This window comes from Mus musculus, chromosome X (genome assembly GCF_000001635.26).
Source record: "Mus musculus strain C57BL/6J chromosome X, GRCm38.p6 C57BL/6J".
Classification (NCBI taxonomy): Eukaryota; Metazoa; Chordata; class Mammalia; order Rodentia; family Muridae; genus Mus; species Mus musculus.
In genome coordinates, this window is record NC_000086.7 from 31,222,134 (window position 1) to 31,294,222 (window position 72,089).

At 40.0% G+C, this 72,089-nt stretch overlaps 1 protein-coding gene and 1 long non-coding RNA gene across 2 annotated transcripts; one reads left to right on the forward strand and one right to left on the reverse strand.

The window, feature by feature from the left end:
- Positions 1-21,056: 21,056 nt before the first annotated feature.
- Positions 21,057-22,589, reverse strand: Gm31556. The gene is made up of 3 exons (XR_390002.1): positions 22,510-22,589; positions 21,422-21,568; positions 21,057-21,219 (listed from the first exon to the last, which is right to left on the reverse strand). It is a non-coding gene; the product is annotated as a predicted gene, 31556 (long non-coding RNA).
- Positions 22,590-32,502: 9,913 nt separating this feature from the next.
- Positions 32,503-33,248, forward strand: Spin2f (spindlin family, member 2F). Its single transcript, XM_017318671.1, has one exon. The coding sequence runs from the start codon at positions 32,538-32,540 to the stop codon at positions 33,246-33,248; it is 711 nt and encodes a 236-aa protein (XP_017174160.1). The 5' UTR covers positions 32,503-32,537.
- The last annotated feature ends 38,841 nt before the right edge of the window (positions 33,249-72,089 follow it).

Genomic DNA, 72,089 nt, shown 5'->3' on the forward strand with positions numbered 1-72,089 from the left:
CAAAGCAGACCCAGCCTCCAGCTTCTCAAAGCATCACTCAGTTCCTTCCTGTAACAGGGTATGGCTGGCATAATTCCCTCTCCACTCTGACCTTTCTAGCCCAGGGGCTGCCCTTCACCCCAAAGGCTCTTTCCTATACAATCCAGACATTTTGGCTATCTACTCTCTCTGTTCCTCTCTCTGTCTCTGCCTCTCTGCCATTTTTGCTCCTTTGTACTTCTGGCTTCCAGAATGCTTTACTTGGTTCCCCGTTTTCCTTCCCCCTGCCTTTCTCCCTACATAGTTCAAGGTCATGACCACTATGAACTCTCCCAGATGTGCTTGTGTGTGTCTGGCTGTGCTTGTCCACCGATCTACAATACACTTTCTCCTCCACCATTCCTAGGATCAATCATATCCTTTCTTTTTCATTTGTGTTTTCTCATTCATGGAGCAGGTCTTAACTCTCATAAGAAACCTGTGCTCCCGTGACAAATTTACCATTATGGGACCAGTGTGACCAAGCCAGTTCAGTCAATCAACAGGTTCCCCAGGGCAGGCTAAAGGATTAAAAAGAAAAAAAAAAAGACAATTAGACAACACTGTAGCATGGCCCAAGCCAGTTCTGAGGCTGAAGCTGGTTGATTATATTTTCCTATCTGCTTTTGTACCACTTAAAGTACATGCAAAATAATAAGATCAGCTCAGGGTCAAAGAACAAGCAAGGCAATAAGCAAAATCCTGTAAACAACTTTCTAGGGGCTAGTCATGATGACCAAGACAAAAGGAATACCTCACACACCTCTGCTGAGCCTGCTCTGAGCTTTGCATAAACTCAAATGTAAATGTTCTTAATCTGGGCCTATTTCCTGAGTCCTGGCCCAAAGTCAGATTCTCACCTTGAGTTTACTTCTTTTTGTCCTGGCGCCAAGTTTCTGGAAGAAGCCTCCCAAAGCTCTTCACACCAGTGGACTTGTTATGTTAGGACAGTAGGTTCACAGCTGGGTATGAGAGATGTTTACTTCTCTCCTATGGTAGTGTCCATAGTGCTTCTCAGAATTATGAAAGCTAGCCGGTAGGGATGAAACTTCCAGGTAAGTACCAGCTTGATTTCTCCTTGTTCTATGTCTTCAGCATGTGGTATCTTCACAATTGGGTCTCAATGTCAGGTTTTGTAGAATAACAAACAGCATAGGCAATGGCCAGTAATGATTGGTGATCTATACAACTTTACTTGACAGAAACTGCAAAAGAACTAACTCATTTTTAGCTTGGGTATTTTATTTGTTGGCCTATGTGCCTATGTGTTGGCTAGTACAGGCATGGTCATCCTGTTACAGAGTAACTCAAGAAGTGGTTTTGTGTGTGTGTGTGTGTGTGTGTGTGTTCATATTTGGGGAAGCTTCCACATCAGTAGGTTTCCATATGAACTTTTCTTTTTTTTTTAATTAGGTATTTTCCTCCTTTACATTTCCAATGATATACCAAAAGTCCCCCAAAAGCCCCCTCCCCTACCCACCCACTCCCACTTATTGGTCCTGGCATTCCCATGTACCCACAGGACCCTCCACGGGATCTTAAGACCTCTGGTGTGTGGAACACAGCTGCTACTCCAATCCAATTGCGCAGGACCTGAGACTGCATTAATTATGGAAGCAGAACGCCTGGCCTGATCATGGGCACAAGTCCCTTCCGGTCCTCGCCAGCACCGAGGTACCTTCGGCTTGGAGTCTGCTGACAACCGCAAGGTATACACAGGACCCTCCCACGGGATCTTAAGAACTCTGTGAGTGGATCACAACTTCTGCCAGGAGGCAGGTTCAAACACCAGATATCTGGACACCTTCCTTGCAAGAGGAGAGCTTGCCTGCGGAGAATACTCTGAACACTGAAACTCAGGAGAGAGCTAGTCTCCCAGGTCTGCTGATAGAGGCTAACATAAACACCTGAGAAACAAGATCTAAACAGAGATAACTACAACAACTATCTCCAGAGATTACCAGATGGTGAAAGGCAAACGTAAGAATCTTACTAACAGAAACCAAGACCACTCACAATCATCAGAACGCAGCACTCCTACCCCACCCAGTCATGGGCACCCCAACACACCCGAAATGATAGTTCCTGATTTCATAGCATCTCCCATGATGATGGTAGAGGACATCAAGAAGGACTTTAATAACTCACTTAAAGAAATACAGGAGAACACAGCTAAACAGGTAGAAGACCTTAAAGAGAAAGCACAAAAATCCCTTAAAGAATTGCAGGAAAACACGACCAAACAAGTAATGGAATTGAATAAAACCATCCAAGACTTAAAAAGGGAAGTAGACACCTAAAGAAAACCCAAAGTGAGGAAACGCTGGAGATAGAAAAGCTAGGAAAGAAATCTAGAACCATAGATGCAAGCATCAGCAACAGAATACAAGAGATGGAAGAGAGAATCTCAGGTGCAGAAGATTCAATAGAGAACATCGGCATAACAATCAAAGAAAATGCAAAATGCAAAAAGTTACTAACTCAAAACATCCAGGAAATCCAGGACACAATGAGAAGACCAAACCAACGGATAATAGGAGTTGATGATAATGAAGATTTTCAACTTAAAGGGCCAGCAAATATCTTCAACAAAATGATAGAAGAAAGCTTCCCAAACCTAAAGAATGACATGCCCATGGACATACAAGAAGCCTACAGAACTCCAAATAGACGGGGCCAGAAAAGAAATTCCTCCCAATACATAATAATCAGAACAAGAAATGCACTAAATAAAGATAGAATATTAAAAGCAGTGAGGGAAAAAGGTCAAGTAACATATAAAGGCAGGCCTAACAGAATTACACTAGACTTTTCACCAGAGACTATGAAAGCCAGAAGATCCTGGACAGATGTTATACAGACAATAAGAGAACACAAATGCCAACCCAGGCTACTATACACAGCCAAACTCTCAATTACCATAGATGGAGAAACCAAAGTATTCCACGAAAAAACCAAATTCACGCATTATCTTTCCATGAATCCAGCCCTTCAAAGGATAATAACAAAAAAAAAAAAAGCAGAAAAAAAAAAAAAAAACAATACAAGGACGGAAAAAACGCCCTAGAACAAGCAAGAAAGTAATCCCTCAACAAACCAAAAAGAAGACAGCCACAAGAACAGAATTCCAACAATTATTTTCCTTAATATCTTTTAATATCAATGGACTCAATTCCCCAATAAAAAGTCATAAACTAACAGACTGGCTACACAAACAGGACCCAACATTCTGCTGCTTACTGGAAACACATCTCAGGGAAAAAGACAGACACTACCTCAGCGTGAAAGGCTGGAAAACAATTTTCCAAGCAAATGATCTGAAGAAACAAGCTGGAGTATCCATTCTAATATCAAATAAAATCGACTTCCCACCCAAAGTTATCTAAAAAGGCAAGGAGGGACACTACATACTCATCAAAGGTAAAATCCTCCAAGAGGAACACTCAATTCTGAATATCTATGCTCCAAATAAGTGATAAGTAGACTACACTCATGAAATCTCAACAGTATGGTCACCTAAACGCGACCTTAAAAATGACAATTCTCCATTGTGTAAATGTACCACATTTTTTATATCCATTCCTCTGTTGAGGGACATCTAGGTTCTTTCCAGCTTCTGGCTATTATAAATAAGGCTGCTATGAACATAATGGAACATGTGTCTTTCTTACCAGTTGGAACATCTTCTGGATATATGAAGAGGAGAGGTATTGCTGCATCTTCCAGTAGTACTATGTTCAATTTTCTAAGGAACCCCCAGATTGATTTCCAGAGGGGTTGTACAAGCTTTCAATCCCACCAACAATGAAGGAGTGTTCCTCTTTCTCCACATCCTCCCCAGCATCTGCTGTCACCTCAATTTTTGAACTTAGCCATTCTGACTGGGGTGAGGTGGAATCTCAGGGTTGTTTTGATTTGCATTTCCATGATGACTAAGGATGCTGGATATTTTATCAGGTTCTTCTCAGACATTTGGAATTCCTCAGGTGAGAATTCTTTGTTTAGCTCTGAGCCCCATTATTTAATGGGGTTATTTGATTTTCTGGATTCCACCTTCTTGAGTTTTTTATATATATTGGTTATTAGTCCCTTATCTGATTTAGGATAGGTAAAGATCCTTTCCCAATCTGTTGGTGGCCTTTTTGTCTTATTGATGGTGTTTTTTTTTTTTTTTTTTTTTTTGCCTTACAGAAGCTTTGCAATTTTATGAGGTCCCATTTATCAGTCCTCGATCTTACAGCACAAGCCATTGCTGTTCTGTTCAGGAATTATTCCCCTGTGCCCATATCTTTGAGGCTTTTCCCCACTTTCTCCTCTATAAGTTTCACTGTCTCTGGTTTTCTGTGGAGTTCCTTGGTCCACTTAGATTTGACCTTAGTACAAGGAGATAGGAATGGATCAATTCACATTCTTCTACATGATAACTGCCAGTTGTGCCAGCACCATTTGTTGAAAATGCTGTCTTTTTTCCACTATATGGTTTTAGCTCCCTCATCAAAGATCAAGGGACCATAGGTGTGTAGGTTCATTTCTGGGTCTTTTGTTCTATTCCATTGGTCTACTTGTCTGTCAATATACCAGTACCACGCATTTTTTATAACAATTACTCTGTAGTACAGCTTTAGGTTGGGCATGGTGAGTCCCCCAGAGGTCATTTATCATTGAGAAGAGATTTTGCTATCCTAGGTTTTTTGTTAATCCAGATGAATTTGCAGATTGCCCTTTCTAATTCGTTGAAGAATTTAGTTGGAATTTTCATGGGGATTGTATGGAATCTATAGATTGCTTTTGGCAAGAGAGCCATTTTTACTGTATTGATCCTGCCAATCCATGAGCATGGGAGATCTTTCCATCTTCTGAGATCTTCTTTAATTTCTTTCTTCAGAGACTTCAAGTTCTTATCATACAAATTTTTCACTTCCTTAGTTAGATTCATGCCAAGGTATTTTATATTATTTCTGACTATTGTGAAGGGCGTTGTTTCCCTAACATCTTTCTCAGCCTGTTTATCCTTTGTGTAGAGAAAGGCCATTGACTTGTTTGAGTTAATTTTATACACAGCTACTTCATTGAAGCTGTTTATCAGGTTTAGGAGTCCTCTGGTGGAATTTTTAGGGTCACTTATATATACTACAATATCATCTGCAAAGTGATATTTTGACTTCTTCCTTTCCAATTTGTATCCCCTTGATCTCCTTTTTCTGTCAAATTGCTCTGGCTAGGACTTCATATACTATGTTCAATAGGTATGGAGAAAGAAGACAGCCTTGTCTAGTTCCTGATTTTAGTGGGATTGTTTCCAGCTTCTCACCATTTACTTTGACGTTGTCTACTGGTTTGCTTTGGATTGCTTTTTATCATGTTTAGGTATGGGCCTCCAATTCCTTAAAGAAATATAGTAGAACACTGCTAAAGAGTTAAAAGTCCTTAAATAAAAACAGGAAAACACATCCAAACAGGTGATGGAAATGAACAAACAATACTAAACCTAAAAAGGATAGTAGACATAATAAAGAAAACCCAAAGTGAGACAACGCTGGAGATAGAAACCTTAGGAAAGAAATCTGGAACCACAGATGTGAGCATCAGCAACAGAATACAAAAGATGGAAGAGAGAATCTCAGGTGCAGAAGATTCCATAGAGAACATCGGCATAACAATCAAAGCAAATGCAAAATGCAAAAATATCCCACCTCAAAACATCCAGGAAATCCAGGACACAATGAGAAGATCAAACCTATGGATAATAGGAGTAGATGAGAATGAAGATTTTCAACTTAAAGGGCCAGCAAATATCTTCAACAAAATGATAGAAGAAAGCTTCCCAAACCTAAAGAAAGAGATGCCCATGAATATATAAGAAGCCTACAGAATTCCAAATAGACTGAACCAGAAAAGAAATTCCTCCCAATACATAATAATCAGAACAACAAATGCACTAAATAAAGAAAGAATATTAAAAGCAGTGAGGAAAAAGGTCAAGTAACATTTAAAGGCAGGCCTATCAGAACTACACTAGACTTTTCACCAGAGACTATGAAAGCCAGAAGATCCTGGACAGATGTTATACAGACGCTAAGAGAACACAAATGCCAGCTTAGACCACGGCACCCAGGCAAAGTTTCAATTACCATAGATGGAGAAACCAAAGTATTCCATGACAAAATCAAATTCACACAATATCATTCCACTAATCCAGCCCTTCAAAGGATGATAACAGAAAAAAAAAACCAATACAAGGACAGAAACCACGCTGTATAAAAAGCATGAAATTAATCCTTCAACAAACCGAAAAAAAGACAGCCACAAGAACAGAATTCCAACTCTAACAATAAAAATAATAGGAAGCAACAAATACTTTTCCTTAATATTCCTTAATATCAATGGATTCAATTACCCAATAAAAAGACATAGACTAACAGACTAGCTACACAAACAGGACCAAACATTTTGCTGCTTACAGAAAACCCATCTCACGGAAAAAGACAGACACTACCCCAGAATGAAAGGCTGGAAAACAAATTTCCAAGCAAATGGTCTGAAGAAACAAGCTGGAATATCCACTCTAATATCGAATAAAATCGACTTCCAACCCAAAGTTATCAAAAAAGCAAGGAGGGGCATCTCATTCTCATCAAAGCTAAAGTCTTCCATGGGAAACTCTCAATTCTGAATATCTATGGTCCAAATGCAAAGGCAGCCACACTCATTAAAGAAACTTTTGTAAAGCTCAAAGCACACATTGCACCTCACACAATAATACTGGGAGACTTCAACACACCACTTTCATTAATGGACAAATTATGTAAACAGAAACTAAACAGGGACACCATTAAACTAACAGAAGTTATGAAAGAAATGGATTCAACAGATTTCTACAGAACATTTTATCCTAAACAAAAGGATATACCTTCTTCTCAGCACCTCATGGTACCTTCACCAAAATTGACCATATAATTCGTCACAAAACAGGCCTCAACAGATACAAAAATATTTAAATTGTCCCATGCATCACATCAGATCACCATGGACTAAGGCTGATCTTAAATAACAACATAAATAATAGAAAACCAACATTCACGTAGAAACTAAACAACACTCTTCTCAATGATACCTTGGTCAAGGACGGAAAAAAGAAAGAATTTAAAGACTTCTTAGAGTTTAATGAAAATGAAGCCACCACATACCCAAACTTATGGGACACAATGAAAGCATTTCTAAGAGGAAAACTCATAGCTCTGAGTGCCTCCAAAAAGAAACTAGACAGAGCACACACTAGCAGCTTGACAACACACCTAAAAGCTATAGAACAAAAGAAAGCAAATTCACCCAAGAGGAGTAGATGCCAGGAAATAATCAAATTTTGGGACAAAATCAACCAAGTGGAAATAAGAAGAACTATTCAGAGAATCAACCAAAGAGGAGATGGTTCTTTGAGAAAATCAACAAGATAGATAAACCCTTACCCAGACTCACTAGAGGGTACAGGGACAGCATCCTAATGATCAAAATCAGAAATGAAAAGGGAGACATAACAACAGATCCTAAAGAAATTCAAAACACCATCAGATCCTTCTACAAAAGCGTATACTCAACAAAACTGGAAAACTTGGATGAAATGGACAATTTTCTAGACAGATACCAGGTACCAAAGTTAAATCAGTATCAGGTTAATGATCTAAACAGTCATATATCCCCTAAAAAATAGAAGCAGTCATTAATTGTCTCCCAACCAAGAAAAGGCCCAGGACCAGATGGGTTTAGTTCAGAGTTCTATCAGACCTTAAAAGAAGATCTAATTCCAGTTCTTCTCAAACTATTGCACAAAATAAAAACAGAAGGTACTCTACCCAACTCATTCTATGAAGCCACAATTACTCTGATACCTAAACCGCATAAATACCCAATAAAGATAGAGAACTTCAGACCAATTTCCCTTATGAATATTGATGCAAAAATCCTCAATACAATTCTCACTAACCAAATCCAAAAACACATCAAAACAGTCATCCACCCTGACCAAGTAGGTTTCATTCCAAGGATACAGGGATGGTCTAATATATGGAAATCCATCAAAGTAATCCACTATATAAACAAACTCAGAGACAAAAAAACACACGATCATCTTATTTGATGCGGAGAAAGCATTTGACAAAATCCAACACCTATTCATAATAAAAGACTTGGAAACATCAGGAATTGGAGGCCTTATACTTTCTTTCTTGGAATGCTTAGCTGAATATGGGCATACCCTTAGGGCCCCCTTCCCTTACACCAGTGCAGCATACATCTCTCCTTAGTGGCACTAATCTCCTTAACAGCCTCTGTCTTGGTTAGGTTTTCTGTTGCTGTGAAGAGATGCCATGATCACAGCAACTCTTATAAAGGAAAACATTTACTTCTGGATGGCTTACAGTTTCAGAGGTTTAGTCCTTTATTGTCATGGCAAGAAGCATAGTGGCACATAGGCAGTCCTGGTGCTGTACAGGTAGCTGAGTTCTACATCTGGATCAGCAGGCAGCAGGAAGAGAAATATGCCACTAGGCCTGGCTTTAGCACCTGAGGCTCCAAAGCCCATCCCCAGTGACATACTTACTCTAATAAGGCGACACCTTCTAATGGAGTCACTTCCTATAAGCCTGTGGGGGCCATTTTTACTGAAATCACCACAGCCTCTTTTCTAGAACATGCCTGCTAAACCTACTCTCTTTCACTGTAGACCTGCATATGCCTCGTCAATAACAACCATTCCAGAGACTCAACATTATGCAGTCTTGAAATTTTCTCTGCCCACCATCCATCCCAAAAAAAATCACTTGGGCTAGTTCTTAGGATAAGGGCAGGAGAAATCCATATCCTTAGCCAAACTATCACAAGAACAGTCTCTGTTGGCATTCTGTCTAAGCTCCATCCCACAGTTACCTGGCAATAGCCAGGTAGGCCTGAAATCCATTGCCTCCTCCTTGATCTCTAGCTCCTCTCTCTCTAGACCCCTCCACTCTCTTCTTATTCCCTTCCCCCCTCTAACTCCATGTTCTCATGGACAGCCTCTTCTCTTCTCTTCTCTTCTCTTCTCTTCTCTTCTCTTCTCTTCTCTTCTCTTCTCTTCTCTTCTTTTTCTTCCTCTCTCTCTCTCTCTCTCTCTCTCTCTCTCTCTCTCTCTCTCTCTCTCTCTCTCTCTCTCTCTGCCTCTACCCACCTCTTAACTCTCCTTCTCATGGGTCTGCTGAGGCACCCATTTGCCCAATACCTGTCTACACCTTCATAGAACATATCCCCCCTTTATCTTTTTATAAACACAACAATCTCTTTCTTACAACCATTATTTTGCTCTAAAGCCTCCTTGGGTTTGGTCTCCATGGTTCACATTCCTCTTAGCACTACAGTCTTTCTCCTTTATACTAAGATGGTCTATTCAGTTCTGATTATAGCATCTTACAATTTTTCCAGTCCAAGATCCAAAGTCATCTGCATTTCTCCCCTAAACCAAAAAGGTCATATTTTCATTCCAATAACAAGCACACTCCCTGGTACCAACTTCTATGTTAGTTACATTTCTGTTGTTTTGGAAAAAAAAAACACAATGATGAAAAGCAACTTGTGGAAGATTTTATTTTGGCTTATGGTCCTAGAAGAATAAGAGTCCATCGGGGCTGGGAGGTATCTAACAGGCAGGTATGGAGGATGAAGCAGAAAGCTAAGAGCTACATTCTTAATTGCAACCTCAAAGCAGAAAGAGTAAATTGAACTATCTTGAGGCTTTAAATTCACAAAGCCTGATTCCAGAGCCATACATATTCCAGCAAGGCCATATCTTCTATACCTGATCAGCATCACTATCTGGGTATCAAATAGTCAAATATACTTTGTGGCACATTTCTCATTCAAACCACCATATTACCCTGCCCTCTTCCATCTTCCACCCTATTTAACACTTTCTATTTCATTATTCCCATCTACTACTGCATTCTGCCCTCTCTCTCTTGAAAGCTTTATTATTTAAATACGATATTTTATTAATTCTTTAATAATTTTAAACACAATTCAATGTATTTTAGTTAAAGTTACCTCTACTGCTCCCCTTAACTCTTACTAGAACCATCACCTACCCCCATGCTCTCCAAACTTCAATCCTCTCTTTTTCTATAACCTAGAGAATCCAATTCGTGCTGCCATATACATGTTTGTTTGCTTGCTTTTTTGAGACAGGGTTTCTCTGAGTAGTCCTGGCTGTCCTGGAACTCACTCTGTAGACCAGGCTGGCCTCGAACTCAGAAATCCGCCTGCCTCTACCTCCCAAGTGCTGGGATTAAAAATGTGCACCACCACGCCAGGCTGCCTGCCTTGGTCTTGTGCAGAAAACAGATTCTGTAAGTTCATGAGTACAGAAATCCTATCACATTCAGAAGACACTTTCACCTAGATCTTTAACTTACAATTTTTCTACATTCTCTTTGAGTCTTTGGGGAAATAGTGTTATAAAGACATCTTATTTTTGGATGCAAACCTCATACACAATTATTTTCTGTATTTGGCCAATTGTGAGTTTCTGTATTAAGAAACTTCTCTAGTGAATACTGAGAGCTATACTAGTCTATGAGTACAGGTAACCAAATTTAGGGAAAAGTTTTATACTATGTTCTTTACCAAAACTGCAGTTGTAGGATCATCCCTGGGGCTTGTAAGTTCCCATTCATGAGCTCTTGATATTACAGTACCAGATTCATGGTTTCTTGCGGGACAGGCCTTACTTAAATCCAACCAGCAAGTGGTTGGATACTCACATAACATAGTACTTTCGAATCCAAGGCCATATTTTGCCATGCAAGTCATTACAGTAGTTGAAAGAATTGAACATTGGATAAGACTTTTTGTTTATCCAACTACCACACACACACACACACACACACACACACACACACACACACATACACACAGCATACTGCATTGCTCCTTTTATTACTTTGAGTGCTAGTCAGTATGGAGAATACTTACTAGTCAGTAACAACTTGATTTCTTAATATCCTGCGACAATAGGTGTGAGGTTTTCTGCAGTATAGTTTCACTATCATGTTCTGGTGGGCCAATCAAGAGTAATGAAAATAGACTGTATTGTTTGGGGTCTCTGGGACAACCCTGTCCAATATATCCAAAGGAGGTATCCTACACCTGGCACTAGGCTTTTGATTTTTCAAAATATGACTCTTTTGGGAGAGGCATTTTTCCTGTGTAGAGTAACCCCAATTAAACTCCTCCATATATATATATGTATATGTATATATATATATATATATATATATATATATATATATGTGTGTGTGTGTGTGTACATATATGTATATGTATATGAAAATTATATATGAAATATATATATATATATATATATTCCCTCTTCTCATTTAAAACTTTATCCTCATTATTCTCTTTATTGAGTTTTTTTGCTAATATCTTCTTTTGATTACTAAAGCTCTATGTTACCCATTTAAACATTTTGGTGTAATAGATTTTGTAATGCTTCCAGTTTTGCTTTTGTACCTCAAGATAGCTTTAGCTATTCAGAATATTTTATACTTCTTTATGATATTTTTCTAGTTCTGTGAGTAATATTATTGGTCTTTCATTGTATATTACATCGAATCTATAGGTCACTTTGGACAATGTAGATAATTCATCACTTAATTCTTGCAATCATGAATATAAGAGATCATTTCATATTTTATAATTTTCACTATACAGATTTTTTATACTCTTGGGTTTATACTAGATATTTTTGTGGCTATTATGGTTAAAATGTTTTAAACATCATTATTGATGCTTAGAAAATATAATAATTTTATATGTTCATTTTGACTTACCTAGGCAACAAAGGCAGGTCCATTATCAGACTTGATTACCTTGGGTATCCTGAAACTTGGGAAGATTTCTTCTAGGATCTTCTTGGCTACCACATTGGCCATCTCAGTCCTGGTAGGAAAAGCTTCTACCCAGCCTGAAAAGGTGTCTATAAACACTAATAAGTACTTGTTGCCATATCTAGCTGGCTTAATTTCTGTAAAATCTACCTCCCAGTAGGCCCTAGATTTGTCACCTGTGAGCCTCTTCCTAGGAGTATACACGGAGTGTCCTGCATTAGTCATAGCACAGGCCTTGCAGCTTTTGACTATTTCCTCTGCCAATCAGAGAGTCCTATAACATAGTAGTTGGAGGAACTAACCACACCTTTAAAATTCTTGGCCCCCCAGTGGGTCAAGTAATGTAAGTTGGTAACTTACTTGTGTCCTTCTTTCCATGGAGGGACTAGCTTTCCTTCTGTTTCTACTACCCCATACGGGGTTTCCTTTCTCAGTCCTAATTTGTCCATAATTTGATAGTCCTCAGGGGTGTATCTAAAGCTGGTCTCTCTGACATCATAATAATCTTTAGGCTCCTTTACTGCCAGGATTCTTCCTCCTTGCTGCCTGTTTGGCAGTTAGGTCTGCCATCTGATTCCCTTTAGCCACAACATCTCGAATTTTCTGGTGTCCTGGATAATGTATAATGACCACCTTTTTTGGCAACTGCAAGGCCTCAAGGAGGCTCAAAATTTCCACTTTATTTTTTATGTCCTTCCCTACAGATGTCAACAGAGCTTTGTCTGTATATTGCTCTGTGTATATGAGCAGTGGTAAATGTATACCCGACGTCAGTGTAAATGTTGATAGACTTCCCCTCTGCCATTCGTAGAGCTTGTATCAAAGCCACAAGTTCAGCTTTCTGAGCCTATGTCCCTTCAGGGAGGCTGCTGGCCCAGATCACTTGCTTTCCTTCTACCACTGCTGCCCGTACCTTCTGCTTACCTTCAACCACGAAGCTACTGTACCAGCTAGGACACCCAGGCCAAGGCTGATCATTCAGATCATTTCAAGTATCAGTTTCTTCTGCCAGAATGTCAGTGCAGTGATGAGTAGGTGAAGAGTCATCAGTCTCGAGCAGTTGGGTAGTGGGATTGAGGACATCAGGGGGAGCGAAGGTCACTTGTTCAGTCAACAAAATGCTCTGATAATGTGTCATACAATCATTGGTCATCCATCGGTCAGGGGGCTGTCAGATAATGCTTTCAAGAGCATGGGGTGCCACTACAGTTATTTTCTGTCCCAGAGTGAACTTATCAGCATCCTTGACAAGTAGAGCTACAGCAGCAATAGCTTTCAGGCAAGAAAACCAGTCGCTGGCAACAGGGTCTAACTTCTTGAATAGGTAAGCCATTGGCCTTTTTCAAGGTCCCAAAGTCTGTGTAAGGACTCCTCTGGCAACTCCTGCTCTCTCATCAGATAAGGCCAAGGCTGAGGCCATCAGTAGTGCCTTTTTAATTTCTTCAAAGGCTTTCTGGTGATCTGGGGTCCACACAAACACCACCTTCCTTAGTTAGGGGCTACAACAAGGCATCTAAGGTCACAAACCCAGGTATCCAGAGTCTGCAGAAGCCAGCAGTGCCCAATATTTCTCTTACTTGCCTCGGTGTAGTTGGGGTGAGGATCTGAGTTACAGTCTTTTTTCTGGAGTCCGTTAGCCACCACTTCTCATCTCAAAGGGTGTATCCCAAATAAGTAACTTCAGTCTGACACAGCTGAGCCTTTTTAGCTGAGGCTCAGTACCCCAACTCACCTAATTGTTAAGCACATTGGTCTTCTGTTGCTCAGGTTCCCTATATAGATCCTGTCTTTTCTTTCTCTCCTACTACTGCAGCCAAAATTCTAGTCAAATTTCTCTCTTGTTTATGAACCCTCCTTTCTTCTCTTTCTTCTGCCTCCCGCCCCCCCTCTCTCTCTTTTTTCTCTTCCTTAGTCTCCTGATTATGAAACACATTCTCTGCCTCCTTAACCAAATCCAGAAAGGTATAATCCTGCAACCCTTCTAGCCAATGAAACTTTTTCTTAATATCTGATGATGACTGCCCTATAAAGGCCATAGCCACCACAGCCTGCTGACCCTCAGAGGCTAGTTCAAATGGAGTATAACGCCAATAAACCTCCATTAAACATTAAAGAAACACAGACGGTGGTTCAACAGGCTCCTAAAAAACCCTCTCTTACCTTAGGCAAATTGGTGGGGCATCTAGCAGCCCCTTTCAGCCCTGCCACAAGAACCTAAGAGTAGACCTTCAGTGTACTGAAGTCCCAATCAGTTCGGTTAAGGGGAAAGCCAGCATCTATTTCATTTGAAAGATTGGTTGGCTCACTATTTGTTCTGGGGACATTTTTTCATGCTTCCAACAGGATCCTTTCCCTCTCCTCAGTAGAAAAGAGAACCTGTAAAGCTGCTGACAATCATCCCATGTGGGTTGGTGGGAGTACATCAGAGACTCCATCAATCCTATCAGGCTAGCAGGATTTTTCTGAAAAAAGGAGGGTGATTAATTTTCCAGTTATAAATATCAGCAGAGAAAATGGTCAATACTGAAGGGGTTGGAGGTTGGGCAGGTCCACTGGAGTCTGTCTGGACTCTGCATTCTCCAGCAACGTGTACCCGCAGTGAGTCTGCCTCCTGCCACTACAAGGGGTTTGGGGTTTCCCAGCATCAGGGCTTGAGGCTGTTGATAAGGCAGAGGTAGTGGAATAGGCCACTTAGGAGGCTCCTCAATCTCAGGATACATTTTAGGAGGAGCTGAAGGCTGAGCTGGAGGCTTCATTTCGGAAGAAGCCTTCACTTTCGATTTATTCTTTGGTGTTTCATGGAAAGCCAGGACTCGGGAGCCTGGCTTTTGCTCACGCACCCAGGGTTTGACCCAGGGTGGAGTGTTCTGAACCATATCTTGCCACACTGTGATGATGTATGGTTGCTGATCTGAATGGGATCCAGGTCCTTCCTGAAAAACAATGGCTTTGATCTCAAAAATGATAGTTAAGTCAAAAGTACCTTCTGGAGGCCTGCTGACATCATGTAGGCCACTGCAAAGAGCAAAAATTCTGCCACAGTCCTTTTTTAACTTCTATTGACAAGTTGTGAGCCCTAGATTTAACTACACTCCAATGGTTGAGAGTCAAGCTAAGGGGGGTCATCACTGTCTGTCCCGTGATAAAACTGTAGACAAAGACACGCAAGATAAAAACTCACGAAACAGAAACCAACAGATCCAGACACAAGCTACCCTTCCATGTCCTCCCATAAACAGACAAAAGAATCAGAAGGTCATGGAGGGAGAAGCTTCTGCTTCAACGGCACAACTCGGTTCTCTGAGTGTAGGAGACCACCAGGCATTCCTGGCTCTCCCCACTTCCCAGGGGCGTCCCCCAGGATGGCAGCCTGTGATCCTCCTAGTGCGTCTGCTGATCACAGTCCTCTGGTCCTTATAGCCCAAGAGGACTGCTGCAAAGAGAAAGCACATGGGTCAGTGTTGGGGCCAGCCTGTGGCTCTCATTTCCGGGTTCGAGCCTGGAAGGCAACTTGGAACTGAAAGAAAAGTGGGAGCCTAGCGGGTTGAGAAATAATGGAATCAAGACAAGTAGTCTGCTCAAGGTTCAAATGTTTAATTGCGGACATGCTTTATAAAAGAGGGGGGAGGCCCATTCCCACCAATTCATCCTTGGAGCCTGGAACCAGCTGCAGGTGATGATGTGCAGGATAGGGCATAGTCTCCAGAATAGATCCAGGGCCTCTCAGCAGGTAGCAGTATCTTGCAGAGGAACAGAGACAGTGGCTGAACAATAAAGTGATCTAGGGAGGAAGGCTCCACCTTAGATAATCTCCTTAGTGGCAGCAAGGTCAAGTTCTGGCTCAGCCTGCTTCAGGCTTTTGGGAGGCTACATCTCCTCCCTGTTATTAATATTAAAAAAAAGTTGGACTGAGGCATAAAATTTATTTATGCTCCATAGTCCTGCCTGGGAATTATGGTGGCTGGCGGCCAGGCCTCTCTTAGGGTCTCATATCCTCTTGAACCATTCAATTCTCTCATAGGAAGTTACATGTAGCTAGTGTTATAATTTACACAAGCATGGCTCTGTGGTGTATTATCAACAGCCACGGACTTTTGGCATGTACCCCTGTCTTAGATTGGTATGATCCGGGATCTGGTTGCCTGTCATTGACTAACCTGCCCTCATAGCACACCTTATTCCCAAATCAGACCAAAGCCACAATATGTACTTAGAATTCTTCTTGATGAAAATTAATAACTGCCACCTGCGTGCTGTTGGGGGTGGGAATGCATGCCCACTGCAGTCAGGCTGAAGGGCGTTGACTGACCTGCTTGAAAAACAAAGTCCAGATAGTGAAAGGCACAGTACAAAAGCTTCTTTTGGGGAAGTTCAGGTACTCCATTCAATTGTAAATCAGCAATGATCAGGCCAGACTTAGAGCTCCCGGTGTGGGGGAGGTGGTTTTGAGAATTGCAGAAAGTCTTACAGCTTCCCTGGGAGTGGCGGCTGTGCTCTAATTTAACTTTTTGGCTAAAGAGGATTTTTAGCCATGATCAAGGTTAGAGTCATACTTACTAGAAGATTCAGGATCTGTGTCTAGTTGTCGAACTAATCTCTCAGGCAGCCATCGCGCTCCATCTTCTTTTTGTAAAAAAACACAGACATTCCCAGAAAAATCAGAGACTTTTCCCTTTCCCAGATTAGGACCGGGTCTGGACCCTTCCATTCGTTACTTAATGGGTCCTGCCACGGCATATATACCATGGCATATAAACTAGAAGTAACTAGATGCCAGTGGCGATCCACTGCAGACTGACCTTTAACATCAGTTTGCAAAAAAATTAGAACAAATAAAGCAAAAGCAAGATGTGCCTTTGGTGACCTTGGGGGATATAACTGCCCCTGTTTTTTTTTTTTAAAGATATTATTTATTTATTTTTTAGAGTTATTTATTTATTATATGTAAGTACACTGTAACTGTCTTCAGACACTCCAGAAGAGGGCATCAGACTTCTTTATGGATGGTTATGAGCCACCATGTGGTTGCTGGGATTTGAACTCAGGACCTTCGGAAGAGCAGTCAGAGCTCTTAACCACTGAGCCATCTCGCGTACCCCACCTGTTTTGTTTTTAAAAGCCAATTTTTTAAAGTGCGATGAGCACGTTCAACTATTCCTTGTCCCATGGAGTTATAAGGAATTCCAGTTTTATATTTGATGCCAAACGCTCTACAAAATGAAGTACATTTTTTGCTAGAATAGGATGGACCGTTATCTGTCTTAATAAGTTTAGGCAATCCCATGGCATTAAAGGCTTGTAGGCAATGATCAATTACATTTTTGGAGGCTTCTCAAGTATGCAGAGAAGCAAAAAGAAATCTTGAACAGGTATCAATACAAACATGTATATATTTTAATTTTCTAAATTCTGCATAATGAGTTACATCCATTTGCCAAATATGATTAGGCATAAGACCTCATGGATTAACTAGTCAATGTGGCACTGGAGATAATGTAATACGTTTAGGACACTGTTTTGCAATCATTCTTGCCTGCTCTCTAGTGATCTTATGTCGAAGCCTTAAGGTGTATGGCTAGAGAGATGAAATTTTTCATGATCACATTTGGCCAAAGCAATAGGATCTGACATTAAGGCTTCTCCTATTAGAACTCTATGGATGCAATCATTGTCTAGGAAGACCAGAATGAAATCATATGTGGCCAATATAGAACGGGTGTTTTCGGGCAAGAATGATGTTTTGCAGTTGTGAAAACAAGGATCCTGCTGGCATATTAAAGTTAAACATACCACAGGTCTCCAATAAGGGTACCGATTGTGCAACATATAAACTATCAGTAAAAATATTAAAAGCCTCATGTACAAACTGAAAGACATTCAATATTGCTGTTAATTCTTCTAACTGAGCTGAGACGCCAGGAGTCTTTATGATTACCTGTTGATTATTAATAAGAAATTCAGCTCGCCCTTTAGAGGAGCCATCAGTAAACACCAGAACAGCACTGTGTAAGGGTTGAAAAGAGGTCAAATTAGGAAATATCACCTCATATACCTTTAAAATTTTTATCAACCTATCTTGAGGGTAGTGGCTGTCTATTGTTCTTTTAAATCCTATTTGACCAAGCAACTAATCTGTACTATGCTGTTTCAGCCAAGTGTCTTGACTTAAGCTGTAAAGCTGAACAATAATATCTGGCTCTTTGCCAAATAAGTTAATGCCTGCTTCTTTCCAATGATAATCATCTGGGTTACTGATTCATAATATGGCAAGATATTGCATTTAGGAGAAATCCTCGAATGTATCCACATTAGAGGAGACTTTTGCCATAACAATCCTGTAGGTACATGAATCGTATTAAAAATTAACAGATGTAACAGCAAAGAGTAATCTATATAAGTGACAAATTGCTCTTTAATAGCTTTTTTCACTTGTTGTAAGGCCAGCAATCCTTCTGAGGTTAGGGACCTAGGGGAGCTAGGATCTCTTTTAGAATATCAAATAAAGGTTTTAACTCCCCTGTAGTGAGTTTTAAATAGGGGCAAAGCCAATTAATATCACCTAACAATTTTTGAAAATCATTCAAAGTCTTTAAGTTGTCTCTGTGAATAACTATCTTCTGCGGAAAAACAGCTTGATCAGTAAGTCTAAATCCCAAATAATTATAAGGATTTCCTGAGTTTGTATCTTTTCAGGAGCTATGTATAATCCTTTTTCAGCTAAGGCTTTTTGTAAAACTCTATAACACAAAAGCAAATCCTGGGGTCTTTTCCAGGCAACCCAGGACAATTTCTTAACTGTCCAAAAACAGTCCTTTTAAAGGAACAGTATTTTTTCTTATGAGTAGCACAATAGCACAAGCAATGGCAAGCTTGAGAATTAATAGCATTTGATGGATGAACAATTTAATGCAATTGTAAGCTCAATATATATATGGATACAAATTAAGCTTGATTATTTAACATTTTAAAACACCATCTACAGCACACAATTTAATTATTTGTGCTGAAGCAGGGGGAAGCTCAAAATAATAAGTGTGTGATCAAATTCACGTATACTTTTCTCTCATAAGAGGGCTGATTTTAAACACAGTAAATGTGATGCATGTATGCATGAATTTATAGAAGATACAAAAACATGTTTAAAAACAATTTTAACTTATCTTTGGGATAATGATTGTCAATTTTATTTAAAATGATGATATGCAATAGATCAAATATTAATATTCTGTAATAACCAAATTAATTGCTGTTTGGAACAAAAAGCAGACACTTAGTCAGGTTTTTAAGACACAATTTGTTATAGTTATTCCAAAATATATGAATTTATCTTACAATTCTTTGTTAGCATCACAGCAGCCTCAATAGGGTCTGAAACTTTACTTGGAGGTTAAGAAGGATGATTTTACGACAATGTTTTCTCTAGCCAAGAAATTGTTGTGAGCACATTTAGTAACCAATAACGAAAATAGGCAGCTAATATGTAATTACCATTGATTATAATTGATAACAACTATGAAAGCTTTCTTTATTTTCTGCAAGGCCTTTTGTTCTTTGCCAGTTAATTTGTGTCTCTCTTAATAGCACCTGACAAAGGCTTAAGTTTTCCTGTGGTGAGTTTAAGGTGAGATCTTAGCCAATTAGCATCTCCTCGAAGCTTTTGAAAATAAAATTTTGAAGCAATTCAATTTTTCTTTCTTAGATTTTCAGGACCGCAATTTTTAGTATAGCTAAAAACCTAAGTATTAAAAAATACTGCATCTGAATCTTAAGGAATCTACCCTGAAGGCAGGGAGAGGTGGGTGAGGTCCCAGGAACTTCCCCAGTCACGGTTTGCAAAACAAAAGAAACATCTCACAAAACTCCCTGAGGCTACTCTGAGCTGAGCTCCTTGTCTACCCAAGGGCAAACATTTCTCAGTTTGAGCACTCTGCCAGAGTCCTGGCCCACAGATTATCCTTATTTTGAAGTATCTTTAAAGACCTGTTTTCCTGGGTTCGCTCCTGCCACATGTAGTTTAGAATGACTCTAACACAGAGTTACTAATTTTAAGCTAACTTTCTATTACAAGCAAAACTCTGCCTGCTCCTTTAAGAGCTGCATTTGCAATCAGCCCCGAGTAGGGCTTTTCCAGTTACACTAGCACTTTTCTAAATTTTTGCATAGCTCTAAACACATACACAAAACAGTAAACAACAGATCTAGACACATGCAACCCTTTCTAGTCTTCTATGAGCAGGCAAAAGAATTAGAAGGATAAGCTTCCATTTCATAAACAAAACTTGGTCCCTCTGACCAATCTCTGGAAACTGCCAGATGTCTCTGGCTCTCTCTACTCCCCAGGGCATCTCCTGGGGAGGTAGCATTCTTCCTAGCACACCTGCTGACCACAGTCCTCTGGTCCTTACAGCCCGAAGGGACAGCTACAAATACCAAATATGCATTTCAGAAAACCTCATCGTCTATAAACACCAGTGAAACCAAACTCAGGTGGATCTAAACTCAGACTGCACTATGTTTCAGAGACACAGGACAAAACACAGACAAGAAACCAACACAACGAGCACATGTTCATTTCAGGAAACATAAGACAGACACTCAGAACAAAGACACCTGCTGGTACACACACAAGAGTGGATTCCCCAATTTTCTCTCTGTCCCTGGGAGAGTTTCAAAATCCACTTTCCTCCCACCTGATGCAGTTTCCAACTGCGGCTATCTGCCTGATTATTAAATCTCTTTTATTAAACCCTTTTATTTCTTTCACCTAAAAAAAGCAGCTTTTGGAAGCTGTGGTCGACTGTCTTCCCGTTGAGTTCTTAGTTCCTGATAACTCACTGCTGATCCTAAGTAAATCTAGCACGTGGATTTAGCACTGTTCCAGCTTAGCCTGTACCAACCTTCTCCAGTACGAATTTTCTTTAATTCTTTACTTCTTCCATGGAGCTCTAAACCAGCAGTGTTTCTTCCAAATGTCCTCTGCCTATCCCAGGCGCCACATTGTGCACCAAATTGTAGGGGCCGGCCTGGGGCTCTCATGTCCGGGTTTGAGCCTTGAAGGCATCTTGGAACTGAAAGAAAAGAGGGAGCCTAGGCGGGTCAAGAAATAATGGAACCAAGAAAACAACTCAGGGATCAAATGTTTAATGGCAGACACACTTTATAAAAGAGGGGGGAGGCCCATTCCCGCCAATTCATGCTTGGAGCCTGGAACTAGCTGCAGGTGATGACGTGCAGGATAGGGCAAAGTCTCTGGAATAGATCAGGGGGGCTTCTCAGCAGGTAACAGTATCTTGAAGAGAAACAGCAACAGTGGCTGAACAATAGAGTGATCTCGGGAGGAAGGCTCCACCCTAGATAATCTCCTTAGTGGCAGCAAGGTCAAGTTCTGGCTCAGCCTGCTTCAGGCTTGTGGGATACTACAGGTCAGAAAACAGATACTCAGAACAGACATGTCGGCCGGCATACACACATTCCAGAGGGGATCTCCTTACCTCCAAGTCGGTTCTCAGATGAGATGGGTGGTTGCCTTTCCCGGCCAATGCACCAAATGAAAGACCCACAAAGTGAGGAATCCCCCACATTCTTACTCAGAAGAGGAGAAACCCCAAATCACTCACAAGAAATGGTCTTGATGCAAACTGCAAGAGAACTTTTTATTTCAGGCATGCTTGGGGCCCACAGTCATACACCACACAGGGGTAGAGGACTGTGGACCCAGGTAGCTGGAAAAGGGGCTATTTAAAGAAAAAAAAACACAACCCAAGGGGGTAGGGAGGGTGTTATTAGAAAATGCCGAAAATACCAGTAAAAAATAAAAAGGGTGTTCTAAAAATCACAAGGAGAAACTCCCTGCTTCTCAAGATTGTTCTCAAGATTTTAATCTAACTTTTGTGGTCAGCCAGTTCCTGGAATAGGGTCACTGAATCGGGCTAACCTACATTCTTGGTGATAGGGGGTCTGAATTTTTTCCTGGTCTTTCACTGTGTACTGGTCCAATTGATCCCAAGGCTTATTTACTACTTCAATAGAGAGCTTCTAGATAGATGGGACAGTACCCTCTATTGAACAAGAAGGAAACCCTTCATGGTGGGTGCTCAGGGTTTCATTGCTCTTAGGACTGGGAGTGGCTGGAGTGGCTACTGGTACCTCTTCCTTGGTGCTACAAGGTCAAGAGTAGCAGAATCTCACGGCCGCCATAAATCTGGACATTGAGAAGATTAAAAGTAAAAATAAACAAAAACAAAAACAAAAAAGAGAAGATTGAAACATCAAATCCTGGTTCAATTCCTCACTGTGGATGAAAACTCTAATCTCCACTTTATTGGGTACCACTCTTATTTTACTGCTTATGCTAAACTTTGGTCCTTGCATTGTTAACAAGCTGATTGCCTTTGTAAAAGAATAAGAACTGGGCAGCTGATGGTTTTAAGGCAACAAAATGAATCCCTAGGATCAAGAGAGGAAGAACATGATCTAGCAGAGCCTTCGTAATAAGGAGAGCTCCATGATTGGAGCTCCTATAAGAAAAACAGGGGAATGAAGGGCCCTAAGGGATTTGCCAGTCTTAACACTCCCCTACCTCTACAGCTTCTTTTCCCTCCTGGGATCAAGGCTAGGCCAAGTTCCATTCTTCACCCAGTTCTTGGGAGGAGCTGGAATATTCTTGAGAAAAACTGCAGAATGTACTGACTGATAGTCACCTGACCCTCTGGCAAGTCCCAGGTAGAGTTCAAATGCATGTCATGTTTTGCCCATGCTTGCTTGCCAATAGCTTTAAAGGTCAATATACTTAGCCAATAAGTCCAAACCTTGCTGATGTAACCTGTGCCCCTAAAAAGTATAAAAACTGCTTGTACTAGCCATTTGGGGTCGCTTTCTAGTCACTTGTCTTGGGGAATTAATTGAAGGTCGGTCGATTCCGACCACCAGAAAATAAACCTCTTGCTTTTGCATCGATCTGTTGCTCTGCTCTTGGTGTCTCACTTGGGGACATCTCAAAGTAAGTTCCACTGACTGAGGGTCGAGTTCTTACAATAGCAGTGTCAGAGGAGATTTTAAAACAGCCTAGAATTGACTCTGTTGTATAGCTAGTAATAGTCACACTTTCACTGATTAGTAATGAAAAGGAATGTGCTGAACAAGAAAAAATACAAAATGTGCAGTTTGAGAAGAAAAATAACTTTCAGGAAATAGAGCTAAATCCTCAAGGAGATAAGAAGTTTAAAGAAAAAGCTGATCCTGGATGGATCAAAGGACTAGTAACCTCAGGACAAGACTCCACCCAGCTAAGCTTCCAACTTGTGAAGAGGAATTCTTAAGTAGTAAAATCTGATGTAGATGTGATATAAAGAGGAGGCCATGTTCCAGTGTAAGACTCTGTTGAGCCTTAGCTTACTGGAGACTCACTGAATGAACAATGCAAACCTGGAAATCGATGCAAAAAGCAAGAGAAATATATTTTTCCAACATGTTGGGGTCGCCTTGCACATGGAGAGAGAGAACAACCATGTGCAGCCCATCCATTTTTCCTTTATAAAGTTCTCCAGGCAGCAGCCATTAGGCACAATGTGATTGGTTTGAAACACATTCGTAGATTTTGGTTACTGGTCTAGCCTTTCCATTCTAAAGCAATTATAAGCTGACACATTTAAAGTGATTTTAAGAACGGGGGAAAGGAAATGTTACTGTAAATATCCCTGAACCTGCCCTATGACACACTAATCAGTTTGCTGTACTGGAAAAAATAGGACAGGTCATCACTATGCTTGGTTTCTAGTGATCTGTATCAACAATGATTTCCAATGCAATTTCTGGCCTGGATGCAGCTAGGTCAAAACCCATATCCAGGCCAGAAATCGCAACAGAAATCAAGGTCATCTACACATGTGTGTTATACCATATTAAAATTGTGAATGTGAAAGAATAGTCACACATTAAGCTGATCCAATCCTCTGAAGATTTTCGTAACTCCTCAAAAGGACACACAGCACTAGAAATGTTATATGAGAATGGCAGTTTGAAAATGATACATTTGGGGATCCTTCCAGTCGAAGCCAATGCAGGGCCACCTTGGATTCAAGCTTGGCGAAAATTCCCAAGGTCCCAAAAGACTCTCCATTCCCCAGGCACCCTAGCATGCCCAGGATCTTAGGATCACTGGTGAGTGGAATGCAACATCAGTTTCAACACAATTGGGAGTGCCTGGAGCCAACAGGGGCAGGGACACAGGAGCCCCCCTCTCCCCCAACCAGTGGTTCGAGTTCCTTCTGGAAAGCTCTGGACTACATTGGTTTGGAACTCAGCAGTCAGCTCCATGGTCCCCAGAGGAGATACCACTTCCAGGCACTCTAACAAACCCAGGATTGTAGGACCCCAGGATCCCAGGGGCTTGGTCACACCAGGATCTCAGAGGAATCTTGACTGCCAAGAAATTTGACACACCCAGAATCTAAAGATCAAAGGATCCCAGAATGACAGGATCACAAAGAAAGCTGGCATCAGAGGAGTTCTGACTCTACCAGGATTACAGGAAGGAAAGGCTCCAATCAGATATACCAAGGGCAGGAAGCACGTGACAAAATCAGATGGCTGGAGACAAGTGTAATAAAAGAAGCAACAGAAAACAAGGTTACTTGGCATTGTCACAACCCAACTCTCCCACCATAGCTAGTGATGGATACACCATCACACCAGAAAAGCAAGATATGGATCTAAAGTCACTTCTCATGATGATGATGGAGGACTATAAAAAGGACATAACTCCTTTACAGAAATACAGGAGAACACAGGTAAACAGGTAAACAGGTAGAAACCCTTAAGGAGGAAACACAAAAATGCCTTAAAAAATTACAGGAAAACACATACAAAAAGGTGAAAGAATTGAACAAAACCATCCAGCATCTAAAATTGGAAGTAGAAACAATAAAGAAATCACAAAGGGAGACAACTCTGGAGATGGAAAATCTAGGAAAGAAGTCAGGATCCATAGATGCAAGCATCAGAAACAGAATGCAATTGATAGAAGAGTAAATCTTAGGTCCAGAAGATACTATAGAAAACATTGACACAACAATCAAAGAAAATGTGAAATGCAAAAATATCCTAACCCAAAACATCCAGGAAATCCAGGACACAATGAGAAAACCAAACCTAAAGATAATAGGTATAGACTAGAAGGAAGATTTTCAACATAAAGGGTCAGTAAATATCTTCAATAAAATTATAGAAGAAAATTTCCCCAAACTAAAGAAAGAAATGTCCATGAACATACAAGAAGCCTACAGAACTCCAAATAGATTGGACCAGAAATGAAATTCCTCTTCTCACATAAAAATCAAAACACAAAGTACACAAAACAAAGAAAGAATATTAAAAGCAGTAAGGGGAAAAGGTCAAGTAATATATAAAGAAAGACCTATCAGAATTGCATCTGATTCCCCCCCCACCCCCAGGGATTATGACAGCGAGAAGATCCTGGACAGATGTCATACAGAACCTACGACAACACAAATGCCAGCCCAGGCTACTATAACCAGCAAAACTCTCAATTACCATAGTTGGACCAAGATATTCCATGACAAAACAAAATGCATACAATATCTTTCCACAAATCCAGCCCTGCAAAGAATAATAAAGGAAAAAACTCCTACACAAGGAGGGAAACTACACCTTAGAAAAAGCAAGAAAGTAATCTTTCAACAAACCTAAAAGAAGATAACCACATGAATAGAATTCCAACTCTACCAACAACAACAACAACAAAACAGGAAAAATCAATGCTTCTTCCTTAATATCTCTTAAGATCAATGAACTCAATTCCCCAGTAAAAAGACATAGACTAAGAGACTGGTTAGGTAAAAAGGACCCAATATTTTGCTGCATACAGGAAACCTGCCTCAGTGACAATGACAGACACCACCTCAGAATAAAAGGCTAGAAAACAATTTTCCAAGCAAAATGTCTGTCAGTTATGGTTTTACTGCTGTGAACGGACACCATTACCAAGACAAGTCTTATAAAAAAACAACATTTACTTGGGGCTGGATTACAGGTTCAGAAGATCAGTCAATTATCATCATGGTGGGACCATGGCAGTGTCCAGGCAGGCATGGCACAGGCAAAGCTGAGAGTTGTATGTCTTCATCCAAAAGCTGCTAGTGTAAGACTGACTTCCAGGTAACTAGGGTGAGGATCTTATACCCACACCCAAAGTGACACACCTACTCCAACCAGGTCACACCTATTTCAACAAGGCCACACGTCCAAATGGTGCCACTTCCTGGTCCAAGAACATTCAAACCATCACATAGTCGAAAGAAACAAGTTGGAGTAGCCATTCTAATATCGAATAAAATCAACCTAAAGTTACCCAAAATGATAAGGAGGGAAACTTCATACTCATCAAAGGTAAAATTTATGAAGATGAACTCTCAATTGTCAACATCTATGCTCCATAAAGCTCAAAACACACATAGCACCAAACACAATAATAATGGGAGATTTCAACACCTCACTCTCATCAATGGACAGATCCTGGAAACAGAAACTGAACAGAGATAGAGTGAAACTAACAGAAGTTATGAATCAAATGGATTTATCATATATCTAAAGAACATTTTTTTCCTAAAACAAAAGGATATACTTTCTTCTCAGCACTTCATGGTAAATTCTCTACAAAATTGACCATATAATAGGTCACAAAAAGGGCCTCAACAGATATAAGAAGATTGAAATAATTCCATGCATCCTATCAGATCACCATGGACTAAGGCTGATCTTCAAAAACAACATAAATAATAGAAAGCCCACATACACGTGGAAACTGAACAACACTGTAATCAATGATAACTTGGCCAAAGATGAAATAAAGAAATTAAAGACTTTCTAGAGTTTAATGAAAATGAAGACACAACAAAGGTAAAATTTATGAAGATGAACATACCCAAACTTATGGGATACCTTGAAAGCTGTCCGAAGAAGAAAACTCATAGCTCTGAGTACCTCCAAAAAGAAACTAGAGAGAGCATACAATAGTGGCTTGACATCACACCTGAAAGCTCTAGAACAAAAAGAAGCAAATTCACCCAAGAGGAGTAAACAGCAGCAAATAAACAAATTCAGGGCTGAAATCAACCAAGTGTAAACAAAAAGAACTATAGAAAGAATCACCCAAACCATGAGCTGTTTTTTTGTTTCTTTTTTTGAGAAAATTAACAAAATAGACAAACCTTTAGCCAGACTAAATAGAAGGCACGGAGATAGCATCTTAGTTAACAAAATCAGAAATGAAAGGGGAGACATAACAAAAGAACCTGAGGAAATCTAAAAAATCATTAGACCCTACTATAAAAGCCTATATTCAACAAAACTGGAAAACCTGCATGAAATGGACACTTTTCCAGACAGATACCAGGTACCAAAGTTAAATCAGGATCAGATTAATGATTTATACAGTCCCATATCCCCTAAAGAAATAGAAACTGTCATTAATAGTCTCCCAACCAAAAAAAGCCCAGGACCTGATTGGATTAATGGAGAGTTCTATCAAAAATTCAAAGAAGACCTAATACCATTATTCCTCAAACTGTTCCACAAAATAGAAACCGAAGGTACTCTACCCAATTCGTTCTATGAAGCCACAATTACTCTCATACCTAAACCACACAAAGACCCCCAAAAAGAATGGGAACTTCAGACCAATTTCCCTTATGAATATTAATGAAAAATACTCAATAAAATTCTCACTATCCAAATCAAAGAACACATCAAAATTATCATCCTTCATGATCAAGTAGGCTTCCTCCCAGGGAAGCAGGGATGGTTCAATATACCGAAATCCATGAACGTAATCAAATATATAAACAGACTCAAAGACAAAAACTACATGATCATCTCATTAGATACTGAGAAAGCATTTGACAAAATCCAACACCCATTCATGATAATTCTCTTGGAAAGATTAGGAATTCAAGGCCCATACCTAAACATTGTAAAAGCAATATACAGCAAACCAGTTGCCAACATCAAACCAAATGGAGAGAAACTTGAAGCAATCCCACTAAAATCAGGAACTTGGCAAGGCTGCCCACTCTTTCCCTACCTATTCAGTATAGTGCTTGAAGTCCTAGCCAGAGCAATTAAACAACGAAAGGAGATCAAAGGGATACAAATTGGAAAGGAAGACGTCAAAGTAACACAATTTGCAGATGATATTGTAGTGTACTTAAGAGACTTTAAACATTTCACCTAAAACTCCTAAACCTGATAAACAAGTTCAGCAAAGTGGCTGTATATAAGATTATTTTAAACAAATCAGTGACCTTCCTCTACACAAACGATAAACACGCTGAGAAAGAAATTAGGGAAACAACACTTTTCACAATCATTAAAAATAATATAAAATATCTTGGTGTGAATCTAAGCAAGTGAAAGATCTATATGATAGAACTTCAAGTCTCTAAAGAAAGAATTTGGAGAAGGTCTCTGAAGATGGAAAGATCTCCCATGCTCATGGATTGGAAGGATTAATATACTCCAAATGGCTATCTTGCCGAAAGCAATCTACAGATTCAATGCAATCCCCATCAAAATTCTAACTTCATTCTTCAAAGAGCTTGAAAGGGCAATTTAACCCAACTTCCTTCCCAGGATTGCAAGCTGGTACAACCACTCTGGAAATCAGTCTGGTGTTTCCTCAGAAAATTGGACATAGTACTACTGGAAGATCCAGCAATACCTCTCCCAGGCATATACACAGAAGATGTTCCAACTGGTAATAAGAACACATGCTCCACTATGTTCATAGCAGTCTTTTTAATACTAGCGAAGCTGGAAAGAACCCAGATGTCCCTCAATAGAGGAATGGATACAGAAAATTTGGTACATTTACACAATGGAGTACTACTCAGCTATTAAAAAGAATGAATTTATGAAATTCCTAGGCAAATGGATGGATCTGGAGGCTATCATCCTGAGTGATGTAACCCAATCACAAAATAATACACATGATATGCACTCACTGAGGGTGGATATTAGCCCAGAAACTTAGAATACCCAAAATACAATTTGTAAAACACATGAAAATCAAAAAGGAAGATTGAAGTGAGAATACTTCATTCCTTCTTAGAATAGGGAACAAAATACCCATGGAAGGAATTGCAGAGACAAAATTCAGAGCAGAGCCTGAAGGAATTTCCATCCAGAGACTGCCCACTTGGGGATCCACCCCACAAACAACCACCGAACCCAGTCACTAGGCAGATGCCAACAAGAGCCTGCTGACAGGACCCTGATACAGCTCTCTCCTGCAAAGCTCTGCCAGTGCATGGCAAATACAGACGTGGATGATCATAAATTAAACAAAGCACAAGGTCCTCAATGAAGGTGCCAGATAAATACCCAGTGAGCTGAAGGGGACTAACGCCCCATAGGGGAATATCAATATGAATTAACCAGTAACCCCAGAGCTCCTTGGAGCTATACTACCAATCAAAGAAATCACATGGTAGAACTTGTGGCTCTAGCTATATATGTAGCAGAGGATGGCCTACTTGGTCATCAATGGGAGGAGAGGCCCTTGGTCTTGTTAAGGCTTTATGCCCCAATATAGGGGAATTCTAGGACCAGGAATGGGAGTGGTTGGGTTGGGGAGCCGAGGGACTGGGGAGGGGATAGGGGATTTTCACTGCGGAAACTAGGAAAGGGAATAACATTTAAAATGTAAATTAAAAATGTCTAATAAAAAATTAAAAAAGAAAGACACATTCACAGGCACAATGCATACCATACTCAACAGAAACACACATTTACATCATCACTTGCATCACTGCACTCTACAAATAAAACACAATCACAAGCCCAATTGGTACCGCACTCTAGAGAAACACATTAAAATATCCACTGTGGTCCTGCTCTATACAGAAACATACATTCTCATGCACCTTACCTAAATAATGCCTGCTTGTTTTTTGCCAAATATATCGAACAATAAATATTCCATTTGGGGGAGAGAACCCTCCTTAAATGGTTTTACTTAAATTTCATAGAAATCATCCTCATACAACATCTAATATTATTTCTAGAATTACAGACTACATACTGCAAAATATACATAAACAGAAAGTACAGAAATATGAACCTCAAACACATGAATGTGTGAGAAACTAACAGAAATTGGTTACAAATTGAAATAACTATGACAGTGAATTAAAAGTAAAACAAGGCAGAATTTCTTCAAAACCAAGTATTCAAGTACAAAATATGCATGCATGCTGTTTTAAAGAAAAATGTAACAGGTATATTTATCATTATGTTATACAAAGAATTATTCCTGTGCCTAATGTAAGTAAAATTAGCTGTACGTTTGGGATATATATATATATATCCCAAATGTATATATATATATATATATATATATATATATATATATATATATATATATATATATATATATCCCAAATGTATGTATGTGTATATATATATATATATATATATATATATATGAATATTATTTATATATTATCTGTAAATTATAAAATATATGTATAATCAAACAAAAATCATTACTGGTGTATATTAATACCTTTATTTCTATGAAGGTGAACATACTGTGTATGTAAAATGACCTATTACCAAAATGTACTCATGGCAAAAATTTGTGATCTTTGTGTTTATATGTAAATTTGACCATGTAAGCTAGGAACACAGTATAGAATGGGCACTCTATGGTTAGTGGTGAAGATTTTTATTGTAGGTAAGAGAACACCCAGAGACATCTGGAAGCATCCAGAACAGTGAGAAAAATAAATGGACATAGGGCAGGAAAAGCAGGATATGGAGCAGTTATATTAGTTATAAGGTAGAAGAGAAGCTGAGGAGTAAAAGCCATGACCTGGACCAGCCTGAGATTTTAGAGTAGAGGAGGGAGTGAGACAGAACAGGATCCTAGCCCTAGCTTTGAGACTTTTAACAAGTGTGAATAGGAACTTAAATAACCTGGAAGACAGCATGGGCTTTGATATGGGATCACAGGTATCTGCCATTTGGAAAAGGAAGGAACTCCTTTTGGCTGCCAAACAAGTTTCTCTAGTTCCTGAGGAACTCTGACTTAATCTAACTACCAGCAATCATACAATATAGTTCAGTTTAAGACTACCTTAGATTCAAGTTTGGACCAAGTGGCCCTGTGCTTTGAGGGGAAAATGGGGTGCCCTCTAACTATTTGAGAAAAAAATTCATAGAATTTCAGAAGCAATGTGCCTGAAGCAAGAAAAAAAGAACTGAGGAACTAAACAGGATGAAGAAGCCAAGAGAAGACTTACCAAAAAAGAATACTGAAAGTAAAAATGTGAGAAAGACTCCAGGCATAAAACAAACCTACCAACAAAATCAATCTAAACCAACCAACCAACCAAACAAACAAACAAACAAACAAAAAACCTAAAACGACACCAGGCAGTGAAGAAACCAGGAAACAATAAAGCTAGGATAACATAAACCAGAGGGCACACTAATAAATACACAGAAAGAAAAATGAGCAGCAGGCTTCCACAGAATCTGCAGGTGGCAGGGGAGTTGTGTGAGCTAGACAGAAGGAAGCACGAGCCCACCAGCAGCATCAGGACAAGCGCAAGCCCACCAGCAGCACCAGGACAAGCGCGAGCCCACCAGCAGCACCAGGACAAGCGTGAGCCCACCAGCAGCACCAGGAAACCAGCAATGGTCACTTCAACTGCTCTGCCACCTGCTCACACAACTCTTGCTGGTGAGCTCTCCCTGGGCTGGACTCCTTCACCTCACCTAGGGCTTTTAGCAGAAGTGGCCACAAAGTGTCTGGAGACCCCTCTGGCAGCCACTATCTCTGGCAGCAGGACACCAGAAAGGGTAGGATAAAAGGTGGGCTTCCTGGAGCGGTGGGGGGGAGGGGGGAGGATGGGACGGAGCCCCACAGGAGAAACTAAGTAGCAGTGGGAACAGGAGCCCAGGGGAAGACAAAGGGAGGGGGGATCTGCAGTGAGCAGCAGGAACTGGGATGTACTTCAGAGCCAGACTGAGGTTCTGGAAAGAGCAAGGTGGAGCCTGGAGGTAGGTACCTGGAAGCAGCCAGGGAAAGCAGAGAGAACTGGGGACAGCAGGCAGGGGAGCTCAAGACACTAAAGTGGAGGGAGGAGAGGCAATTTAAAGCTCTTCTGTACTTCCAAACAGATTTGCAACTACCCTATGGGGGCAGGGCTCTAGACTCAGCAGAGCACCTAGTCTCTGGGAACAGAACAGCCAGTCACTGAGGAGAGTCTCTTGTTCCCCTGTTGGGGGATTCCTGATTCTATTGGACACCAGCCACCCCTTCCCCCACTCTCTATTACTTCCTTCACAGGGGCCTTAGGGAATCCCAGAGACAGCACCACACAACCAGGTACCAGGGCAGGTTTCAAGCTTCATCCTCAGGTTCCTGGCACCAGCAGTTAGGGACCAGCAAAAAGCATGGAAGCAATCACTGGAAAGAGTTCATCATTTACCCCCATAGTCAACTGTCTCTCCCCTTTCACACTGCATCCTTGGAGCCCTCCAGGACCCAGGAAGCAGAAGGGCAGCAAAGCTGCATAACAGGACATGGAAAATTCAAAGCTGACCAAGAAAAAAGCTGGTCAGAAGAGGCAGAGGAGCAGATCTCCAGCCCTGCCCAAAAGGAACATCGTGGGCTGCAGAATTTCTCATAAGTGGAAAGAAGGAGATGAGCATATCACACAGTGGAATGGAACTGTGCTGGATCAGGTGCCAGTAAACCCTTCCCTGTACCTGGTTAAATATGATGAGATTGACTCTGTGCATGCTCTGGAACTTTACAAAGATAAGAGGGTATTGTCCCTAAAAGTTATCGCCAAGAGGGTGGTATCATCCGGAGTCACTGATTCCAGCTTTGTTGATGCCATAGTGGGCAAAGAAGTTAATCATCTATTTGAGGGTGAGCATGGCTCTAAGGAAGAGTGGAGGGGGATGGTCCTGAGCCAAGCGCCTATCTTGGATAACAGCTTTTATATTACTTATGAGAGAGACCCCATATTATACACGTACCAGCTTCTGGATGACTTTAAAGAGGGTAACCTACAAATCATGGAGGGGATCAGTGACCCCCCTTCTTTAGACAACGACCTGGAGCTTGTGGATGGCCTGATAGGAAAACACGTGGAAAACACAAATGATGACGGCTCCAAGAGGGATGGCCTGATCATTTACCAGATTGAAACCAAACCTAGAGTGTACCTCATCAAGTATGAAGATGATGTTCATATACATGTCACTCACTTGGAGAAAGAGTTCTAATTATTTATCACGGCATTGTCACAACTGTAGAAATAAAGTTAATTTCTTTGGAAATAAAGTTGAAGTTGTAATTTCCAGATGGGCTCAGGTTGCTGTTCTTGAGTGTGTCCTGGGCTCAATGTAGGCATACCAGTTGTCTTGAAGAATGCGGGCTTCTGTGGGTATGGCATGCTCTCTGAAGCACTCTGCTGGGTGTGTTTGGTGAGTGGAAAATGGACGGATGGAGCAGCTGTCAATTCAGCCTGTGAGAAAAGTGAGCTAGTATCATAAGCAGTCATCTAAAAATGGAATGGGACATATCTGTTCTGGTCTTGGTGGGGGAGAGGAGAAGGAACTGGAGATGGGTGGTGGAGGAGGGGGCAGAATGATATGACTGCCCAAAGAGAGGTGGAAGGAAGCAAAAGAGAGAGGGGTGGCAGAGAGAGGCTCCCTGGAAGAGGAACAAAGTGAAGAAAGAAACATAGATTGGGAAGAGGTGTGGAAGCAGGGTGAGGCATGGTGGCACCTTCTGGCTTTCAGGAAAACTAAGGAATTCAGGAAGAAGGATACACACAGCAGTGTAAAGAGGTATGCAGCAAGGGTGGGCAGGGTGAGACAATCAGAGAGGACCCTGAGGAGAGGCTCAAGGACCTGGGAGTCCAGAAGGACCGATGCATACCTAGTGATGGAGACATTAAAGAGGTAACCCTGGGAGAAGCAATTCCATGAAGAAAGGCTGTCTCTGGGTGGTGAGAGATAAGGTAGCATGGTGGGTAGGTGTGGGGGGTGGAGGAGCACAAAGGCCCAGGGAAAAAATGGCCTTGTGAGGGCATGCAGGTGCACTGAAGTGACACTAAAGGCCATTTCAACAGGGACTACTTGGACAGATTCAACCACATATCACCATTGCATATATCTCAGGCCTTTCTTTTTTCAGAGTCTGTGATAGCCAGCAGCCTGAAAAAGCTAGTAAGAGTTCCTAGCTTGCTCTGGGCAAAGGACAAGTATTTTTTCTGGGAAATGGTCCCTTACTGGATCCAGGAATAGCAGTCTTGTCACTGTCCTTTTGCTGCTGGAATTGTCCTTGCCTTCCTGGCGGGGGTCTGCTGATTGTGCCTCAATTCTCCATGATATAGAGAGAACTTGCCTGTTCATGTTTTGTCACAGCTGCCTGAAGCCACAGGTGGCTCCATTCCTTGCCCAGGCAAAGGGAAGCTGCCCTTTCTGGTTAGATACCCTACAAAACCTATAGCTCCTGACACCTTCTAGGTACCTTTTATTCAAACAAGTTTTCCCTTTCTTCTAAAACTGAGAGCTAACCCTGAAGGAAATGTGTGTACCTCTCTGAAATGGAAACTTAAGGGTTCTTTGGACAGTCAGTTCTGTTCCATGGTGTTTGTCTAAGGCAAACAAATGAAAGAACATTTTACTGAAGCAGACACAGGTGAAAGGATGTTCTGCTAAACAAGCACATGAAAGGATGATGTGTGATGAGGGGCTCTTCACCAATGAAATGTGTGTGTTGGTCTGCCTTACATTTTGTAGTTAGACTTTGTTTGTTGGGACTCTATGGGGAGAAACTCACTGGAGAACTTCTGGTGGTGTCCTTTGGCTTCTTACCACCTCTGAGGACTCCAACTGATGGTCACAGTTATGTCAGCTGAGGGAGACTCATGCTGAGACAAGAAACATGCTGTGGCAAGGCCCATAGACATGTGATGTTTGAAGGAATTATAAGAAGGGCTAGATGGACAGGGAAGGTGGCTGAACTTGGCTTACTTACATAGCTAAACACTTCTTGATCTTGTGCCTTTGCTGATGGTATTTTCTTGAGAGAGGCACAGTGGGGAATTTTCCTTGGGTTTCTCTTGGTCCTGATCCCTCTTGCTGACTAATGCCAAGGCTGAGGCCTGGCTCTCTCTGCTAGTTAGTGTCACTGATACTGATTCAGGTTTGCTAGCCCAACTCTATAGAACAGGTCTGCTGGTTTATCCATTAAGTGTTTGGGAGTAGACTGAGGTGCAGTTGCTGACCTGTGAACTGAACTACTGATTTCCAGAAAATATAGATGGAAGTTGCTGCAAAGAACTATTCTTAAACAGGTGCTCTTCCCCTGTATCCTTTCTTTTCTGCTACCTCTGGTGGGTTGTGGGCTAAAAGGGAGGTTAAAGTATTTATTAACCATGATTAAAAGTAGCCTCTTAAAAAAATTAAAGTTATACCTCTCTTTAGGGAAGGGTTTTATAAATGCAAAAGGGCTATGGCTGTGAACCGTGGCTTTGTCCAACTAATTTCTTTGACTGTATACTGCTGATTGGAAACGTTTGCTTCCTGGGAAGAAGACTTGTCAATGCCAGCCAAGTGCTTCAATGCTCTGCCATATATATATTCATGTAGAGTCCAGGGCATGAGTCTCTGTCCTCATGCTTTCTTTGTTTTCCTTTCCCATGCTTCTAAAGCCTCTCTGAGGATTGTGAGTGTGTCCTCTTCCCTCCTTTAGCAAACTTTGTTATTGCCTCACAAAAGAAGAATGTTTCTTGTTCCTGCTGCTGAGTTCTTCCCAAAGCCACACATGGAAGAAGCAAAGTCTTCCAGACATTGAAAGAAGGTGTCAAATCTTGTTGATGCTCACTGCCTACCAAGCATTGACTCAATAAGTTCATTGCATCAAAAATGACAAAAGACCAGCACACCTCACCAGGGCAGCTGTAGTCTTCTTTTTTATATTATGTGTTTTTGCTAAACCAACACCAGCAGTTCCTCTTTCAAAGACCCATTTCTGCTAGCTTAGATGGGTATTTTTGGCATTAGTGTTTTGTTGTATTTAGCATCCAATTTGACTTTTTTTAATTTTAATTTTATTTATTTTTCAAGTATTCACTTTACTTCCTTCTCCCTACTCACCTACTTTTTCCCTCCTTCCCTCCCACAATTCTCCCACTTCCCTTTCTCCCCCGAGAGACTGAGGGCCCATTGCATATCCCTCTATCCTGGCACTTCAAGTCTCTGGGAGGCTATGTGCATCCTCTCCTACTAAGGCCAAACAAGTCGGTCCAAGTAGAAAAAAGATAACCCATGGACAGGCAACAGCTTTGTGGGTAGATCCAGATCCAGTTGTTTGTGACCCACATGAAGGTCAAACAGCACATCTGCTAGATATTTGTGGGAAGGCCTAGGTTCAGCCCGTATATGTTCTTTGGTTGGTGGTTCAGACTCCAAGATCCTCAAGTTTGCAAGTTAGTTGATTTTGTTTGTCTTCTTGGGGAGTGTCTATACCCTTTGGCCCACAATCCTTTCCCATATAAATCTATGAGTCGTCAAGCTCCATTCATTGTTTGGCTGTGGGTGTCTGTATCTGTCTTAGTAAGCTGCTGGTGGAGCCTCTCAGAGGACAACATGCACCTGCCATGTATGTATATCCTTTTGGGATTTTTTTTTTACCTCATTCAGGATGATATACTCAAGTTCCATCCATTCTGGCTACTACAAATAAACCTGCCTTAATCATTGCAGACCAAGTGTCTTTATGGGATGTTGGAGCATCTTTCAGGTATATGCCTAGGAGAGGTATACCTTGGTCTTGAAATAGAACTATTGCAAGTTTTCTGAGAAGCTGCCAAATTGATTTCTAGAGATTGTTCAAGTTTGCACTCCTACTAGCAATCAAGGAATGTTCCCCTTGCTCAATATCCTTGCCAGTATGTGCTATCTCTTGACTTTTTGATCTTACCATTTCTGATGGATACAAGATGGTACCTCAGAGTTGTTGTGATTTGCATTTCCCTGATGACTAAGGACTTTGAACATTTCTTTAAGTGCTTCTTGGCCATTTGAGATTTCTCTTTTGAGAATTTTCTGTTTAGCTCTGCACTCCATATTTTAATTGAATTATTTGGTTATTTGTGAATATGGATATTAGTCATCTGTCAGATGTAGGGTTGGTGTAGGCCCTTTTCCCATCTATAGGCTGCAGATTTGCCATTTGACACTGTTCTTTGCCTTACAAAAGCTTTTCAGTTTCATGAGGTCCCATTTATCAATATTTGATCTTAGATCCTGAGTCATTGGTATGCTGTTCAGGCTATTGTCTCCTGCAAAAAATGCATTCAAAGGCCTTTCTACATTCTGTTCTATAAGATTTAGTGCATCATATTTTATGTTCAGGTCCTTGATCCACTTGAATTTAAATTTTGTGCAGAGTTATAAATATCAATCAGGGCTGGGGCGTGGTGACACATGCCTTTAATCACAGCACTTGGGAGGCAGGGGTAGGCAGATTTCTGAGTTCCAAGTTTGCCTGATATACAAAGTGAGTTCCAGGACATCCAAGGCTACACAGAGAAACCCTGTCTCAAAAAAACCCCCAAATAAATAAATAAGTAAATAAATAAGGATCAATTTTCATTCTACAGGTAGACCAGGACCATTTTTTACCACTTTGTTTTATGTTGCTGTTGTTTTGGTTTGGTTTTGTAAAGATTTATTTATTTATTTTATGTATATGAGTACACCATTGCTCTCTTCAGACACACCAAAAGAGGGCATCAAATCTCATTACAGATGGTTATAAGCCACCATGTTGTTGGTAGGAATTTAACTCAGGACATCTGGAAGAGCAGTTGGTGCTCTTAACTGCTGAGCCATCTCTCCAGCTCCCTAAAGTTGTTTTTCAGCTGTAGTAGTTCTCTGGTGGAATTTTGGGGGTTACTTATATATACTGTCATATCATCTGAAAATAGTGATACTTTGCCTTAGTCCTTTCCGATTTGTATTCCCTTGATTTCCTTATATTATCCACTTGTTCTAGCTAGAATTTTGAGTACTGTATTGAATAGATAAGGAAAGAGTGGGCAACCTTGTCTTGTCCCTGGCTTTAGTGGAATTGCTATAGTTTCTCTCCATTTAATTTCATGTTGCCTGTTTATTATCAGTATATTGCTTTTATTATGTTTAGAAATGAGCCGTGAACTCCTGATCTTTCCAAGACTTTTAACATGAATGGGTGTTACATTTTATTGAAGGCTGTTTCAGCATCTAATGAGATGATCATGTGGTTTCTTTCCTTGGGTTTGTTTATATAGTATATTATGTTGAAGGAGTTGCATATACTGAACAATCCCTGTATGGGATGAAACCCACTTGATCATGGTGAATAAAGGTTTTGATGTATTCTTAGATTCAGTTTGCAAGAATTTTGTTGAGTACTTTTGCATCAATATCTGTCCTGTCCAGCAGACCCAGTTATTCGTGGGTGCAAGGGGGACCGCAAACCTGGAAGAGAAAAGAGCAAGAAAGAAGAACAGAGACCAAGGAGGATTCCTGTCAAGGTCTCAGTTTATTAGGCTGAAATGTCAGGTTATAAGCACACATCGAGGGGAAATAGGGAGGGGCTGAGGGGTAATTAACAAAGAACAAAGAAGTGGGCATCTGAGGACATGAAGGCCGAATTCAGATTGCAGGCGGGAGGCACTCTGAGTCTTATCTCCGGAATGTAGATTCCTCCTTAACTGTCCTGGGTTTCAGGCTGGGCTCAGCACATAACTCATGTCCTTAGAAGTCTTGGGAGTCCGGAAGAGATAGGGATAATTCAGTCTTTTTAGGGTCTTTGGTGCCAGCATGAGATAGGGAGGAGGAGGCGACCAGCTCCATAACACAAGGCCATTTGGCTTATTAGGGTGGGAAGCTGCGAAAGGCTACCTTTCTCACAGTATGGTCTCCAAAAAATATCCATAGGCAAGATTGGTCTGAAGTTCTTGTTCTTTGTTGGGTCTTTGTGTGATTTTACGTATCAGAGTAATTGTGGCTTCATAGAATAAGATAGGTAGTGTTCCTTTTGTTTCTATTTTGTGGACTGGTAGAATTCTGCACTAAAACTGTCAGGCTTTTTGATTGGAAGATTTTTGATACCTCTATGTATTTCCTTAGGCAATATAGGACAGTTTAGATAATTTACCTGACCTTGATTTCACTTTAGTACAGAAAGCCATCTAGATTTTTCAGTTTTGTAGAGCTAAAGGCTTTTGTAGTAGCTTCAGCTGATTTTTTAAAATTTCCTCAGATTCTGTTGTTATGTCTCCTTTTCATTTCTGATTTTGTTAATTTGCATACTGTCTCTGTGCCCTTTAGTTAGTTTGGCTAAGGGTATATCATATATATCTTGTTGATTTTCTTTAAAAACTAGCTCTTGGTTTTGTTGATTCTTTATCATTCTCTTCGTTTCTCCCTGGTTGATTTCAGCCCTGAGCCTCCAATATCCTGACATCTACTCTTCTTTGGTGCACTTTGCTTCTTTCTGTTCTAGAGCTTTTAGGTGTGCTTTTAACTCGCTTGTATAAGATCTCTTGAAATTTCTTTAGGAAGACATTTAGTGCTTTGGATTCTTTACTTAATGCTGTTTTAATTGTGCTCCATGATATTTGTTATGGTATGTTTTCACTTCAGTTGAATTCTCTAACTTCTTGGAATTCTTTCTTATTTCAACCCTGACCAAGTATCATTCAGCAGAAAGTTTTTCAGTTTTCAATAGTATGTGGACTTTTTGTTGTTTTGGTTGTTATTGACATCTAGCCTTATCCTAATATTATCTGATAGAATGCATGTGAGTATTCCCATTCTCTTGTATCTGTTGATGCTTCTGTTTTATGACCAATTATATTATCAGTTTTGGGAAATGTTCCATGAGGAACTCAGAAGAATATATATTCTCTTGTTTTGGCATGAAATGTTCTATTAATATCTATTAAATCCATTTGGGTCAAGACTTCTGTAAGTTTTACTGTGTCTCTGTTATTTTCTTTTTTTTTTTTGTTTTTTTTTTTTTTTAGGGATGACCTGTTTCTGCACCTTAGTGGTCTCAGCTAGAAGACTTGAAGACAGTCCAGCCCACAGATATAGGAATTTCTAATTTTATGTACTTGCAACTTGATCATACAGCATGCAAGAATGTGTTAGAGCCAATGAGATTTCAAAAAAATAATCGAAAACATAAACAAAGGCAATTAAGTACACAACTGTGTTCAAAAATTATTATTGACGGGTACTTGAGATCAGGAGTTACAAATTCATTTGATGAACTTTTACCTTGGGTTTTTTTTATACTACTCAAATCAGGCCTATCAATTTGTATTCAAGTGATGTTGTTTTGCATGTGTGTTGACACTCAGCATCCCCCTCTACAGAGACACAGTGGCTGCCTTACTCCAGAAGGATCTGTGTCTTATTTAGTTCATCTTTCTTTCTTTCTTTTTTTTTCCATATTTTATTAGGTATTTAGCTCATTTACATTTCCAATGCTATACCAAAAGTCCCCCATACCCACCCACCCCCACTCCCCTATCCACCCACTCCCCCTTTTTGGCCCTGGCGTTCCCCTGTACTTGGGCATATAAAGTTTGCAAGTCCAATGGGCCTCTCATTGCAGTGATGGCCGACTAGGCCATCTTTTGATACATATGCAGCTAGAGACAAGAGCTCCGGGGTACTGCTTAGTTCATATTGTTGTTCCACCTATAGGGTTTCAGTTCCCTTTAGTTCCTTGGGTACTTTCTCTAGTTCCTCCATTGGGGGCCCTGTGGTCCATTCAATAGTTGACTGTGAGCATTCACTTCTGTGTTTGCTAGGCCCTGGCATAGTCTCACAAGAGACAGCTATATCTGGGTCCTTTCAGCAAAATCTTGCTAGTGTATGCAATGGTGTCAGCGTTTGGAAGCTGATCATGGGATGGATATCTGGATATGGCAATCACTAGATGGTCAATCCTTTCATCACACTTCCAAATTTTGTCTCTGTAATTTCCTTCCATGGGTATTTTGTTTCCTATTCTAAGAAGGGGCAAAGTGTCCAAACTTTGGTCTTTGTTCTCTTGAGTTTAATGTTTTTAGCAAATTATATCTCATATTTTGGGTATCCTAAGTTTCTGGGCTAATATCAACTTATCAGTGAGTACATATTGTGAGAGTTCCTTTGTGATTGGTTTACCTCACTCAGGATGATGCCCGCCAGGTCCATCCATTTGGCTAGGAATTTCATAAATTCATTCTTTTTAATAGCTGAGTAGTACTCCATTGTGTAAATGTACCACATTTTCAGTATCCATTCCTCTGTTGAGGGGCATCTGGCTTCTTTCCAGATTCTGGCAATTATAAATAAGGCTGCTATGAACATAGTGGAGCATGTGTCCTTCTGACGGGTTGGAACATCTTCTGGATGTATGCCCAGAAGAGGTATTGCAGGATCTTCCGGTAGTACTATGTCCAATTTTCTGAGGAACCACCAGACTTATTTCCAGAGTGGTTGTACAAGCTTGCAATCCCACCAACAATGGAGGAGTGTTCCTCTTTCTCCACATCCTCGCCAGCATCTGCCATCACCTGAATTTTTCATCTTAGCCATTCTGACTGGTGTGAGGGAGAATCTAAGGGTTGTTTTGATTTGCATTTCACTGATGATTAAGGATGTTGAACATTTTTTCAGGTGCTTCTCTGCCATTCGGTATTCCTCGGGTGAGAAATCTTTGTTCAGTTCTGAGCCCCATTTATTAATGGGGTTGTTTGATTTTATGGAGTCTACCTTCTTGAGTTCTTTATATATATTGGATATTAGTCCCCTGTCCGATTTGGGATAGGTAAATATCTTTTCCCAATTTGTTGGTGGTCTTTATATCTTATTGACGGTGTCTTTTGCCTTGCAGAAGCTTTGCAATTTTATGAGGTCCCATTTATCGATTCTCAATCTTACAGCACAAGGCATTGCTGTTCTACTCAGGAATTTTTCCCTTGTACCCATATCTTCGAGGCTTTTCCCTACTTTCTCCTCTATAAGTTTCAGTGTCTCTGGTTTTATGTGGAAATCCTTAATCCACTTAGATTTGACCTTAGTACAAGGAGATAGGAATGGATCAATTCGAAATCTTCTACATGATAACAGCCAGTTGTGCCAGCACCATTTGTTGAAAATGCTGTCTTTTTTCCACTGGATGGTTTTAGCTCCCTTGTCAAAGATCAAGTGACCATAGGTGTGTGGGTTCATCTCTGGGTCTTCAATTCTGTTCCATTGGTCTACTTGTCTGTCGCTATACCAGTACCATGCAGTTTTTATCACAATTGCTCTGTAGTAAATCTTTAGGTTGGGCATGGTGATTCCACCAGAGGTTCTTTTATTCTTGAGAAGAGATTTTGCTACCCTAGGTTTTTTGTTATTCCAGATGAATCTGCCAATTGCCCTTTCTAATTCGTTGAAGAATTGAGTTGGAATTTTGATGGGGATTGCATTGAATCTGTAGATTGCTTTTGGCAAGATAGCCATTTTTACTATATTGATCCTGCCAATCAATGAGCATGGGAGATCTTTCCATTTCTGAGATCTACTTTAATTTCTTTCTTCAGAGACTTGAAGTTCTTGTCATACAGATCTTTCACTTCCTTAGTTAGAGTCATGCCTAGGTATTTTATATTATTTGTGGCTATTGAGAAGGGTGTTGTTTCCCTAATTTCTTTCTCAGCCTGTTTGTCCTTTGTGTAGAGAAAGGCCATTGACTTGAGTTAATTGTATATCCAGCTACTTCACTGAAGCTGTTTATCAGGCTTAGGAGTTCTCTGGTGGAATTTTTAGGGTCACGTATATATACAATCATGTCATCTACAAAAAGTGATAATTTAACTTCTTCCTTTCCAATTTGTATCCCCTTGATCTCCTTTTGTTGTCTAATTGCTCTGGCTAGGACTTCAAGTACAATGTTAAATAGGTAGGGAGAGAGTGGGCAGCCTTGTCTAGTCCTTGATTTTAGTGGGATTGCTTCAAGCTTCTCACCATTTACTTTGATGCTGGCTACTGTTTTGCTGTAGATTGCTTTTAGCATGTTTAGGTATGGGCCTTGAATTCCTGATCTTTCCAAGAATTTTATAATGAATGCGTGTTGGATTTTGTCAAATGCTTTCTCAGCATCTAACAAGATGATCATGTGGTTTTTGTCTTTGAGTTTGTTTATATACTGGATTACATTAATGGATTTCTGTATATTGAACCATCCCTGCATCCCTGGGATGAAACCTACTTGGTCAGGATGGATGATATTTTTGATGTGTTTTTGGATTCGGTTAGCAAAAACTTTATTGAGGATTTTTGCATCAATATTCATAAGGGATATTGTTCTGAAGTTCTCTATCTTTGTGGGGTCATTTTGTGGTTTAGGTATCAGAGTAATTGTGGCTTCATAGAATGAGTTGGTTAGAGTACCTTCTGTTTCAATTTTGGGGAATAGTTTGTGAAGATCTGGGATTAGATCTTCTTTGAACGTCTGATAGAGCGCTGCACTAAACCCACCTGGTCCTGGGCTTTTTTTGGTTGGGAGACTATTAATGACTGCTTCTATTTCTTTGGGGGATATTGGGCTGTTTAGATCATTAACCTGATCCTGATTCAACCGTGGTACCTGGTATCTGTCTAGAAACTTCTCCATTTCATCCAGGTTCTCCAGTTTTGTTGAGTATAGCCTTTTGTAGAAGGATCTGATGGTGTTTTGGATTTCTTCGGGATCTGTTGTTATGTCTCCCTTTTCATTTCTGATTTTGTTAATTATTATGCTTTCCCTGTGCCCTCTAGTGAGTCTGACTAAGGGTTTGTCTATCTTGTTGATTTTCTCAAAGAACCAGCTCCTCGATTGGTTGATTCTCTGAATAGTTCTTCTTGTTTCCACTTGGTTGATTTCACCCCTGAGGTTGATTATTTCCTGCTGTCTACTCCTCTTGGGTGAATTTGCTTCCTTTTGTTCTAGAGCTTTTAGGTGTGTTGTCAAGCTGCTAATGTACTCACTCTCTAGTTTCTTTTTGGAGGCACTCAGAGCTATGAGTTTTCCTCTAAGAAATGCTTTCATTGTGTCCCATAAGTTTGGGTATGAAGTGGCTTCATTTTCATTGAACTCTAAGAAGTCCTTAATTTCTTTCTTTATTCCTTCCTTGACCAAGGTATCATTGAGAAGAGTGTTTTTCAGTTTCCACGTGAATGTTGGCTTTCTATTATTTATTTTGTTATTGAAGATCAGCCTTAGTCCATGGTGATCTGATAGGATGCATGGGACAATTTCAATATTTTTGTACCTGTTGAGGCCTGTGTTTTGACCTAGTATGTGGTCAGTTTTGGAGAAGGTACCATGAGGTGCTGAGAAGAAGGTATATCCTTTTGTTTTAGGATAAAACCTTCTGTAGATATCTGTCAGATCCATTTGTTTAATAACCTCTGTTAGTTTCACTGTGTCCCTGTTTAGTTTCTGTTTCCATGATCTGTCCATTTGTGAAAGTGGTGTGTTGAAGTCTCCCACTATTATTGTGTGAGGTGCAATGTGTGCTTTGAGATTTACTAAAGTTTCTTTAATGAATGTGGCTGCCCTTGTATTTGGAGCATAGATATTCAGAATTGATAGTTCCTCTTGGAGGATTTTACCTTTGATGAGAATGAAGTTCCCCTCCTTGTCTTTTTTGATGACATTGGGTTGGAAGTCAATCATATCAGATATTAGGATGGCTACCCCAGCTTGTTTCTTCATACCATTTGCTTGGAAAATTGTTTTCCAGCCTTTCATTCTGAGGTAGTGTCTACCTTTTTCTCTGAGATGCGTTTCCTGTAAGCATCAAAATGTTGGGTCTTGTTTGTGTAGCCAGTTTGTTAGTCTATGTCTTTTTATTGGGGAGTTGAGACCATTGATATTAAGAGATAGTAAGGAAAAGTAATTGTTGCTTCCTGTTATTTTTGTTGTTAAAGTTGGCATTCTGTTCTTGTGACTGTCTTCTTTTAGATTTGTTGAGGGATTACCTTCTTGTTTTTTCTAGGGCGTTGTTCCAGTTCTTGTATTGGTTTTTATCTGTTATTATCCTTTGAAGGGCTGGATTCGTGGAGAGATAATGTGTGAATTTGGTTTTGTAGTGGAATACTTTGGTTTCTCCATCTATGGTAATTGAGAGTTTGGCTGGGTATAGTAGCCTGGGCTGGAATTTTTGTTCTCTTAGTGTCTGTATAACATCTGTCCAGGCTCTTCTCGCTTTCATAGTCTCTGGTGAAAAATCTGGTGTAATTCTGATAGGCTTGCCTTTATATGTTACTTGACCTTTTTCCCTTACTGCTTTTAGTATTCTATCTTTATTTAGTGCATTTGTTGTTCTGATTATTATGTGTCGGGAGGAATTTCTTTTCTGGTCCAGTCTATTTGGGGTTCTGTAGGCTTCTTGTATGTTCATGGGCATCTCTTTCTTTAGATTTGGGAAGTTTTCTTCAATAATTTTGTTGAAGATGTTTGCTGGTCCTTTGAGTTGAAAATCTTCATTCTCATCCACTCCTATTATCGGTAGGTTTGGTCTTCTCATTGTGTCCTGGATTTCCTGGATATTTTGAGTTAGGATCTTTTTGCATTTTCCATTTTCTTTGATTGTTGTGCCGATGTTCTCTATGGAATCTTCTGCACCTTAGATTCTCTCTTCCATCTCTTGTATTCTGTTGCTGATGCTTGAATCTATGGTTCCAGATTTCTATCCTAGGGTTTCTATCTCCAGTGTTGCCTCACTTTGATTTTTCTTTATTGTGTCTACTTCCCTTTATAGGTCTAGTATGGTTTTGTTCATTTCCATCACCTGTTTGTATGTTTTTCCTGTTTTTCTGTAAGGATTTCTACCTGTTTGATTTATTTTCCTGTTTTTCTTTAGGACTTGTAACTCTTTAGCAGTGTTCTCCTGTATTTCTTTAAGTGAGTTATTAAAGTCCTTCTTGATGTCCTCTACCATCATCATGAGATATGCTTTTAAATCTGGGTCTAGGTTTTCGGGTGTGTTGGGGTGCCCTGGACTGGGCGAAGTGGGAGTGCTGGGTTCTGATGATGGTGAGTGGTCTTGGTTCCTGTTAGTAAGATTCCTACGTTTACCTTTCGCCATCTGGTAATCTCTGGAGTTAGTTGTTATAGTTGACTCTGTTTAGAGATTGTTCTTCTGGTGATTCTGTTACAGTCTATCAACAGACCTGGGAAACAGATTCTCTCCTCTGAGTTTCAGTGCCCAGAGCACTCTCTGCTGGCAAGCTCTCCTCTTTCAGGGAGGTGCACAGATATCTTGTGTTTGGACCTCCTCCTGGCCGAAGAAGAAGGCCCAAAACAGGACCTTTCTCAGAAGCTGTGTTGCTTTGGCAGGTCCCAGAAGCTGTCAGCCTCTGTGGTGCAGACTCTCACCTGTGCAGACTAAATTCCTAAGTTAACCAGAGGCCTGGAACCAAGGTGGTGCCCGCTGCTCCTGAGGCTGAGGCCTTCCGAGCCAGCCGGACACCTGTCCTCTGGTCCGGACGGTGGCCGGCTGTCTGTGGCCCGCAAAGAGTGCTGCCTCAGTGGCTCTGTGCCTCTGCCTGTCCCAGAAGCTGTCCGGGTCTGTGGCGCACCCTCTCACCTGTTCAGACTAATTTTCTAAGTTCGGCGGAGTCCCGGAACCAAGGTGACGACCACTGCTCCTGAGGCTGAGGCCTTCAGAGCCAGGTGGACACCTGTCCTCTGGTCTGGACGGTGGCTGGATCCTTATTTTCTTTTTCAATGACCTGTCGATTGGTGAGAGTAGACTGTTGAAGTCTCCCACTATTATTGCGTGAAGTTCAATGTGTGTTTTGAGCTTTAGTAAAATTTCTTTTATGGATGTGGGTGCCCTTGCATTTGGGGTATATATGCTCAGAATTGAGACTTTGTTTTTTGGTGGATTTTTTCCTTTGATGGATATGAATTCTTCCTCACCTTTTTGCTACTATTTGTGGCTGAAATATTATTTTTTGGATGTTAGGATGTCTATGATGTGGGACTGTGTACTGTAAGCTTTCCCTGGAGATCTTTGGCCTAAACAGGTCTGAGGGTTCAGGAGAAGGGGAGAGAATGCTACCAGGAAGGAGGAATTGTCTCTGCTGTTTCCACTAATGCAGCTGCATCCACCACTGCAGTTGCTTTTGTTGCTCCAAGATGCTCTATGCTGAGTAATACCTGCCTGAGCTGGTGGGAGGCTGACTAGCCTGGGAGAGGTGGTGGGGAGCTTCTTGTGGTGTTTTGGGAGAGCAGGTCCTTTCCCTGGTGGTTGTCTTACAACTCTTATGACAGAGGCTCTCTGATAATGACAGAGTAATTCTCACACTCCTTTATTTATTCTCAATAGGATTTTTATATACAGTCTTGTGGTGGTTCACAGTATGACAGTAGGTGTTTACTATTGCCTTGGTCTATGAGGTCGGGGATATCTCATCTACATGTGGGAAGGATTGGGGTGCTGTATCTATATGACTGAAAGCCACAAACCTCTCTAAAGCAAGAGTGTGGCTACATGACAGGGTCCTGGTCCAGAAGCAGGCAAAGCTTCTACTGTCCCTTCAGGGTCCCCAGGGATTTAAACCTTAGCTCAAACTTACCAGGCTTCCTCTCACTGCCCACAGCCACACTCTATTCCAGCTTGGTTCTTGTGACTGTTTGCTTGCAAAACTCTTTTCCAGCCTTTTACTCTGAGGTTTGTTTGTCACTGAGGTTTATTGTTTATATGAAGCTAAGGGCTAGATCCTGCTTATGTATCCAGTCTTTAGCCAGATCCTTTTTATTAGGCAATTGAGTTCACTGATGTTAAGAGATATTAAAGACAGATGATTATTAGTTCCTGATATTTTTGTTGTTGGAGATGGTATTCCGTGTTTATGATTCTCTTCTATTGGGTTTGTTGTGATATGTTTAGTTTCTTATGTTTTCTTGGGTGTAGTTACCCTCCTTGTATTGGAAATTTTGTTTCAGTATCCTCTGTAGGGCTGGATTAGTAAAAAGATGCTATTATTTAAATTTGGTATGGTTTTGGAATATTTTGCAGGGTATAGTAACTTGTGCTGGCATATATGTTCTCTAAGGGTCTGGATGATATCTGTCTAGGATCTTCTAGCTTTTAGAGTCTCTGTTGCGAAGTAAGGTGCAATTCATACAGGTCTGCCTTTATATGTTACTTGGCCTTCCCCCCTTACAGCTTTTAACAGTTTCTGTGCATTTAGTGTTTTGATTATTTTGTGATGAAAGGATTTTCTTTTCTGGTCCAATTAATTTGGTGTTCTGTAGGCTTCTTGTACATTTATGACCATCTCTTCATTTAGGTTAGGGAAGTTTTCTTCTATGGTTTTGTTGAAGATGTTTTCTGGCCCTTTGAGCTGGGATTCTTCACCCTCTTCTATTCCTATTATTTTTAGGTTTGGTCTTTTCATTGTTTCATGTATTTCCTGGACATTTTGGGGTTGGAGCTTTTTTTTTCCAATTTTTTATTAGATATTTACTTCACCTACATTTCAAATTCCATCCCGAAATTCCCCTATACCCTTCCCCTGCCCTGCTCCCCTATTCTCCTACTCCAAATTCTTGGCCCTTGTGTTCCCCTGTACTGGGACATATAAAGTTTGCAAGACCAAGGGGCCTCTCTTCCCATTGATGGCTGACTAGTCCATCTTCTGCTACATATGCAGCTAGAGACAAGAGCTCCGGGATACTGGTTAGTTCATATTGTTGTTCCACCCATAGGGTTGCAGACACCTTCAGCTCCTTAGGTACATTCTCTAGCTCCTCCATTGGGTTTGAAGCTTTTTACACTTTGTATTTTCTATGCCTAGGATTCTCTATTCTATCTCTCATATTCTGTTGGTAATATTTGCATCTGTAACTCCTGATATCTTGTCTAAGTTGTCCATCTCCTGGGTTTCCACATTTTGTTGTTTCCATATTGTTTCTATTTCAAATTATAGTTCTAAGACTGTTTTATTCAACTCCTTTACCTGCTCTCTTATATTTTCCAGTATTTCTTTAAGGGATTTGTTTGTTTCTACCTGTTTGCCTTTGTTTTCCTATTTATTTAAAGGGAGTTTGTTATATCTTTCTTAAAGTCATCTGTCATCTTCAAAAATGGGAAGTGAGGCCACTATATTGCTTTTCAGTCATGTTAGAGTATCCAGGGATTGCTCTGGTGGAAGAACTGGGTTCTGATTGTGCCAAATTGCATTGGGCTTGCCACATATGATCTTCTGCTTGACTCTGGCCATCTGGTTCACTGGTGTTAACTGGCCCGGGTGTCTCTGATTGTAACTGGTCTCCTTGGAGACAGAGAGCTCTGTAATCTGAGTTAGGGCTGATCTCCTTGGAGACAGGCAGTGTTGCCTCTGATTAGAGTGGGCCTCCAGTGCCTCTGGTTAGGTTAGACCTTCTGTGTCTCTGGTTACTTCAGAAATCCTGTGCCCCTTTTACTTAAGATGTCCTGTGCCCTTGGTTACAATGGAGCTCCTGGGATGTTTCCAGGCTGTAGTATTTGTGCAGGTATTGGGCCACTGATCTGACCCTGATGAGGAAAAGGTGCCGAAGGAAAGTGGAGCTTGGGGGTTGAGGTAGAAGTAGGGGGTAAGTCCCCTGGTAGCTGGGCTGTGTACATGTTCCAGCCTGTGTGGAAATTTGAGGAAGAGAGTCCCCTTTTTCTTTGGTTACTTTGGACCTTCTGGGAGGTAACTAGGCTGTTACATTTGGGCAGGTATTGGGCCACTGATCTAGCCTACTTCTTCTTGATGGATCAGGTTTTTGATGTGTTCCAAGATTCAGTTTGTGAGTACTTTATTAAGTATTCTTGCATCAATGTTCATAAAAGAAATTGTCCTTAAATTCCTTTTACTTTTAGTCTTTGTGTGGTTTAGAAATTAGGGTGGCTATGGCTTCATAGATTAAGTTTGGCAGTAGACCCTCGGTTTCTATTTTGTGAAATAGTTTGAGGAGTGTTAGAATTAGCTCTTCTTTGAATGTCATATAGAATTGTGCACTAAAACCATATGGCCCTGGGCTTTTTGGTTGAGAGACTTTTGATGACTGCTTCTAATTCTTTAAGGGTTATAGGGCTGTTTAAATAGTTTAGCTGATCTTGATTTAACTTTGATATGTGATATCTGTCTAGACAATCATCCATTTCATTAAGGTTTTCCCTTTTGGATGAATACAGGTTATTGAAGCAAGATCTAATGATTCTTTGAATTTGTTCAGTGTCTCTTGTTAGATCTCCACTTGCATTTCTGATTTTGTTTATTCAGGTATTGTCTCTCTGTCTTTTGGTTAGTTTGGCTAAAGGTTTGGCTAACTTGCTAATTTTCTCAAAGAACCAGCTCTTGGTTTTGTTGATTCTTTGTACTGTTTTATTTGTTTCTAACAGATTGATTTCAGCCCTGATTTTTATTATTTCCTACCCTCTACTTCTGTTATGTGTCCTTGCTTCTTATTTTTTTTTCCTACAGCTTTCAGGTGTACTTTTAAATTGCTGGTATGGGAACTTTCTAATTTCTTTATGGAGGCTCATAATATTTTGAACTTTCCTCTTAGCACTGCTTCCATTGGGTCCCATAAATTTGGGTATGTTGTGCCTTCATTTTCATTGAATTCCAGAAATTCTTTGATTTCTATTTCTTCCCTGACTCAGAGATCATTGTGTTCTGGATAGCCCTGGTCATCTATTTTGATTCTAATTTTGCTGTCCTGGGGGATGTTGCAGATGAGGAGTGAATCACTTATCATAGGTGACTTCTTGTGTCCCTTCTCCCCATTTTAACTTGTAAAATAAAGGGTAGAGCAGGTGACTGGGCAGTAGAAGGGAAGGTGGAGCTGCAAATTTGGGAAAAGAAGGGAGAGAGGAAGGGAGAGACGACTATGGAGGAGGAGGGAGAGGAGGAGGTGCAAACACAATAGTGCAGAACAATGTGGCCTGGAAAAATCAAAAGTTATAAGGAATCTCATACATGGGGAATTTAGTGATGCAGTGATAGATCTGCCCAATCTAGGAATGTAACTTGTATTCCTATTAATTGAGTTGTGATTTCTTTGCCCTAGCTTTTCTGGGCTGGAGATTTACTAGAACATCATTGAGTAGACAGTTGTTCAATTTCCATGAGTGTGTAAATTTTCTCATTGTTTCCGCTGTTGTTGTAGTCCACTTTAATCCATGTGGTCTCATAAGATACAAAGTTTTATTTTAATTTTCTTATATCTGTTGAGGCTTCCTTTGTGACTGACTATATGGTCAATATTGGACGAAGATCCAGGAGGTGCTGAGAATAAGGTATATTCTTTTGTGTTTGGGTGAAATATTCTATAGATGTCTGTCATGTCCTTTTGAATCATTATATCTGTTAGTTTTATTATTTCTCTGTTTAGTCTTTATCTGAATGACCTGTCAATTGGTATGAGTGGAGTGTTGAAGTTTCCCAGTATTAATGTGTGGGTATCTATGTATGATTTATGTTTTAGCAATATTTCCTTTATAAATGTGGGTACCCTTATTTGGGGGGGCATAGATGTTCAGAATTGAGATATCATTTTGATCCATTTTTTTTCTTTGATGAATATGAAGTATCCTTCCCTGTCTCCTTTGCTTTTCCTTGTGCCTTTTGGTTCATTTTTGTTGATAGTCTATTTAATTAGATGCTAAAGTAGCTACATCAGCTTGCTTCTTGGGTCCATTTGTTTGGAAAAAATTAAGCCATTTTCTCTGAGGTAATGTCTATTTTTATGGCTGAGATGTGTTTCTTGTTTGCAGCACAATGATGGATCCTGTTTTCACATTTATATGTTACCTGGCCTTTTGCTCATGCTGCTTTTAATATTCTTTCTTTGTTCTGTAGATTTTGTGTTTTGATTATTATTGTCTGTGAGGGCTTTTTTTTTTTTCCGGTCCCATCTAATGGCATTCTATAAGGTGTTATATTTATATGTATCTCTTTCTTTAGGTTGGGAAAGTTTTCTTCTATAATTCTGTTAAGAATATGTTTTTGGACCTTGGAGCTGGGACTCTTCACCTCTTCCATTCCTATTATTCTTAGGTTAGATTCTCTGTTCCATCTCCTGCATTCAGTTGGTGCTCACATCTGTTGTTCCTGTTATCTTCCCTAGGTTTTCCATCTCCAGGATTTTCTCAGTTTGTGTTTTCTTTATTGCTTCTATTTCTACTTTCAGGTCTTACACAATTTTATTTTCTGTATGTCTTTAATGGATTTGTTTGTTTCCTGTTTAAAGGCAACTATCATCTTTAGAAGATTGGATTTAAGGTCATTTTCTTGCGATTCACTTGTGTTAGAATATCCAAGTGTGCTGTAGTGAATTGGCGGTGCTTTGGAGGTGTCATATTACTCTGGTTGTTGTTGATTGTGTCATTTCAGGGGCCTTTAGCCATATGGACGTTTTTGGTGCCTGCATGTTCTTGTTGTAGTAGGTTTTGGGAGGGGGTTAACCTCAATGGACCTGGTGTTGCAGACCTCTGATGAGTGTCCTTGAATTTAATGTTTCTGGACCTGTGGTCTGTATGGTTCAGGAACATCAGGTTTGCTGGAGTTGGGTGGAGACATGTCGGGAGAATGTAGTTCTCCCTTAGATAAGAGGCTGCTCAGGGCAGCTTGGTTTGGCCCAGAGGGCTCCGATAGCAATGAAAATGGGTCAGGGAAGGGAAGCTTTCAGGAATGGTTCAGGAGTCTGATGAAGGGGGTGAGAGGTGGTGGGATAGTAGGAGGCTCTCTCAGATAGCAGGCTGTTCAAGGCAGCTTGGCTTGGCCCATGAGGTTCAGCAAGCAGAGAAGGTGGGTGGGAAAATGGAAGCTATCCTCTATCATCCACAAGTCTGATGAAGGTAGAGGAGAGGTGGTAGGAGAATAGAGGTCCCTCAGGAATCGCAGGCTGCTCCGGAGGCTTGGACTGGTTGAGAGGGCTCCCCAATTTGACTTTTGATAAGTTCATACCCAATAACATGGCTGCTCTGGCAAGAGATCATAGCTAAAATTTTTCTGGGTCTATATAATCTGGCTGGAAAGTAGATATTCTAGATTACTGTATGATCTCTCTAGAATATAGACAGGCCCTTACACCTTTAATAGCAAACAATGTAGGTAAGTTTAATTTGTAGAAGGAAACCATTATGTTTGCAAGTGACATTTGATTGAGAGAAGACTAACAAATTAGAGCAAGGTTTGTTAGAATGAGTCAGACAGAAGATACACCCATCTCAGGAGAACAACACAGGAATGATATAGCTGCCAGCATCCATGGAGAAGTGGGTACCTGGAAGGAGAGCTGGGGATGGATGGGATGAGAGACAAATGAGACCAAGACAAAGTTATTGATCAAGGCCCAATGCTTAATTCATAAGTCTTAATTTAAATGGGGGAACTCATCCCTCACTTTGCCAGAATCTCCTCAGGAAAACAACCTCAGCTGATCAGCAGGTAGTGTTTTCTTGCAGGAAGCTGCATATGTGGCAGGACTATAGATATCACCTAGGTTGGAAGAACCCACCCTATGTGGGCTAGGCAACTGTGGGAAAACAAGGTCTGATTTAGCTTGCTCAAGGTTGCTGGAAAGGCACAGAAAGAAAGGTAACATAAGAACATCACAGGGAGAGAGAACAAGCTAGAGCTAGACATAGGTGGTGGTGGTGGTGGTGGTGGTGGTGGTGGTGGTGGTGGTGTTCCTCGTCTTGTTATGTGTGCCTCTGAGGCAGTTTTCCCAGGACATTTTTACAGAGACAGTTTGCAGAGAGAACAAGCTAGACACAGAGGATGACAGGATGAGCCAGAGAATGAGAATTAGCCAGAAGATTAGAACAGACTGCCACCACTGTATGATGCCAAGCAGAGCAACTTATTGAGAAGCTGAGCGAAGTTGAATGAAATCAATCAGCTTGGAAGATTATATTGTATGGAGGCTAGAAGCTTCCAAGCCTTGAACAAGAGATAATTATAACAGAGAAACTGTCTGCCCAAACTGTGTATCTGAAGAGCTTGGGAACGGCTCTCCTCTCAGTCCACTATCTGTGGAAATAAAGCAACATTTACAGTTCATATCATGTAATGGCTTTGGAATAGGCCTCACATTCTAAAAAAGGATAAAATCACCCTGGTATATGGAAAAGTCATTTCAACCTTGGAAAGATTTCTCTTGGCCATGCCTCCAGTTGCCCTATTTCACCCTGCCCTGCAAGCCTAGATCCTGGTGGGAAGTGCATTAGTAGGTAGCTATATGGCTAGACCCAGGCATGCCTGTGTAATTTTACATGCTCAATCCCACGGATTATCACTCAGTTCATTTGTTTTACCTATGTCCCATAAACACTGTTAGTGGTCTCTGCAGTGCAGTGTTTTGGACACTGCAAGGACCAGAGGCAGCAAATGAACAGATCTTATCCTCATGGAGTTCTCATCCTAGTCTGGGAAATGAGCCATATAGCCATGTAGCTATTAAGTCAGTATGAAATATTTTCATATTGGTAAGTGATAAGAGGGAGCATGACAAGGCCTAGCTTCAAGAAAATGAAATTCCAGGGTGAGCATTCTTTTCAGAGAGTCAGAATAGCCAGGAAAGTTATCAAGGAACCTTTGGGTGTGGAATGAAAACATGCAGGTAGACTGTGGCCTCCAGCAGCAGTCAAGAGAAATATGCATTCCAGCTAAAGTGATGACAGTTGCTGAGGCTCAGTTGTCAGAGAAGACCTTGCATGCATGAGGAGAAGCAGCTGGGATAGAGGCATGGCTGGAACTGATGGAGGGAGGCAGAGAACTGTGAGGTGATTTTCTAGAAGTCATAGTGGATTCAGAAAGCTCAAAGCTCTGCAGGTTACAAACTCTACAGGTGAATTTTGCCTTTACCTTGAGTGAGAGAAGGAGATATTTTTGGCATTTATGCAGTTAAGCTTATTATATTTAAATAGGATCACATTAGAAACACTTAACTTGTTTAACAACTGTTTTATTATTAGGCTAATATAATTATTAATGAAATATATAATTACATCTTAGACAGATGTTTTGCTATTGATTGGGATTAAAATTAATTGTATTTCTTGTGTGTCTCCCAAGTATGTCATGCAATTTGCTATTATTTACTGTGTTCACTCTAATGGAATTTTTCTCAGTTTTCTGTATCTTTTAATGATTTTCTTCAGATAGACTCCTAAGGAAAACTGTAGATCACAGTTTAAGATTTTACTTTCCAGATTTCGTTATCTGATGGTGATGAAATGCCCAATGGATAATGAGAAAGTGATCGGAAAATGACAATAAGTCTTTTGTTTTAGGCTTTAGCTGCTTTAAAACTCTCTAGGGAATTTATGTTAGAATTGCGGAGAGTTAAGAAATGGGTTTTTGGTAATGCACCAGTGGGTAGTGAATCTAACGTTTGTCACATATCAAAATACATTTCACTGTTCAAATGGCCTTATGTACAATATAAGGCTTATACTTGAATTCTATCTGAGTAAATTAGAGATCCATGTATACAGGAAATGTTCAAAGTGTGTGTGCAATGCATGACACTATTCCCTACATTCCAAGCTAAACTGATAAAAATGGAAAGGTCTACTTAGACTAACATTTATTGTTAAGCACACAGTCAATAAATCTTACTTTGTGGATGTATTGCGATTAAACAGATATGTTCAGAGTTTTCTTTTTCTTGGCATTACTGGAGGCAGATACAAGACATGCATCAATAACTTAGGTTTTCTATTGCTCTGAAGAGACATCATGACTATGCTATCAATGCTAAATCTCATAAAAGAAAGCAATTAATAGGGGCTGGCTTACCGGTTCAGAGGGTTAGTCCATTCTCATCATGGTGGGAAGCATGCTGGAACACAGGCACAGGTGCTGGAGAAGTAGTGAGAGTTCTACATCCAGATTGGCAGGCAGCAGGAAGAATGAATGACACTGGTCCTAGCTGGAGCATTTGAAACTTCAAAGCCAGTGACACACCTACTCCAACAAGGACACACCTCCTAATTATGCCTTTCTCTGTGAGCCTATAAGGGCCATTTTCATTCAAACTACCCCAGCCAGTGCAAAGAATTCTTTTCTTTCTAACAACTGGCCACCATACATCTCTTAATATCTTCTATTGTCTTAGAGAAGCAGGGCTATCTCTGGAACGCTATTACTCTTATGACTTTCATCTCTGTTTGAATTGCAACATAGTTCAACATGAAGCCATAGTTGTGTTTCAAAGGAAAATAGAATGCATTTTACATGTTTATAACTATTTGAGACACAGACACACTAATCATAAAAGATGGAGGTCAAATATCTCTTTTATAGTTGTCAAAACACAAATTGGACTACCTGCCTTCTGTACCTTCTTCCACATGCAGAGGATAACTGTAAACCACCTTGGGAAAAAAACTTAAAGGTTTATTGCATGCCCAACTCTTCTCAACCTTATTAATGGAGAAAAATATTGACAGATATGATTTATTGAAATATGAATTTTATTGGACAATGGTGATACATAATTTGTGGCTAGAGAAAATATGATTTCACTTGGCACAGCTAGTAAATTGAATACCATATCAAAGCCCAATTTTAAATGGATTATAGTTTATGGAGTAAATACTTAAAATACTGTTTAATTCTGTAGACTTTTGAGGTCAACTGTGAACTCCCCACTTATCTCATCTCAGAAAGCAAAAACATATATTGAAAGATGTTGGACCCTCATCAAATGGGGCCGTAACACTTCTGACTTCCTGATAATCTTCCTGTCTCCATTGCAAAGAAAGTTTCACCATAAGAGAAGATAAATAAACTCGCTTGTTTAAAGGGAACTTTTAAAAAGTGAGTATATGAGGCTGGAAGTTGTGGAGCAGCCTTTAATCTCAGTACTAAGGAGGCAGATAAAAGAATATCTCTGAGTTCAAGCACAGCCTAATCTACAGAAAGTAACAGGCCAGAACTGGCTATTTAGTGAGACCTTGTCTCAAGAAAATAATAATAATGAGTATATGAATACTGTTTCTTTAACTAAAAAAGAAAAACTCAAAATTTAAAAAAAAAAAAAAAAACATTAGGTAGAATATGTCAGACCTCCTTTCTTTCTTTTTATTGGATATTTTATTTATTTACATTTCAAATGTTATCTCCTTTCATGGTTTCCCCCTGGAAACCCCCTATTCCATCCTTCCTCTCCCTGCTTCTATGAGGGTGCTTCCCCACCCATACACCCACCCACCCACTCCCACCTCCCCACCCTGGCATTGCCCTATACTAAGGCATCGTCAAGCCTTACAAGGACCAAGGGTCACTCCTCCCACTGATGTCCAGCAAGGCCATCCACTGCCACATATGTGGCTGGGGCCGTGGGTCCCTCCATGTGTACTCTTTGGTTGGTGATCCCGTCCCCAGGGAGCTCCAGGTGGTCTGTCCTGTTGAACTGTTGCGCCCCCCCCATGGGCCTGCAAAACCCCTCAGCTTCTTCAGTCCCTTCTCCAACTCCTCCATCCGGGACCTGCGGTCAGTCCAATGGGTGGCTGTGAGCATCTGCCTCTGTATTTGTCAGCCTTTGGCAGACACTCTCAGGAGACAGCTATATCAGGCTCCTGTCAACAAGCACTTCTGATAATCTTCAATAGTGTCCAGGTTTGGTGACTGTATATGGGATGGATCCCCAGGTGGGGCAGTCTCTGCTCCACACTTTGTCTCTATATTTCCTCCTGTGAGTATTAGTAAGGGTTTTATTGATGTAAACAGACAACATGACCAAGGCAAGTCTTATTTGGAAAATATTTATTTGGGGCTTGTTTACACTTGTTCAGTCCACTATCATCAGAGTAGAAGCATGGCAGCTTCCGGGCAAGCAAGGTGCAGGAGAAGCTGAGAGGTCTACATCTTCTTCTGAAGGCTGGCAGGCAGGTAAGACTGGTCTCTGGGCAGATAGGATGAGGGTCTGAAAGTCCGCACAAACAGTGACACATTTCCTCCCTCTAGGCCACACCTCCAAATATTGCCAGTCCTTGAGTCAAGAATATTCAAATTCCCATATTCCACTCCCTGGACTCTATAGACTTGTTCAACGATATGAGTCTGTGAGTGCCATACCTAGACATAGGATAATAAAAACTACATTTAGTCTGACTTCCAAAGTCCCCATGGTCTATAGCAGTTTCAACAATGTTAAAAGTTCAAAGTATTTTCTGATATTTATCCAGTCACTTAACTATAAACCCCAAAGCATGACACAAACCAGCTGGACAATTCCAAACCCTGCATCTCCATCTCTGATGTCAAAGCAGCCTTCAGATCTCCACCCCTTTTCATCTTTGTTGACTACAACAATGTTCTTTCTCATAGGCTGGTTCCACTCCCTGCTAGATGCTGTCCTCAGCAGATATCTATCCTACAGCTCTGAAATCTCAAACATCTTGGGGTCTCCAAGGCAACTTCGGTGTTACAGCTTTTTCTTCTAATGTCTGGGATTCACACATGGTCTTGTGGGCTGGTGTCACTTCTCCAGCTCTGTCCTCTGTAGCAATCTAAGCTCAAATTGATGCATTCCACTGCCACTGCTGTTCTTGGTGATCATCCCATGGTACTAGCATCACCAATACACTGGGGCCTTTCACTGCAACAAGGCTTCACCAATAGCCTCTCATAGGCTCTCTTCATGGTGCCAAGCCTCATCATGACCCCTTCAGTTCTGGGCTGTCATCTTCAATTGAAGCTGTGTTTTCCCCAATGTCCTTCCCTAGCCTCTCACAGTGCCAAGCCTCAGGTGTTCTTCATGACCCCTTCATGCCTTCAAAACCAGTAGTGCTACCTGTGTGCATCTTACACATTACTAAGTACAGTTGCAGTACAAAGTATAACCTTGGCTATCTCTGGAACACAGCTTCTTTGTGATCTCAGAAAACACTTCCCAGAAGATTTCATGTCAATGATGGTAGTCTCTCCTTAATCTCCACTAATTTCTTAGCACCAGCTAACCAGCATCAATTGTCCCAGTTGTTTCCTTCGCTTGACTATAAATCTACAGACAAATGGGTGAATCTGCTTAGTTCTGATGTTTGCTGGGGCTGGAATATGGCTCCCTTGTTCTGTTATATTATCACCAGCTTTCTTTTTTAAATGAATTTATTCTCTGCCTAAGTTTGGTTATCCTGGAACTTGCTCTCTAGATTGACTTTGAACTCAAAGATCTGCATGCCTGTCTCCTAAAATCTTGGATTAAAGGTGTGATCCACCATGCCTGGATTTAAGTTTTTCTGTACTTGGTACTTGCTCTTTACCAGGATGGCCTTGAATTTAGAGATAATCTTGCTATTGCTTCTTGGGATTAAAAGTGTGGTATTACCCTGCCTGGACATAAATTTAGCTGGGTGGGATCTTGCCCCAAGGTCACCACTCCCTTGCCTCAATTTAATATCTTTGAACAAAGGATTCAGTTTCATTTCACTTCCTGGTGCCCCTTTACTACTTGAACCATATATTTTTTTTTTTCCTTTGTGAGCTTGCTATACTTGTTCAAAATGCTCATCATGAGACTTAGAGAAAAAAAAAACTCTCTGCTAGGCTTTTGTGATATTTCCTTTGTCAATGTAATTAATAAAAAACTCTTTACCTTAGCCTCAGTTCAGATAAGGGCAAAAAGCATCCACATTCTTCACAAAAATACCACAAACACAGTCTCTAGGCTGCATACTGAAATTCTTCTTCGATGAAACCTTTTGGGCCAGATCTGCATAGTTCAAATCACTCTCAGCAACAAAGTCTTCCATATTCCTACTAGGATGTCCCATTAAGCCCCCACTTAAAGCATTCCATTACTTTCCAAATCCAAAGCCTCAAAATCCACATTTTTCCAAACAAAGCATGATGAGACCTATCACAGCACTACCAGTACCTGGTACCAACTTCTCTATTCGTCGAGGTTCTCTAGAGTTAAAGAACTTATGGAATGTGTCTATATATTAACAGAATTTATTGTGATGACTTAGTCTGTAGTCCAACTAACCCAACAATGGACTGCTGTGGATGGGAAGTCCAAGAATCTAGTAGTTGCTCAGTCTCATGAGGCTAGTTGTTTCAGCTGGTCTTCTGTGGAAGTAGGTCCCAACAGATGTGCTGGCAAGTAAGTGCAAGCAGAGAGTGAATCTTCCTTCTTCCAATGTCCTTATGTAGGTGTCCCACTAAAGGTGTGGTCCAAATTAATGTAGGGGGTGGTAGTGTTCTTTTCCATCCTTATTTTCCATATAGAGTGAGTAGACTAAACTAACAAAGAGAAATATTCTTTTGTTTAGAAGTTTCTACCTTCTGTTGTGTAAATTTTCCTGAAAATATATGAACAAGTATATGTTTACTCCAAGTAGGACGTTGAGAGAAACAAAGCCAACATCATTGCACCTGATTTTAGCTTAGTGAACCAATGAGTTTATTGAGGTCACTGAAAGGAACACAGATGATTCAATGTCAGCTCCATTACCAGAAAGCCTTACTCAGTGTTGATAATGATTAATGAAAACTACGTCCCTAGAGCTCTCTGACCAACTTGCAGGAATCCCCACTGAAGGAAACCCCTCACTCCTGCCTGCAATTGTTCACTACTTGTAGAACATTGGGGATGGCCATGTGACTTTTGTGAATTCCCAGAGTTTCATTAGTCTTAAATTGTGATAGTCCTTGAGTTTTATAAACCCTCTTCCTTCTTCTAGGATGGAATGTTTTAATCTGAAAGAATATCTAACAAAACCTTCTAATGAGATCTTCAGTATGCCCCTGGGCACAGTATTCAGAGTTCATGATTCCTCAAGAAACAAATAACCCCCGTATCTGGTACCAACTTCTGTCTTAGGGTTTTACTGATGAGAACACTATGACCAAGGCATCTTTTATAATGACAACATTTAATTTGGGCTGGCTTAGAGGTTCAGAAGTTCAGTCTACTATCATCTAGGCAGGAGCATGGCAGCATCCAGGCAGGCATGGTACAGGAGGAGCTGACAGTTCTACATCTTCATCTGAAGGTCACGAGTAGAAGGCTGACTCCAATTTGATTAGGAGAAAGGTCTTAAAGCCCATGCCCACAGTGATACACTTCCTCCAATAAGGCCATACCCACAAATAGTGCTGCTCCCTGGGCCAAGCATATTCATACTGCTATACACCTTATTAAACTGTTTTTGAAACTAAGATCTTCTCATTTTAATTCTCTACATGTATTAACAAATGATCTCATTACAGCGATAAAATAACTTGAGAAAAGAACCTCCGGGAAGGAATAGGGTCACAGCTTAGTCTCACATGTCAAAGTTATCATTTACCACAGAGGAAAAACATGGGATCAGGAGTTTAAGGTAGATGGTCACATTTTGACATTTTTGTCCACAATCTGGAAGCAGAAAGCTATGCTTATGCTCAGTTCCTCTAGTGGTTTGAAATGAGAACGGACCCCATAGGCTTATATATTTGGATACTTGGTTCCCTGTTGTTGGAACTGCTTAGGAAGGATTAGGAAGTGGTCTTATTGAAGGAAGTATATCACTGGAAGTGAGCAATGAAGTTTCAAAAGGTTATTTTATTATTGCAAGTTATTTTTCTTTACCTCCTTCATTTGATTTGAGATGTGAGCTCTCAGCTCTTCTTGTTGCCATGCCCTTGTTCCAGTATCATGGACTCTAACCCTCTGAAACTATAATTCAAATTAAATGCTTTCTTCTGTAAGTTGCTTCAGGTATGGTGTTTACCACAGCAATAGAAAAGCAAGTCACACAGTTTTCTTTGTCCTCTTTATGTTGTCAAGGACCACAGTCGACTGAATGATGCTACTCACCTTTAGGATGGGTCTTTCTGCCCCAAGTTACCTAAATTAGAATCTACCTCACAGACATCCCTAAAGGGTTATTTTCATGGTGCTTGCAAATATCTAGTTGATAATCAAGACTAACTATATGCTCTATAACAATAAGATGTAAAAATGTAAAGCAGATGATGTTACTTTCCTGTGTAAATACTCCAAAGACTTTGTGTAACAGATGATATAAAAATTTTTATGATAGCCTATCTCTAAAACTGGTAGATCAATTGTTCTTAATTAGAATGGCACTGTTTCTAGGCATGAAAACAGATCCTTTTTGTGGAAATTGGAAAAGCAAAAGAGCAAACCTTGCTTTGTGGCCCAAAGTTTATCTGTATTTGATAAAACCTTATTTCTTATGATTGAATTTCTTTTATGTTTTGGTTTCTTGGATATTATATGATCAACGTTTGCCAGTGAGTTCATGAATTAAACAGATGCAGCAAAAGTCCTACCAAATAATGGCAAATAGCTGAATGTACCTTTCTAACTGGGCAAAACAGTGTTAAGGTGTAAGGTTCCTTTATCTTATAGTCTTGCTGAGACCAATCCAGGTTTAACTAATCTCACATTCTGAACACTTGGGGCTATACCCAGGTCCCTAACAGGCTAGACTAAACACATTTAATTAGCTATACACGGTGTCTGAGTGGTCATCTCTGATGAGCTCTTCATACCATCTGGAGTATTTACAATTCAGTGATCATTCATGAAGTCATGCATTAACAAGTAGCTTATGTATGTCTACTGGCTGCCCTCACCTTGTCTCATGCATTATCTTTAATGTATTTGTGCCTTATGCTTTTTACATTTTAACCAAGCAGAAGCTTTATAACTTGTCACTATTTATAAGTGATGAAGAGAAAATGTATTGACATTATATGAGTATCTAGCAATGCATTTTCTTACATTAAGCAAAATTTAAATGTTATACTTACTTAAATAATATCTAGGAAGTTAAATTTCTCCCTAAATATATTTCATTTATGTATTAAAATATCAAATAATGAATTTTAAACAATTTATATAATAATAAATTGCTAATTTTCTATTGTATACTTTTATAAATTGATAATTTATACATACAATTTTCTGTTATAATTTACATAGATAAATAATTTTGCAGTAAAGCTGTATGTCAGGTATACTTGTTGGATGACAACTCTTTAATTTTTAACTTTCAGTTTTCACTCATTTTTAGTCATAGATAAAATTTAATATTTTATAAATTAACAAACACATATACAGATACAATGTACTAAAATGATACAGAACATGTTAATGGCATTACATTTTCACAAAGAAACAATTGGGAAACATATTATAAGAGCTTCTTACTTTGAGGGTTGTTTTTCTTCTTTTTGAGAGTGTACCATTATGTAGTCATGACCCTCCTGCCCTAGTCTCTCCAGAGCTAGGATTTTAATTATGTACCACTATGCAAGGTTTAAAGTACTGCTCTGGGTTATTACTTTTTTTTTGAGTGTTTATGACAGCCACACTAATGTTGCCTGTACATTCTCAAAGGTAACAAGTTTGTTTTGAATTTGAAAACTTTTGCAGTAAAAATATTTCTTACTTATAGTGCTTTTCACAACCTTTCCAAGTTGATGTCTTTCCTGTCTTGACTTAAACATCACTTGCTCAAAGTTTTTTTGTTTGTGTTTTTGAGACAGGGTTTCTCAGTGTAGCTCTAGCTGTCCTGGAACTAACTCTGTAGACCAGGCTGTCCTGGAACTCAGAAGTCCACCTACCTCTGCCTCCCAAGTGCTGGGATTATAAGTGTGTGCCACCACTGCAAGGCTTTTTTTTTAAACCCATGATCCTGTTGTTCTATTTTTCACTGTAGGACATCATGTGAATTATTTTAATAGAATGTGGTGTGTGTGTGTATGTGTGTGTGTGTGTGTGTGTGTATGTATGTGTGCGTGTATTTAAATGTGTATAGCACATGAGTATACAAGCACATGGCCTGAAGTCATTAAGATGTTTCCTTCAATTTCCAGATAGAATCTCTCAATGAATCTCGAGTTCACAAATTTGTTCAGAAAACTCTAGTGGTTCTCATGTCTCCACCTCCCCAGTACTGTGACTACAGATGCAAGTTGCAATGCCCAGACTTTTCTTTGGATGCTGGGGACTCAGTATCACGTTATTACATTGTCCTGTAACTACTTTACTGGCTGAACCATCTCTATAGTCCCAGCTCATTTGTCAGTTTTACTCAAAGAAAAAATCATCTTGAGCACAACAACATTGTGTCTCATTCAGTTACATCCTAGTACCTTAAAAAGGACCTAGAACTCTGCTTCTCAAGTTGTGGGTTATAACTCTTTTGACAGTCATATATCAGATACCCTGCATATCATATATTTACATTATAATTCATAATAGAAACAAATTACAGTTTTGAAGTAGCAACAAAAGTAATTTTATGGTTGAGGTCACTATAGCAAAAGAAGTTGCAGTGTTAGAAAGGTTGATAACTACTGACCATAACATAGCCAGTAATTTGTTGAATCAATGAATAATTACATGAAATTACTATATTTAAAAAATTAACTTTAGTTTTTGCCTTAGCTTACCTCAAAGATAGGCTGCAATCTGTAAACTAAACAACCCTTTCCTCATCCAAGCTGCTTTTGGTCAGTGTTTTATCACAGGAGCAAAAAGGAAATTATTAAAACAATCTGTATCCATCAGGGAAATGCAAATAAAAACATTTGTAATTTTTCTAGCTGTAGTGGTTTAAATAAGAATGTCCCTCACAGGCTCATACATTTGAAAGCTTAGTCATCAGGGAGTAGAATCTTTGGTAGGGTTATGAGATATGGCCTTTTTGGAGTAGTGTTGGACGCCCAACATGCCTGCAAGTAAGACGCCACAACAGGGTCCTTCTGGACACGTTTATTGGGAGAGCTTGATTGCAGAGGCGAAAAGACCCCGAACCCAGAACTGGTGCTGCTTATATAGGCCTAGGAGAGGCGTGTCTCACACCCAGATTTGTTATGCTTACTATCTCATTTGCATGTCTCACATCTGATTGGTTAACATACCTCATTTGCATGTCTCTAATCTGATTGGTTAATTCTCAAAACCTCATCTTGGCAAAAAACTTTACTGCATATTTACACATTGGGTGTCTACCCAAACTTATGCGTGGTAGCCAGGAGTAGCCAGCACCACCCTGCAATGGCACATGTGGCTTCCCACAGAGTAGGTGTGGCCTTGATGGAGGAAGTATGTCATGGGGGTGGCTTTAGGTTTCAAAAGCCCATGGTAGGCCCAGTTTTCCATTTCTGCATGTGAATCAGGATGTAGTCACAGCTACTGCTCCAGTTACATGCCTAGCACCATGCTCACTGCCATGATGATAATGGACCAAGTCACTGAAACTGTAGGCAAGCCCCAATTAAATGTTTTCTTTTATAAAAGTTGCCTTGATCATGGTGTCTCTTCACAGCAATAGAATACTAACTAATCCAGACTTGAACAGACACCAGCCCACCACCATGCTAGTGGGACTCACTGTCACATGTGGCTTAGGTCCAGAGTCTTCCTAGATTTTGCTCTAGCACTCACCTAAGCCATTCCTCCCAGCCCATCTCCATTACTTTGTGCTCTCCATTCTCTTCTATTGACCCATGGCCAATATGGCTGAGACATAGGTAGGCTGCTGCTGTTGAGGTACATGATAGGGAATGCCTTGGGGAACTGTGAGAGAAGCTAGAGAGGTTCCAGAGGAAAAGGAAGAGGCTGTTCCTCCCACTCCTTAGGTGGATTTTGTTCCCTATATTTTTCTTGGATGTGATTTCATGACTCCTGTGTCAAGTATTTACATTCAATTCATAAGGCATGTTTATTCATTCATGTTAAATGCTGGAAGACAACTACAGAGCCCAGTCTGGCGGAAGGATAGGCTGAGTGTTTTCTTCAGTGTACCCTGAATCTGGTTATGGCCTTCTGCCTTGCTTTCAAGCTTTCTCAGATATAGTCTATAATAGGTGCTAGGCATTTGTGTTTAAATTGGTCTGTCTTAAGAAAGTTCTCTGAAAGAGCTGCTCGGTTAATATTTAGCATGTGCTTGCTGGCTTTTATGTTTTTCTGAACTCAAACAGCCTTCCTTAAATCATTGCTTACTTTATTAAATTTGTGAATAAAAACACTGAAACTGAAATAAAGTTGTCTACAGTATTAGATTGTATTCTACTTCATTCTTTAAAGTCTTCAAATCCTAGGTCTTACAGAGAGATCTGCATAGGACAATGAATGTTGACAAGCTGGTTGTGCCTTACTTCATCTTCTTGATTCTAGTCTCTTTAAATTTCCCTTAAACCTACCCCTTGCCTGCCCACCTCAACCCCTCCTTGAAGCCCATATCCATTCCCTTGGGATTCATCACTGTAGTGGCTATTCCTGGATGTCAGCTTGATTACATTTAGAATGAACTACAATCCAGAATTGGAATACTCACCTGTGAACCTGATCTTGAGGCTGGAAGATACAAGTTTCTGACATAGATCTTGGCATGGAGATCTTGAAGCATAGTGGCTATGAGTCTCAGGAGACTAAGGCAAGGAGACAAAGCAAATCCCAGATTCAGGAATGGTGACACATACCTTTAATCTGAGCCACACCTTCTGCTGGAGACCTACATAAGGACAATGGAAGAAGGAAGATCCTCTCTTCTTCACCTGCTTGCCTTGTAGGACTGAGAAACTGTTAGATCCTTGGACTTCCATTCACAGGTGCTGCTGACCATTGTTGGGGAGTTGGACTACAGACTGTAAGTCATCAACAAATTCCCTTACTATACAGAGACTACCCATAAGTTCTGTGATTCTAGAGAACCCTGACTAATACAATCACTAACTGCCACTAATGTACAATAATTCTGCCTTGCCTGCCCCTAAGAGCCAGATCCTAAACCCTACCTAGAAGACGTCCAGAGTCAGTCTCCACTCCTCAACTGCTAGCCTATTACCTATACAACCCACTGAATTGATCTGGGACAGCTTATGGTTTGAACAGAGTTGCAACCAGAAAATCCTATCCAGTACAAGTTGGAATCCGAATATTAAAATACTGAGTGACTCAAAGAATGAGAACCAAATATCATTCTGATGGTTGACAACTTGTCAGATAGGAGTAATAGCAACCAAAGAACTAAATGCCCACCCAAAAGGCAAAAATAGATACACATACACCAAGGAACACCATAAGAATCCTAAATCTAGATATTTAGATCCCAATGCAAAAAAACAAACAAACAAACAAAAAAAAAACAAAAAAAAAACAAACAAACATAAACAGTGACGACAATATGCCTCCACCAGAAACAACCCCTTACTATAATATTCCCTAAGAAAGAATAATTTAGATTGAAGTATGTGGTAAGGACTTCAAAATAGCAATTATGCATATGTTCAAGGACCTTAAAAGGATATGAATAAATGTCTCACTGAGAACTCTGAAGACAAAAATAGTTGACTGAGGAAATGTAAACAATTCAACTATGAAAATACAATATGACAAAGAAGTAGAATGACTAAATTAACCCAAACTGAAATAAGACTTGAAAATAAAAACTCAGGAAGTCAAACAAAGACCTCAGAGAAAAGCCTCATCAACTGATTTAATGAAGTGAAAGAATTTAAGGTCTGGGGAACAACGTGGAAGGAATGGATATCTCTGACATTGGAAATATTAGATCTTAAAGATCTAGGAACAACAGTGTGGGTTGGTACCCAGGGGGTCCCCATTCTTAGAGGACAAGGGGAGGGGGTGAGGGAAAGATTGTGAGGAAGAGACTGTGAGGAGGGGCAGCTGTGATTGGGATATAAAGTGAATAAGTAAATAAAATAAATAAGTAAATGGAAAAAATCTAGACACAAAACATCAGACTATCTGGAACACTATGTTTTGGGTTTTTGTTTGTTTGTTTGTTTGTTTGGTGTCACGGCACTCTGGTGGAGTCTGCTTGACAAAGCGAAAGCTGGGAACCTGGTTCATGAAGCAAAGAGTTTCAAGGAAACTCCCTTCCCGGGGACCTGGCATTTTCTCCCTAATCTATATAAACCATAAAATTAATTTTTCCATTCCTGCATTAGTCTATTGTATGGATCCACGTGCTCTCTATATAGCATTACCTTATAGTAAATGCCTTTTAAGATTGTATTCTAACAATAGCTAAAGCCTTTTCCCAGTGTTCTTAGATTCCAGATAGCAGCAAAGAGCTTAACCTATTCAGTAACTAATTAAGCACTACCATAAAGCAATAAAGCACAGCCATTAATTCAGTTGTCTGCAAAGTCTAAAATTCTCACTGAGATAGAAATTCGTATTATAGACTACATTCCATGCCAAGAGAAAATTAGTATACTATACTGAAAATGGATATAGATAAGAATTAATGAGGCCTAGAGAATTTTGGGGTCAGTGACAATACATTAGTCTTGAGGCGTATCAAGAGTTAACTACCCTGAGGCTATTAACTCTAAGTGTAAAACTCTTGCCTGGCAGAAAGTGCTAATCTCTAAGGTAAACATTTATCTGGTCCCTACAAATTCCCTTTGTAGTCACTCCCTTTGCATCTGTGTTAATCTCTAATGTTAAACGTTTATCTGGTTCCTTTTGAAGTCACTCCTTTTGCACCTGGAAAAATTCAATGTGCCTTTTTCTGTTATGATTTGCAATTTACTCTGTATTATAAAAGTCTGAGGCTCGACTAGAAAATTACATTCAGATTCAACACCTCTCTTGTGTGTATCTGATTGTCATTTCATCTGACTCCTTTGCCCATCTGCTTAAGTAATCCTGTTCCTCCCAGACCAGGGACCCAGAGGGTCTGCGGCAGTTTGGTTTTTGGTTTTTGGTTTTCTTTCATTTTTTTTATCAAGACAGAGTTTTTCTGTGCAGTCTTGGCTGTCCTGGAACTCACTCCATAAACCAGGCTGTCCTCGAACTCTGAAATTTTCCTGCCTCTACCTCCCAAGTGCTGGATTAAAGGCATGCACCACCACTGCCTGGCTTTATCTGGGACACTATGTACAGACCAAAATTTATGACTGATAAGTTTACAAAAAGGAGACAAAGCTCAGGTCAAAGGCACAGAATATATTTTAACAAAACATCCTAGACATAGATAGTGCAAGAGGGAAATATCAAGGAGCAAGAGGCATATAGAACACACCCCAGACAGGACTAGAAAAGTTCACACACACACTATCCTATGACACATAATAATGAAAACACTTAAATGTACAGAACAAAGAAATGATATGAAATCTGCAAGGGAAAAAGACCAAGCTATATATAAAGTCAGGCCCACTATAATAAAACCTGATTTTAATGGAGACTTTGAAAGCTCAAAGGGCCTGGGCAAATGGTCTACACATTATGAAAGACCAAAAAATGCCAGCCAGGACCACAACACCTAGCAAACTATCAATTATAATCAGTGGAGAAATAAGACCATTTCCTGATTTAAAAAACAAATATTATTATATTTAAGTAATATCTATCCAGCAATTCAGTACTACAGAAGAAACTAGAAAGAAAAATTCTGCATGAAAAGAAGTGTAAATACACCCAAAAAGATGCAAGGAATACACAGCCCAGACCATTTAACCAAAATAAGTTTAAGCAAGAACAAGACAACAATAATAACACAATAATAAGAATTAACAAACACTTCTCATAAATAACTCTCAATACTAATAGTTACAATTCTTCAATAAAAAGACAGGTTGACACTCCTGGGCATATATCCAGAAGATGCTCCAACTTGTAATAGGATGCATGATCCACTATATTCATAGCAGCCTTATTTATAATAGCCAGAAGCTGGAAAAGACCCAGATTTTCCTCAACAGAAGAATGGATACAGAAAAGTGGTACATTTACCCAATGGAGTACTACTCAGCTATTAAAAACAATGAATTTATGAAGTTTTTAGGCAAATGGATGGCTCTGGAGGATATCATTCTGAGGTAACTGAATCACAAAAGAACACACATATATTCACTCACTGATAAGTGCATATTAGCCAAGAAACTCAGAATATCCAAAATACAATTTGAAAAACACATTGAAACTCAAGAAGAAGGAAAACCAAAGTGTGGATACGTTGATTCTTCTTAGAAGGGGGAACAAAATACCCATGGAAGGAGTTACAGAGACAAAGTTCAGAGCAGAGACTAAAGGAACTACTATCCAGATACTGTCTCATCTGGGGATCATCCCATAAACAACCAGCAAATGCAGACCCTTTTGCAGATGCCAACAAGAGCTTGCTGATAGGAGCCTGATATAGCACTCTCCTGAGAGGCTCTGCTAGTACCTGACTAATATAGAAGTGGATGCTCACAGTTGTCCATTAGACGGAGCATAGGTTCCCTAATAAAGGAGCTGGAAAAAGTACCCAAGTAGCTGAAGGGGGCTGCAGAACCATAGGAGTCACACCAATATGAACTAACCAGTAACCCCAGAGCTCCCTGGGAATAAACCACCAATAAAAGAAAACACAGGGAGGAACTTGTGGCTCTACCTGTAAATGTAGCAGAGGATGGCCTAGCCGTTCATCAATGGGAGGAGAGGCTCTTGGTCTTGTGAAGATTATATGTTACAGTATAGGGGAATGCCAGGGCCAGGAAGGAGGAGTGGGTGGGTTGGGGTAGCCGGGGGCGGGGGAAGAGGAGAGGGGATTTTCAGAGGGGACTAGGAAAGGGAATAACATTTGAAATGTAAATAAAGTAAATATCTAACTAAAAATAAGAAACACAAAAGACTTCCCCACAGGAAAAAAAAAAAAAGAAAAGAAAAAATAAAGAAAGAAATTAAGAAATTAAGAAAGAAAGAAAGAAAAGAAAGAGAAAAAGGAAAAGAAAAAGAGAAAGAAAAAGAAAAAAACAAGAAAATACAATCCTTACAGAGAATATATGAGATAAAATAAACTCAGGAATGAAACTAAAGGGATAGAAACAAAAACAGTAACAAAGACAAAGAACCAATTAAATGAAGAATTTGGTTTCCTGTTTAAAAAAAAAAGCAAGAAGGGCTGGAGAGATATCTCAGTAGTTAAGAATACTAGCTGATTTTCGAGAGGTCCTGAGTTCAATTCCCAGCAACCACATGGTGGCTCACAACCATCTATACTAGGTTCTGATGCCCTTTTCTGGTATGAGGGTGTACATGCAGATAGAGCACTCATACATAAATCAAATATATAAATAAGTCCTTTATAAAAGCACCAAGATTAACAAGCTTTTAGACAAATTAACTAAAAGAGAGTCCAAATGAATAAAAATGAGATTATGAAGTCAGAGACACCACCACATTCATCTAGAAAATTCAAAAAACCATATAGACATACTTCAAAAATGTATATCCTACTATAGTGGAAATCCGCAAAGAAACTGATAGATTTCTTGATACATATGACCTACCAAAATTAAATTAAATTGAAATAAAAAATTTCAGATTGATATATAAACATCCCTTAGTGAAACAGAATTAAATATATCCTAACCCATGGTCCAGGGACAGATTAATGTTGCACAGAATTTTACAAGATTTTCAAAGGAGAGTTCATGACAATATGCCTCAAATTATTTCACAAAATTTAAAATGAAGGGGTATGTCTTAATTTTTTCAAAGCCATTATTACTTGCCATGGACTGGACTCCGTTGGCCCCTCAACCTGTGGGGAACCAAGGTCCTGGTATTCAGGTGAGCAAGGAGTCATCAGGGTGAAAAACAGACACAAACACAAGGGAGTGTTGATCTGAATTTAATTTCTCAAAGCGAGCATCAGACTTTTAATACAGAAGAAAATAAGGAAGTTAGGTGACACATCAGCCAAGGTACATAGAGATTACCCGATGCTTAATGACTCTTTACACAAAACAGAGAAATGGATACATAAAGACTAGCAGGAACTAGGCAATATAACAACTGAGACAAAGTCAGCTCTATCTAAGGTCAGCTATATACTTAGAAACCAGGTGTGAGGTCATCATGCTCCCGGGGGCAAGGACTTTCAACCCCAAGTCATAGTTCTAATTAGGAAGTTCTGCTCTAACTAGACTTCTCATGAATAATGCAATACTCTAGTTCCTCTTTAAACCACAGCCCGATCTTCTTCCTAAACCATTGTAAATTCCTGTATATGGGAGTGACTTGGCTGTTATTCTAAGTGATTTTGTGGGGGACTTTCT

Excerpts from the sequence above, each read along its gene's own strand:
- Spin2f (XM_017318671.1), top strand. The coding sequence starts at position 32,538 with ATGGAAAATTCAAAGCTGACCAAGAAAAAAGCTGGTCAGAAGAGGCAG.